The sequence below is a fragment of the Lathamus discolor genome, chromosome 4, assembly GCF_037157495.1.
Source record: "Lathamus discolor isolate bLatDis1 chromosome 4, bLatDis1.hap1, whole genome shotgun sequence".
Taxonomy (NCBI): domain Eukaryota; kingdom Metazoa; phylum Chordata; class Aves; order Psittaciformes; family Psittacidae; genus Lathamus; species Lathamus discolor.
In genome coordinates, this window is record NC_088887.1 from 103,036,920 (window position 1) to 103,108,725 (window position 71,806).

A 71,806-nucleotide genomic window follows, 5' to 3' on the forward strand; every position below is an offset into this window, starting at 1 on the left:
TATCAAATTATCCAGAACATCAAGCATAGCTTCACACAATAGTCTGTAGGTTCAGGCCTACATTCTTAATGCCCTGATGTCTTGATATCACATGGATCAGTGACAAGATGTGGTTAAAATAAAGCAATGACTACATATTTCAGGAATACTGAATACTGCTGATTGGGGTACCAATTAAAATCTCAGTGTATATAAAGGACATCTTTCTTAGTTTCAGAAATACTAATGTATGGAGCCAGCTCCAGGTAATATGTGATCAGATTTTCTCACTTTCTGGTACTCCTTACTCAGATCAAAAGGGCTCTAACAAGGAGGAAGTGGTTGTGTGAGACAGTCCACCAGGGTCAATCAGGATTTTCAGGACTTGGACTGACATATCATAGCTTTCAACTCTAAAACTGCCTTTTTGCTTAGCTTTGATGCAATCTTCTGAGCCTCTGCTAACAAGGAAGCCAGCCAATATTTTTTTTGTGTAATGGCAGCCAAAAATAACAAACAGCATAAAGGTGTATGTGCAATTGAAATGCTTTCCAGCTTTGGACGTCTAAGTAGCTGTGTCCACACTGAAGTCAGCTGCTTCATTATTCAGACTGTCATTTCTGCATAGCCCTTTGTGGACACCAAGGATCTGTTTTTGAGCATGTTCCCCAACAAGCAAAGACTCTTCTGATGTTATTTGCACACATCACCAGGTGTGAGTCATTGTGCTGATAGATCCACATTCCTCTTTTGTTTTTACAAGTTTAGCAACTACATTAAATTACACCAAAGCAAATAAAAAGAGGACGACACCTAGCAGATCTGACTGACCTCATTTGCTCATCTGAACAAGTGTGAAGTGAATGTAATCTGTGGAAACAACTAGATTTATAGTTGAGAAAAAAGCATTGAAGGCAAATGAAAGATCTGACTCAGGTGGAAAATCTGCCTTTAAGTTCTTTAGTAAATTCTTCAGGTTTTTCAAGTTCCTAGAAAACAACTGGGGGCAGAGGAATGCCCCAGGCACCAGGGGCAATGACAGAGCAATTAAAGTGTCCCACTATGCTCCCCATACCAGAACTTTAAACATCCTGTAGTGCTTGGTATAAAGGCTGTCTCCATGAGGTCTGGCTGCCAATGTGTGTTTGGTCACCAGGCTGGCCAATCCACAGTAGCCAGACAGGGTAGTATCCTCCTCATGCACCTTTGGTTACTGACTCAGAATATGCTTCAGCTGCAAATGCCACATGCATTCCTGCAGCATGGAGAAGATGTGGAGGTCAGAGGGAAATGGGGGAAATATGGGATCTGCATAAAACCATAGGAATGGCTAGCAGGAGACAGTGAGTGGAGTGTTCTGTTACTGTTATATACGCTTTCTGTAAAGCAAACACTAGGTAAGAGATGAATAACCTCATGCAATGCTCACAGCCTTTAACTGGAGCATAGCAGCAGTAGCACCTGCTCACAGCACACACCAATCTCATCTGTAAGTAGCTCCATCATTGCAGAACACAGTTACAGTTGTCTCCTAAAAGTATATTTTGTCGAGTGATGAATGGTATTGTGAAATATTACCAATTATCAGCACCCTTTATTGCAAAGCTCATTAACTTCCTGACAAATCTAGTGTTGACAGCACTTTAATTTTGTTTTATTGCCTCATTATATCTCACCAATTTCTGTCTCTGGTTTCCAGTTAATAATGAAAGACAGAGGAACTGCACTGTGCTAGAGAATCAGAAAAATAAGCATTCATCTTTTTAAAAGTCCCCAATTTAGGCTACAGGAACAGCAGTACTAGACAATGCATACATTGAGAAGATGATTAAAGTTTAATAAAGCTGTCAAGTGAAATAAACCAATCTTGCAAAACATTCTGTTTGCCAGGTGCTTGGATTTTAGCTGTTAAAAAATTCTCTCTTAACAGGCTGTTTAAATGTGCAGCAGACTAACGTTGTGACTGCCAAGTTACAATTCATTTTTTTGCATGATCTGTTGTGTCTTGGTAATAAAAAAGACTGCTAAAATGACACATCCAGAAGACTCTACAGCAAGTGCTATATAGAATAAATACACTATTACTTAATGACTCACCACAAAACATATTCTTCCCTTTTACTGCCCAAGCAAAGCTTTGGAGCTGGGTCTTTGACCACTGTCTTCACGGAAGAGGGTCAGATTCTCTACCCACCTGATCATCAGCAACTGTCCCAGCTATATATCACTACCAGTCAGATTTGACAGAGCTTTCCAGCATTTTTTACATACGCAATTATACAAAATCCAAGGCAGTGAGAAATCAGATGCATCCATATATGAAATCTGTAGCCACTTGAAACAACCTTTCACATAAATTCAGCACAGAGCTCTATTAAATTGTAAAAATTACTCTATTAGTGGATTACTATTTTTTTCTTTTTTTTAGTTTCTTGAAGGCCAGAATGTTCCCAAGGGATTTGCAGTTCCTTTAATGAGAACATTACCTGCCTTTTGCAAGGTTTTGAAGTGCAGAGCACATCAGCTCCCTGACTCAGAGGCAGCCCTGACTGAGGAGAGAGAGACTCCAAGTAATCGGGAAACCATGATACCCCAGCGCTGCCCTAAGTTCAAGAGGCAGCCTGGCTCTCAGGAAGACAAGCTTTTCTTTGGGCCACTTTGGAAACACTAAGTGGCCTTGAGCAGGGAGAAAAGTCCCACTGAACAAATTCGTCTGTGCAGCTCTCAGCAGAGCAAGCTCCTGCTTTGATATCAGAGGCAGACATAAATACCCACCCAGGCAGATGCTCGCTGCGTAGGGAATGAAAAGAAGGGCTTAAAGCTAAATCTACAATGGCTAGTGCATCACAGTGCTATCTGAGATATCCTGTCCTCTCCCCTCATTCTTCCCAGTGATTATTTCTGCTCACACTTGCAACTTATTCTAAATCATATTGCAAGGCTCTTGAGAGGAGGCTGAATGCCTCTGTGAGTCTGTACTAGCTCAGCTCCAGGTGCAGGTACTGCTGGAGCTAATACACACACACACATATATGTGTGAATATATATATATATATATACACACAAATATGAAAGAGCTCTCTTAATAGGACAGCATTAAGTTCCCCAGCAAAACTCTTGTTCAAAGCAAAGGTAGCAAAAATATGCAAAATTAAAAGGTCACATGCACATCAGAAAATCTTGTATTTTTCATTTTCCCATGCTTACTCTGTGACAAGATGGAGAATTTATAAAGTTCTAATTAGTACTGGGTGGTGAGAACTGGAAAGCTTTATGAAAACACCCATTTACAATTTTATCTGGAGGCTCCTAAAGATAATGAGATAAACCTCATATTTTTATTTCCCCTGTGCTTGGCTTTTCAATAATACTGCCCACATATACTGTACCATGTACAGCATTATCTGTAGAAAGCCACTGCAAAGCAAGATCATGAGAAAAAAAAGATATGCTATCTTTAAGGAAAAATAATTTTGTTTCTTTATGCTTTTGGCAATGGTTTTGAAAAAAGTATATTTTGAAATTATGTGGAAAAGAATGTGCACAGACTCCAAAGTAAGGGAAATGCATGACTTTTTTTCAAGGAAGAAAAATCACCCTTCGTAGCAAAGCCCATACTAACTGGTATCTGTAGTATTCAGCTGAACTTACTGCCAAAGAGTCTCACTAAGAGGGAACCCAGCTACCTGGAGGGGGGCTACTAGTGATCTCTATTCCGCCCCCCTCTCATGGTAATAAACCCCCAGGTTTGAATCTGCTGCCTGGCAGATTGCCTGTGACAATATCCTTTCTTCTCTTGTGGCTTAACTAAAACAATCCCACCAAAAACCCAAGAAGGGATATTGAGATAAAATAAATATTTTCAGGGTTTTGCGTGTATTTTATTCTGTACCCAAGAAAATGTTCAGGTTTTATTTTTCTGAAGGTTTGTTTAAGGAAAAACACGGAAAGTGACAGACTAGATTCACAAAATTGTTAGTGCTGGTGGTAACAATGCTCAGGTAATAAATGTCCCAACCTAAGATGGGGAAGACTTCATGTCAGATGTCTCCTTGACTAAGAGGATGTGAACCTTGCCCTCTTTCTGTGCTCTGAACACCATACAGGCTGCTCCAAGGCACCGCTGATTCAGATCAGTGGTTGGGGCAGACCTTTGTAAGAATGTAATGTCTTATAAAGACATTTTTATAAGTAGAAAAATTAAAGTGCAAATAGAACTCTGACACTGGATAATGTAGTCACATTAGTTTTCAAGTAAGGTAAAAATACCTTTCTTGAGAAGGAACTTCAGTCTCATGATCTGGACCACCAAGGGCCCCATACTCACTTTAATTTCTGCATGTTAAACATCTCTTCTTGAAAAATCTATATTTAGCACAAGTTGAAATTTTTGTGCTCAGAGTGCTGTTTACAACAGGAGTGGTCACCTTTTAACTCTTCATCTGCATTGTCTCATGGGCCTAGAGCAGTCCTCACGCAGGAGACATGCCCTGCCATGGGTCAGAAAGTGCTGAGGGTATTATTTGAATTCTCCATGATGGGAAAAAGCAAACCAGAATGTGCTGCTAAGGCTGCAGTCATCGACTTGCCCAGTATGACTTCAGCCTGCAAAAATGAAGTACTGGGATTGCTGCTGACTGCAAATTGGTCCCAAAGCTGACAGGAGATTCAAGTATGCAACTTGCAGGATCAGGGACATTTGATTACTCATGGAACACCTTTCATATGAAGAAAGGCTGAGAGAGTTGGGGTTGTTCAGCCTGGAGAAGACTCCATGGAGACCTTATTATGGCCTTTCAGTACTTAAAAGGGGCCTACAAGATGAGGAAAGACTTTTTAGCAGGACGGGGGGTAATGGGTTTAATCTAAAAGAGAGGAGTTTCAGGCTGGATGTGAGGAAAAGTCCTTTACAATGAGGGTGGTAAAATACTGGAACATGTTTCCCAGAAAGATGGTGGATGTGTCATCCCTGGAGACATCCAAGGCCAGGCTGGATGTGGTTCTGGACAATCTGTTCTAGTTGAAGATGTCCTTGCTCATTGCAGAAGGGCTGAACTAGACCACCTTTTAAGGTCCCTTCCAACCCAAACTATTCTATGATTTGTCACAGCTTCCCTTCCCACTGAGAAACAGATGTTCTGGATAGAAATGTATATGAATTGTTGCAGGCAGTAATTTTTTCCTTCAAATCTTTTGTTGCTGGCTGGACGGGAAGATGAAGCTAACCATCCCGGCAGCATATTCAGGCCCTGTGTTGGCTCAACAGACCCCTTAATCCACAACTCCATCCACAAGGCATTTTCTCAGACAGAGTTCTGTTGATTTGAAGGAAGACAGAGGATGTCATCCCTCCCTCTCCTGCTTTTATAACTGTTGGAACAAAGGGGTTTATTCTTGTTATCTCCCTCTGATGAGTAATACAAGATAACCAACAGGACTTACAAAGAAAAGATGCGAAATATAACTGAAGAAGAAAAAGAGACAGCTGCTGCTGGGCAGTGCCCCACAGCACATTCCTCTGTGCCTAATGCCTCAGGTACAGTGAGAGGAACAGTAGCGCAAAGATTACAGGGATGTTTCTCTCCAGTGCCCTTTGGTCTTTGTTTTAGCATTTGCCAGGCATTGTTTGTGGTTCAGAGATCTATATCTACATTTAAAAAAACGAACAACTTACTATTTTTTTTTTAATCTTAAAAAATGTTTTTGCTCAATCTATTTCCAAGGAATTGTTACTGCACCTGGAGCTCCATATAGATTTTAGCAGCACTGCTTTAAGATCCAAAATACCTGGTCTTCTAACCTGCAGTGTGTTTTACTAAGAGACTGCAACATCTTTGTAATTCCAATAGTGTAGAACAACAGTGACCACCACATGCTTCTTCACTTACACAGCTAGCTGTTACACTGCTGGTATTAGTTACCAGAAAGCTTCAAGCTGATGTGCAGTTATGCTAATTAGGACTAGAAACTCATACCAAATACAAATACACAGGAGGCCACTCTCTTCCGCTGGTAACAGCTTCTCTTAAGAAGTCTTTCATAAATGATTGTTTATAAAGAGCCCCCTTCACTATGCATCTATTGACATTCTTTATTGAACACCACAGAATATTTATATGCAGTTTCCAGATGATACTGGTCTCAGAAGTGCAGGGCAGGTGAGTAATGCATATTGTTTCTTTACTGGCTGTTTCCAAATTATAAACCAAGTGTTTGTCCAGCTTTTATTAGAAAAGGGTAATATGACAGGATTTTGCTTCTTTTCCAAGAACAGAGTACACTATTTCATGGAATGAACTTAATTTACTAACACTTAAATTGTTTGTAAAGGTGATGTACATCAGGAGTACTAAACTATTACTAATAGTTTTATGGCTTAACATATGCTTGAAGGACAGACAAGCAAATCCAAGGTGATTGCTCTGTGCAATTTAAGCCATAATGCAGCCTCCTAACAAGAGTTTATATCCACTCAGTGCAGTGCTGACTACTGAGAAAGGTAATAATGACACATCTAGAAAACTAAAGCAATAAAAATAGTATCATCTCATTATTCATTATTCTTATGCCTTTTTCTGAGGGAACCAAACTGGGAAAAACAAGATAGAGATAAGCAGAGTTTCAAAATAATTTTTGGCAATGATAATAACATACTTATATAGGACATCTCATTCAAAACAGCTTTTCACCCAGAGATTTTAATTAATTGCATACACCAGACAAAGGAATCACAGAAACTCAGCCATTTCTGAGGAAGAGTTCACAGTGATTCTACAGCAAAGATAAAGGATGAGCTGTGGAAGTCAGCTTCTCCAGCTGATACACAAGCTGTGCTGCTCACACTGACTCAAAACTTTGATCAGGGGAGGCAGCTGCCTCCTGACACAGAGATGTACCACAGGGGGAGGCTGGGAAATGCAAGGATTTTGCATGGGGGTATTGGCAGGGGTGAAGCGAGATGGATATTGCCAGTTTTCAAACAACTGCTGCTGTATGAGGTCCCACAGCACGCACCTGCCCCCTGCACTCAGATGCACAGCCCTGATTAGCCTTACACACCAGGCTGGGCTGGACCATCCCAGTCTCCATCCCTGTCCCCGTCCCCTGGCTGCCTGGCTGGGGCTCCCCGCAACTCCTCATGCCACCCAGTGCTCCCCCCTCCTGCCAGCACCACTGCTATCACTCTGGCAGCTCTCCATACAGCCATTACTCCACAGACCAGGGCATCATTTCTGCAGGTGTACATTGGCTACAACAGATGTACCGCCTTCCTGCAGGATACCAAATTAACTTGTCCTGTCACTCATGTGAGAAATGCAGACTTCGATGGAGACAGAGCAGTGCGGAGTGCCTTCCAAAACTTCCCCACCACTCCTGGACCTTCTCTGGGTCCAGCCCTCAGCTCCCACAGCAGCTGTGCCTGGGGGAGACAAGCAGAAGTGGTGCCCTCTGCCCGGCATCAGCTCTCATGCACAGGTCATCTGTGTTACAGCAGTGGACAGCCAGCAAACCTAGAGACATTTAAATCCTCCCAAATGCTTGACAATGAGGACATTCTCATCTCATAGTTTTAGGAATATTGATGTTTTAAAAGAACAGCAAAATATGTGCTTTAAAAGCCAGCAGTCCCAGATCAATCTAGCTGCTAACATCTAGAACACAATGATCAACACGGCCAAACCGTTGATTCCTTAGGGGATAGGTATTCTACATTGAAACTGAAGGAATTGGTGGTTTTATTTAATAGTGCACATGCTGGTGCACTTCTTTGCAACTACTTTGTAGATATGGTGCATTAGGGCATTAGCCTATGTTAGTTCCAGCCCTAAAGGAGTGAGAAAGGAGGATCAAAACATCTGCAAAAAAACCAAACTTGCATGTAGCATGCGAGACATGGATTCAGCTTCTGCAGCTTTCCTGGGTTGTATAGAAATTGAATCAATCTTATTCAAAATATGAATAAGACCTTGGACAGGGATTGGAACTAGATGATCTTGAAGGTCACTTCCAACCCAAACCACTCTATGGTTCTATGATTCTGTGATGACATATGTCTTTTTCTGCATCCAGCTTCTGTGCTCCTGCCCCTCACCAACTCCAGCTGCTACTGCTGCTCCTCAGAAAGGGGTTATTGCACAAGGTGGGTAATTTGTGCTTGCCAGCACGTGGTGGCAGTAAGCACCTCACCATGCTTTGCATTTCAAGAATACACATGGCAACAGCTTTTATAACACTAAGCACCTGTAACAGTGGGAAAGTGGTGAGATTATCTTACTGATTCTGAGGATGTTGTATTCAGTGATTTTCCTAACAAATATTTTATTCATATGGCCCTATGATAGTTATACAGTGTTTTCTGAGTAAAATGTTTGGTTTTTTTTTTTTTCAAGAATTGCCCACAGAGTAAAACTATTATGAGTTACAGCTTAACCAATAAGTTACAATAAGATGATTAGCTAGGGTCTTCTGCAGTTAATGACAGAATTAGTCCAAGGAACTTCTGAATCATCTTTGGTTTGATGTGGATATTTCCAGCATAATTGCCCAATCTGATCTAAGTATAACACCTGGCTGCCTGAGGTACCTTAGACTGACCAAGATTGACAATGAACACTTTTTAGCCCATTGGTCTTAATAATATAAACCTTCCCATTGCCTCATCAAGTTTGGAAAGTTTTCCTGCTTTACAGTCAGAAACAGTACATAAGCACCAGGCTGGAGCGGGCCCTTCTTTTCCCCAGAGCCTCTATATTAGTACAGAATTCCTGCTGCCTTGCCCAGGTAGTGCACCATCCTGTTTCTCTCTGAACTGTTAACATTTCTGTTTTACATATGTATATTGTACTGCTTTGGTCATACATTGTCTTGTATTTCCTCCTTATATGTGATGCCAGCTCCCCAGCTTGCTCATGTTAACTTCTTCTCTTTGTCCATCAGTCTCTCAAAGTTCAGTTCATGAGTCTTTATGTTAGTGTCACAGGTTTTTTTACATAGCTTAATGCACTGCTATCTGAGTGTACTTAATGTAGTCTAACATCTAGGTCTCGACATCAGGTGTCATGATACAGGGTATGGTAGTCATTGGTGGGTAACAAGTGAGCAGAATTATGTTCAGTAAGGTTACAAGAGGTACGAGTTGTTTTAGGAGGGAGCATACCTTGCGTGTATTTAGGGAGATGTAGTATCTGCTATACACTTTGTTTTACATGAGCTTTCATTCAGTATTGATTTTTAATCTCTTTCCAGATCTTTTTTTGCTATAATGTTTTCCAGAAGGGAACATTAAGGGTAGGGCAATAGTTGACACCACCAGAGAATGTTTTTACCATAAGTGCAAAAGCTGAGGCAGAACGGTCTCATACAAGAAAATGAGAGCACTATGTTTCAGAGATGATATGAGCCCTCTTTAAGTATTTCAAACTAAACCAGACAAAGAACTAGAAGCTGTCTCACCTCTGATGTGTATAATCCTATTATTACAGAATTCAGTTCAATAGGGATGAACTCAAATTTAGGTTGTATTTGGCACCTTAATTTCAGTTGAAAAGCATTTCTTATTCCAGATAAAAATGTCTACAGGAACTACATTTTTTTTTATAAAGGCTTCAAACAAAACAAGAAAACTGTGTAAGCCACTTAACCACCCATCCTTGAAGGCAGGAGAACAATGTTCTGCTATTGAATATCTGTATTTTTACTCAGGCAGCTTTTGAAAATACTTATAAAATGTATGCAGTAGACAAGAATAGTAGAAGTTCCACTTGAGTAAATATGTATTGAATATTTATTGACTCTAAACCATTTTACAAGTAAAAACAAGTCAAAGAGAATGAATATCTTCAAACACATGTTTTCTTTAAATTAGAACAAAGTAATCACTTAACAGTCCAAGATGGAACATGGCATATTGTGAAGACAGCTAACTTACCTTTCATTGTCAGAGCTGATCCTGTGTGGGGGCGTTATTTTCCTGGATAATGCAAGCCACCATCCTCCAAATGCACATGCTTCCTTATGCATGGAAGTATTCATTTCTCATGGCACCTTAGTTTTGCAGGGCCTCAGCAAAAAAATGGTGATCCCTGCCCTAATTCTTACTGTTAGCTTATGGTAACAAAAGAAATGAACTACTAATTACTATACAGCTGGGAAATAGCTTAGAGGATGTATTTTAGATCCTCAGGGTGCTGGTCGTACACCATGTTATCTGGCAGCAAGGCTATTTTAACAAGTTCCCCACCTGCATGCTGCAGTTCCCCATCCCATCAGGTCTGCATGATGGGGAACTACCATGAACTGCCTCAGTGGCATTAAAAACCTGGCAAATCAAATAAACAGACACAGTTCTTCATGGGTTGGTTTTCTGATTGCTTTTTAAACCAAGACTGTTAATGTAATTCTGTCCTCAGCCTCTCTGCACTCTAGTAATATGCAGACAGCATGAATTCCTGAGCTTTTGGAGGGTGAAATGAATATTGGCTCATTTAATCTGCAAGAGGGATAGTGAAAGGGCACTTTGGTCCTACAAGCAGGCTTCAAACCAGGATAATACCCTAATAGCATGTATTGAGACCGAGGCACAGAAAAATCTAGATTTAATTATGCTGCATATTATGTTTTGTTAAATATTTTAATAAATAAATATTTGAGGGTAATAAAATAATTGTACTGGAACATAATAACATCTCAGGCACAGAGGGAATAAAAGGTACGAAAGATTTCTCATAAAAATGTAATCCTTGGGATATAACCTTGTTATTTGCATTTCAATTTCATGCAGACACTTTATCCAATAGGTTAAAGAGTTCTCAGTGCTAGTTATTGGGATTTGTTTGTGTTAAATTAGCCCCAGAAGGTTTTTCCCTGTAATCCCTGTATATAAAGAAGATATTAAATATTTCAATTACAATAATTTTGAAGTCTAATATGAATTCTAGAAAATTAAAAAATACCTACTTCATTTCAGAAGACCTTCTTATTTACTAAACTTGATATGCATTTCTCCTTCTCCCAAGATTGAAAGAAGAAAAGCAGTAACTTTTTTTATGCAATGCTGGAACAACATGCCAACATTTGTACAAGATAATTTACCTGGGGAAGTACATAAAGACAATAACAAAAAAAGCTTTTATTAAAGTTCAACTTTTATATATGCTTCAGGTACTTAAGCATTGTGATTGTAAAGCTGGAATAACAAGAAGGTACCTCTGAGTAAAGGATGCAGCCTTCTAACCCAGGAAAGAGAAATTAATATGAGCACAGAGTGGTTAATGGGTCACAAATTCTCTAGACACTTCGACAAAATCTTACACATGTAGGTACATTTACAGCAGGTCACTCCACAGGATTAAGGATGTACTTAGGAATCTGTACCTAAGTGGCCTATTTTGTGTACCTATCATGGCCTCATTTTTCTCTATGTTTTGGCAAATTTAAAAAGAAATTCAGTCATATTGATAAGTAATGTCATACTGATCTGGAGACCTAAAGAAATCCTGGCACTGCTAGGATGATGTGGGCATATTGTCTTTACTAGTAAGCTGTTGCTGTGGCATCAGCATTAAAACAGGGTTGAGTTTAGCTCTGCTGTCACAGTTTAATCATTTATGAATTCAGCTCACTGTTCTTGGAGGTACCATTGAGAAAACCTTTTCTGTTGCTCTCTGTACTTTCTTATCTTTAGTTTATGGACTAAATTGTGGAAAGCAAAGCAGATTAACTATGTAGTGTGCAGTGGTATCAGCCTGAAATCAAATAATACGGCAGTGAAAATTGTCTTTCTCAGCATTTGTCTATACTGCAGACTATAGGATAGGACAGAGATGCTTAAACCTGTTTCAAGATTTCTGAATAGCACTGACAATTATATTATGGACATAACTACTTGAAATCATAAAGTCTAAACATGATTTTATTAGCAAAAATGCACCATTATATTTCTATTCAGTAATTCTGGTCTTACAGCCCTGTTCTGACTGCCTTGCTTGCTAATCCATAGACTAAAAGATTTCTGAATTTTCTTTATTACTGTACATCCAATGCCTGTGCTTTTAAGTTTATAGGAATGGGGTTTTGCATTTATCAGCTCAATGGAAGAAACTGACATCAGAACCTGAAAAGAAGCTCCAGAATTTTTGCAATGGGTAATACCAACCAAAGGTCAGTAAATCTCATAATCAAAAGCTGTATAATATGGAACAAAGCTTAATAGTTCATTAAATCTCATAATCAGAAGCTATAAAAGTTGAATGAAAAAGTCACCTGAACGTTCACAGCCCTCTTATCAATACTTAGATAGGCAGCTCAGTGCAAAGCATTGGCCTTGAAAACACAAGCAAACTATGCTTGTGCATTTTACTGTACTACAATTACTTGATTTTCTAATGAAATAAATGAGGTTTGGAGGGTTTTTTGCTGAAGAAAAAAAGTAAAAGATAATGTTAAAAATTATTCAAGGCCTGGCAAAGAGTCAATTTTTCCATTAACATTGCCTCACATTTTAAGGAAATAGAGCATGTATGTAAAAAGAGTATTTTTATTTTCTTCTATTATCTTTCTTACACAATTCTCAAATAAAAAGAACCATATATAATAACATGTTAGGCTGTTTTGAAATATGCAGACACACAAATATTACATTTCATACTCACTTATCTGTAGGGCTGAATTATGTATCTCTGATTTAGACACCTAAACGGAATGGTCAGATTTTCAGATGTATTGGGTATTCAGACATTCTTATGGAGCACATTTCAAAACAGGGCCATGCCATGAGAAGCCAGATTTTCCTGAAAATGTTTCAAATAACCCTAGTTTTTCTCAAAGCAATGGGAATGCTGCCATCTAGCCATACACTAACATTATATCTTTAGTCCAGTTCTGACAGACACAAACTTTTTCAGTTTCTATTTGGAACAGAGCAGAACAGAGATACAAAAATTCCAACTGCATTACCTTTAATTTAAGAAGGTATAAGAACCATTTATTATTCTAAAAAATTGTAGTATTATAAAATACTATTTTGGCAGTAAAATAAAAAGCTAAGAATGTGGTTAAAATTATTGCATCTGATGTTCCCAAACCTTTTGACTGACATTGCGGGATCTGATTTTAAAAATGCCTTCAGTTGAATGAGGTAACTGATAAAGTTGAAAGCACACATTTCTGAATTGAAGTCTAGCTCCTCTTTCCAGTTTGAGATTCATCTACCAAAGACCAGGATTTCTATAGAACACTTTGTATAACAAATATCCTTATATTTAATCCACAAATTGTTTGAAAACTGTTTACATACAGTGTCAGCTGAACAGCTGGTATTTGTAGAATCATGGCTGCCCCTTCTTCTTCCTCACAGCCACCTGGTCTTTCCCCTCATGATCTCTCCTTACGGCCGCCCCTCCTCTCCCATCAAAATCTTCCCTCATGGCTGTTGCTTCTTTCCCCTCATGACCGCCCCTTCTTTCCCCTCATGATCTTCCCTCATGGCCACCCTTGCTCTCACATCATGATCTTCCCTCATGATCTTCTCTCATGACTGCCCCCCACCCCTCATGGCCACCCCTCACATCCTACGGCTGCCCTTGCTCTCCCCTCATGATCTCTCCTCATGGCTTCCCCTTTCCCCTCAAGATCTCACTTCATGACTGCCCCTCCTTTCCCTCATGAAGTTCCCTCATGGCTGCCTTTCCTGTCCCCTCATCATCTCCCCTCACAATAGCCCCTCATCCCACATGGCTGTCCCTTCTTCCCATTCATAGCCACCTCTCCTCTCCCATCACAATCTTCCCTCATGGCCGCCCCTTCTTTCTCCTCACAATCTTCCCTCATGACTACCCCTCCTTTCGCCTCATGAAGTTCCCTCATGGATGTCTTTCCTGTCCCCTCACCATCTCCCCTCACAATAGCCCCTCATCCCTCATGGCTGTCCCTCCTTCCCACTCATGGCCATCCCTCCTCTCCCCTCACAATCTCCCCTCATGGCTGCCCCTCCTTTCCCCTCATGATCTTTCCTCGTGGCTGCCCTCCACTCCCCTCACAATCTCCCCTCACAATAGCCCTTTGTCCCTCATGGCTGTCCCTCCTTTCCACTCATGGCCACTCCTTCTCTCCCCTCAAGATCTCCCCTCATGGCTGCCCTTCCTCTACCCTCATGATGGCCCCTCACCTCTCATAGCCACCCCTTCTCTTCCCTCATGATCTCTGCTCATGGCTGCCCTCATTTCCATTCATGATCCCCCCTGCTCTCCCCTCATGATCTCCCCTCTTGGCTCCCCCTTCTTTTCCCTCACTATCTCTCCTCATGGCCGCTGCTTCTCTCCCATCATGATCTCCCCTCATGGCCTCCCTTTCTTTCCCCTCACAATCTACCCTCATGGCTGCCCCTCCTCTCCCTTCATGATCTCCCCTCATGGCCACCATTCCTCTCCCCTCACAATCTACCCTCATGATGGCCCCTCACCTCTCATGGCCACTCCTTCTCTCCCCTCATGATCTCCCTTCATGCCCACCCTTCCCCTCCCCTTACAAACTCCCATCATGGCTACCCCTCCTTCCCCTCACGGCTGCCCTTCCTCTCCCCTCACAATCTTCCCTCATGGTCACCCCTTCTTCCCACATGATCTCCCCTCATGGCCACCCTTGCTCTCCCCTCATGATCTTTCCTCATGATCTCCCCTCATGACTGCCCCTCACCCCTCAAGGCCACCCCTCACATCCCATGGCTGCCCTTGCCCTCCCCTCATGGTCTCTCCTCATGGCTGCCCCTCCTTTCCCCTAATGATCTCCCCTCATGACCACAGCTGACCCCTCAGGGCCAGCCTTACTTTTCTTCTCCCTCATCCTCTCCCTCTCCCCATCTCTCCAACTGACATCCCTGAGGCACCTCCCACAGTGTCACTGGATCTGTAATGGAAAATATGAGGACACACTAGTTCCTATGTTCTCCATCTGTATATGGCACTTTAGACCCAAATTCCTTTAGTCCAAGCCCAGGTGCACAGCTGAACACGGAACTTGCCCTAGAAATGCCCCACATCAGGCATTTCATGTAAGTCATCCTAAACATCTGCTGTAATTGTGTGGTGCCGAGTTAAAAAAGGCTGCGTTATACCGCAGGACACATATATGGCTCCTCTGGAAAGAATGCTGCAAATTCAGAATGTTCACTTTGCTTTCTTCTTTCTTTTTCTATCATCTCCCCCCACCTCTTCCCCCTTACGGTACATTACGGTGCCACGGTACTGAGTCGGCTCACTCAGCTAACAGGTAGGTAGGCGGTAGGCAAAGCCGCTTGAAATTCCAGAGTCAGACACCCGGCGGGTCCCCCTGCCGCCCGCCCCTGACTTCGGCTGAAGCTCCCCTCCGTCACTGACCAGTTTCCTCCGGGAAACAGGCCAGTAGCGCCCCCAGCGCGAGCCGCGAGGCAGAGGGGAGCTAGGGAGCGATTCGCCTGCTCACCGCACCATTTTGAGTCCGGTTGTAACACCAGGAAAGGTCTTACAGAGCTTTCTCGGGATCCGAATTCCCAACAGTTCTGGCCTCATTCACTGAGAAGAAAATACACATTTAGGAAGAGGATGCGTCAACTGGGTGTCAGCTAGGTGCAGTTTTGTTTTTATTCAGGGGAAGTGTGATTTGGGTCTCCACCAAGCAGAAACGGCCATTGCAGCGGCTGAAAGGAGGAGAAGGAGGGCAGTGATGCTGTGTGGTACCGTGCTTGGAAGGTCTCTGAAGACAGGAAATACTAAATCTGGGGTCCCACAAAATGCGCTAGGATTTCTGTGCTCGCTCTGTGGGTACCTCTATTCAACATAAAAGAGTATGGAAGCATAGGGAGATAGCATTTATAATGATTACGCATATGCAAGTGATTGCTCACAGTGAAGGGCATGGAAAAACCTTGCTCAAGGTGGCTGCAGCCTGGCAAGGGGCCACATGCAATACACAGATGGTATCCGGATACGTATCTGGATCTGAACCGATAAAGCCTCTTCCTTCCCAGGGCTGTACTGTTAACAGCCAGGTTATTCGATCATCCTTTGGGAGTGGGCATCCCAGACGATATGTTTTCAGGAGCCACCTGCCCTTTCCAGATGTTTCATGCTTATCTGCTGCCTAGGTTGTTAAGTGCATTCCCCCTGCCTGTAGTTCAAGCCTATCAACACGCTGAAGATGTGTTCTTGTAACTTAACAAAGTGGCAGTTCACAGAGTGACGGTAACTAGCATAATTTAAAAAAGCTGCACTGTTAGATTTGTCAGTTGCTATTGCTGTTTATTCACTTGGCTTGAAGACAGGTTACCTGCAAACGTTTATGGAGTTTGAAGGCAGAAAAAAGGTAATGATCATAGTACGACCATTACTCATCTACCACAGTTTTTACTATTGCTACAAGCTGTAGAATAATGCTACAAGCTGTAGAATAATTATATATTCAACAGAGATTTATTGTGCTTGCATCAGTATTTCAGGGACTGCTGACTAAAAGCACTCGCTCTACACAGCATGATTCCCATCTAATGTGTAGCCAGGTTACACTTGTACTGCATTTGGTGTAAGTCAATGAAATTTATTTGCATACTAGTAAGTGGTTTTGGAGAATTTTCTCTCATTTTCGATCCACAGCTTCCTCCCTTCCAACACTTTCTAACTTTGAGAGATTTGAGATCTCTCAATGATTTCACTGTTTGAATGTTTAAGTAACAGGATCACCTGCTACAAGCTCAGGAGTGCTGCATCCCAAATAGAAGGAAGTGCAGCAGGAGGGCCAGGAGACCTCCTTGGATGGATAAGGAGCTGCTGAGGAACTTGGGAGGAAAAAAGAGGCTTATAAAAAGTGGAAGCAAGGACAGGCGGCCTGGGAAGAGTACAGGGATGTTGTCCGGGAAGCTAGAGACCAGGTTAGGAGGGCTAAGGCCCAGTTAGAATTAAGCTTGGCTAGGGATGTTAAGGATAACAGGAAGGGATTCTACAGGTACGTAGCAAACAAAAAACAGACTAGGGACAACATAGGCCCCCTGAGGAAGCTCTTGGGAGAACTGGCTACACAGGATTTGGAGAAGGCTGAGGTTCTGAATGACTTCTTTGCCTCGGTCTTCACTGGCAAAGGCTCTGACTGCACCACCCAGGTCTTGGAAGGCAGACACAGGGACTGTGAGAATGAAGACCTTGGGCCCACTGTAGGAGAGGATCTGGTTCGAGACCATCTTCAAAATCCGAACGCGCACAAGTCTGTGGGACCTGATGGAACCCATCTGCGGGTCCTGAAGGAGCTGGCGAATGAAGTTGCTAAGCCACTGGCCATCATATTTGAAAAATCATGGCAGTCAGGTGAAGTTCCCGACGACTGGAAAAAAGGAAATATAACCCCCATTTTCAAGAACAGGAAAATGGAAGACCCGGGGAATTACAGACCAGTCAGTCTCACCTCTGTGCCTGGCAAAATCTTGGAGCAGATTCTCCTGGACAACATGCTAAGGCACATGAAAAACAACAAGGTGCTTGGTGACAGCCAGTATGGCTTCACTAAGGGGAAATCCTGCCTGACCAATTTGGTGACCTTCTATGATGGGGCTACAGAACTTATGGACAAGGGTAAAGCAGTTGATGTCATCTACCTGGACTTGTGCAAAGCGTTTGACACTGTCCCACACAACATCCTTGTCTATAAATTGGAAAGACATCAATTTGATAGAAGGACCACTAGATGGATAAAGAACTGGCTGGATGGCCGCATATAAAGAGCTGTGATCAACGGCTCAATGCACAGGTGGAGACCAGTAACAAGTGGTGTCCCTCAGGGATCGGTATTGGGACCGGTCTTGTTTAACATCTTCATCGCTGACATAGACAGTGAGATTGAGTGCTCCCTCAGCAAATTTGCTGATGACACCAAGCTGTGTGGTCCGGTTGATAAGCTGGAGGGAAGGGATGCCATCCAGAGGGACCTTGACACGCTTGTGAGGTGGACTGATGCCAACCTTATGAAGTTCAACCATGTGAAGTGCAAGGTCCTACATCTGAGTCGGAGCAATCCCAGGCACAGCTACAGACTGGACAAAGAAGAGATTCAGAGCGGCCCTGCAGAGAAGGACGTGGGGGTGCTGGTCAATAAGAAAATGAACATGGGTCGGCAGTGTGCGCTCGCAGCCCAGAAAGCCAACCGTATCCTGGGCTGCATCAAAAGGAGCGTGACCAGCAGGTCAAAGGAGGTGATCCTGCCCCTCTGCTCTGCGCTTGTGAGACCTCACCTGGAGTATTGTGTGCAGTTCTGGTGTCCTCAACATAAAAAGGACATGGAACTGCTGGAACAAGTCCAGAGGAGGGCCACGAGGATGATCAGGGGACTGGAGCACCTCCCGTATGAAGAGAGGCTGAGGAAGTTGGGGCTCTTCAGCCTGGAGAAGAGAAGGCTGCATGGGGACCTCATAGCAGCCTTCCAGTGTCTGAAGGGGGCCTATAGGGATGCTGGGGAGGGACTCTTCATCAGGGACTGTAGTGACAGGACAAGGGGTAACGGGTTAAAACTTAAACAGGGGAAGTTTAGATTGGATATAAGGAGGAAATTCTTTCCTGTTAGGGTGGTGAGGCACTGGAATCGGTTGCCCAGGGAGGTTGTGAGTGCTCCATCCCTGGCAGTGTTCAAGGCCAGGGTGGACAAAGCCTTGTGTGGGATGGTTTAGTGTGAGGTGTCCCTGCCCATAGCAGGGGGGTTGGAACTAGATGATCTTGAGGTCCTTTCCAACCCTAACTATTCTATGATTTTATTCTATGATTCTATATGCATGCTTTTATACCTAAATACATATATATATACAAATATTGTCCAGCTTATGTGAAACTTACTTATATGTTATTAAAGTATTAAAAATGAGGTATTTTGGGAAAAGTATTTTTGTGAAAATGCAGGCAAAAATTAAGCAAGCCCACAGTGGTTGATTGGATTGCAGTCACTGAACGTATAGCTCACCAGAAACAGAGTTACCATTTGCAAGTGAGGAGGAAAACTTGCAGAATAAACACACCGTTTAATTTTTGTAGATTCAGGTCAGGCAGAAGCAGGTTATTTCTACAGCTATTGGAGGGATAGAGCTTCAGCCCTCTACTGGTGTGAATTCTGACTTAAAGCGCAAGTACTAGGGTTATATAAATTCACAGCAGATACAAGCTGCCCTGTGACAGGTGCTGGCATGGCAGAGCAGTATCAGCATGGACGGAAACACTGTCATGGTGGACATGCTCATGTGTTCGGGATGCTCAGGGAGCCTGGGCTTGCATCTGCTCAGCTCATCCCTCCCTCTCTTGCGACACTGCTGTGCCTTTCACCCGCTTCCAGGCCTCGCAAGGCCCGCGTACACAAGGCGACACTGGCAACAAGCACGCGGCTCCAAACCAGACACCGCGCCTCCCCCGCCCGCTGGCGCTCGGTGACGTGACTGTCTCTGTCAGCGGCCCCGCCCTCTGCCGCCTGACCCGTGAGGTGGAGCGGGGCGTGGCGGGGCTGCGCCCGGTGAGCGGTGCTGTTGCGTCGGGCCTTCTGGGGCCGACCGGGGCTCCCTGCAGAGCCGTGGGGCTGAGGCGCGGGGGGTTGCTCGCCTGCGGCGGGGCGGGACGGCGCGGAGCGATCGGCGTGCGCAGCGGTGAGCCGGATCGCGGTCCTGGGCAGGGCCTGGAGGGTGGTGGCAGCCCTCGAGGAGCCCCGCTGCCCTGCGCCCGGGACAGCGGGGGTCAGGGCTGGCGGGAGGGGTGGAGGAGCCGGCGGGGCGGCGGGGAGCGCTGTGGTTAGGCCAGGTTGAAGTAGCCGCGATAATGAGTAATGTTTTGAGTGTCGTCTCGTGGAACTGAGAAGTGTTCTGTTAAAGTACTTTGGAAAACGGCTCCCTACTTTGTCTTTTTTTGATTCACGTCAAACAGTTTGGGCTTGAGTAGTTTGAATATGGAAAAATCTGTTTGCAGTGGTAGGAAACTGGCAGGCATGCAGCTAATGAAAAAATATTAAAGAGCTGTCTTACGTTACAGTAAGTTTTCTATGATGTCGTTGGAATCTTCGGCCACAGAACAGTGGATAGTGATGATGTCGTTATACTTCAGTGCTGTGAACAGTGTGATGTCAGGCAGCACAGCTGCACCATGAAGGGAATTATCTGCCCCATGGGTTTTCACTTTCCTTTTTAGAGAAATGCCACGTCGGGTGCTCAGAGCCTAAAAGCTTTGAGTTGAGAGCATGTGATTGAGATACAGGCCAAAGAGGCGGGGAAGTTAATTTATTTAGCTAAAAAAAAAAAAAAAAAAAAGGCTTGAGAAAGCAGTAGTACCGAGGGGAGGAAAATAAGATGTGCTGGCTGGGTGAATGCAGGTTCTGGGATATCTGCCTGAGAAGATGGTGTAGGCTGGAATGTCAGAAGATGGAAGTTTGCTGAAGCTTTAAGTAGTTTTGAGAGTAGGAATTGCCATGTTAGACCAGGTCACTGACTTTCTCTGTTATCCAGTCTTTTTATATTACCTGCCTGCTTAAACGCGAGCAGTAGGCCATCACCTAATGAAAAATTTAAGGGTTACTTTAAGCAGAATAATTTAAATAAAGGAAAAAAAAAACAACATAAATTTATTCAGGCTAGAGCCTGGCTTGTGTTAGTTTCAATCCTTTACAACATCTGTTTTAATTCAGGTAGTTCTCTAAATTCTTGGAAGTTACAAATATTTTCTTAATTCCTATTTCCCTATAGAAGTAAGACTTATACAGTTCTGCCTGCATGGTAGGTCTCCTTCATCCTCTTCATCTTTGAAATCAGTGTCTGATAGAGAAACAGTTGACATATAGAAAGAGCTCTTGGATTAAAGTGTTGGTGGAGGTTTTTGTTGTTGGTTTGTTGGGTTTTTTGTTGTTGTTTTGCTTTTATTCTTCCTATAGCCGCAGGGTTTCAAGAATAGTTGGAGTGACCTCTGGCAGTCAGGTTATTTAATCCTCTTAAGCTTTAGGCTCCACATTTACCTTCTGGTACTGAGATCCACTAGTGAGCTGTATTTTTTTTTTTTTAAATATACATTATTTTTTAATGAAATAGGGTTTGCTGCTTCAGATGCAGGATGGTCAGTCAGATAGTTGAGATGTTAGTTTACAGTATCAGATGGAGCTCAGGTTTCCCTGTTGCGTTGTAGTCTCTCTTGGTTGTGTCCCTGAAAGCTCCAGAGTGTATCTGTACTGATAAAAGGAAAAGGGGCATGGAATCAGCTCAAGCACTGAATTGACCTATGATTATCTGCAGTGCCCATTAGCTCCTTTCTTAGCTCTGTTTTGGACCAGCTTTCTCCACGGCGAGTTCCTCTAAATCTTATTTATCACTAAGTAGTACAGATCTGGGCCAATCTGGCTGTAGAACCAAAGGCTGGTTTGCAGTGCTCTAATAATTAGTAATACATGCTTTATAATTCATTTCAGCTTCAAAACAGAGAAAATAAGGCTGCATTATACACAAATGGATTACAGATAAATATTAAAATATGCACAATGCTTAAATACTATATTAAGATCGTACACTGAAAATAATGTCCAAAGATCTTCCTTGCATGTGATCAAATTGCTGCTAAAATGTTCTGTTTCACAGAATATGTCTTCTTCTGTTGTGAGGGAGCAATCCAGTTGGCTTACTTACTTTATACCATCTATTATTTTGTTTCCATTTTAATAAATTGATAAGAATAAATTCATCTCTTAATAGAATCATGGAATAGTTACGCTTGGAAAGGACCTTAAGGTCGTCTAGGTCCAACCAAACTGCCATGGGCAGGGACACCTCACACTAAACCATGTCACCCAAGGCTCTGTCCAACCTGGCCTTGAACACCACCAGGGATGGAGCATTCACAACCTCCCTGGGCAACCCATTCCAGTGCCTCACCACCCTTACAGTAAAGAATTTCTTCCTTATATCCAATCTAAACTTCCCCTGTTTAAGTTTTCACCCATTACCCCTTGTCCTGTCACTACAGTCCCTAATGAAAAGCCCATCCCCAGCATGCGTATAGCCCTGCTTCAGATACTGGAAGGCTGCTATGAGGTCTCCATACAGCCTTCTCTTCTCCAGGCTGAACAGCCCCAACTTTCTCAGCCTGTCTTCATACAGGAGGTGCTCCAGTTCCCTGATCATCCTCGTGACCCTCCTCTGGACTTGTTCCAACAGTACCATGTCTTTTTTTATGCTGTGGACACCAGAACTGTACACAATACTCCCAAGTGAGGTCTCACGAGAGCAGGGTAGAGGGGCAGGATCACCTCTTTCAACCTGCTGGTCACGCTCCTTTTGATGCAGCCCAGGATACGGTTGGCTTTCTGGGCTGCGAGCGCACACTGAAGCCAGCTCATGTTCATTTTCTCATCAACACCCCCAGATCCTTCTCCTCAGGGCTGCTCTGAATCTTTTCTTTGCCCAGTCTGTAGCTGTGCCTGGGATTGCTCTGACCCAGGTGTAGGACCTTGCACTTCACATGGTTGAACTTCCTAAGGCTGGCATCAGTCCACCTCACAAGCGTGTCAAGGTCCCTCTGAATGGCATTCCTTCCATCTAGTGTATCAACCACGCAGCTTGGTGTCATCGGCAAACTTGCTGAGGGCAAGTTTCAATCCCACTGTCCACGTCACCGACAAAGATGTTGAACAAGACTGGTCCCAACACTGACCCCTGAGGGACACCACTCGTTACTGGTCTTCAGTTGGACATTGAGCCATTGACCACAACTCTTAGTATGCAGCCATCCAGCCAGTTCTTTATCCATCGAGTGGTCCTTCTATCAAATTGATGTCTTTCCAATTCAGAGACAAGGATGTTGTGTGGGAGAGTGCCATACACTTCGCACAAGTCCAGGTAGATGACATCAACTGCTCTACCCCTGTCCATCAGTTCTGTAGCCCCATCATAGAAGGCCACCAAATTGGTCAGGCAGGATTTTCCACTTCGTGAAGCCATGCTGGCTGTCACCAAGCACCTTGTTTTTCATGTGCCTTAGCATGCCTTCCAGGAGAATGTGCTCCAAGATTTTGCCAGGCACAGAGGTGAGACTGACTGGTCTGTAGTTTCCTGGGTCATTCATTTTCCCCTTCTTGAAAATGGGGGGTTATATTTACCTTTTTCCAGTTGTCGGGAACTTCACCTGACTGCCATGATTTTTCAAATACGATGGCCAGTGGCTTAGCAACTTCATTCGCCAGCTCCTTCAGGACCCGTGGATGGGTTCCATCAGGTCCCATGGACTTGCGCACGTTCAGATTTTGAAGATGGTCTCGAACCAGATCCTGTCCTACAGTGGGCCCAAGGTCTTCATTCTCACAGTCCCTGCATCTGCCTTCCAAGACTTGGGTGGTGTTGTCAGAGCTTTTGCTAGTGAAGACCAAGGCAAAGAGGTCATTAGGTATCTCAGCCTTCTCCAAATCCTGTGTAGCCAGTTCTCCTGATAGCTTCCAGACAGGGTCCACGTTGTCCCTACTCTTTTATTTGCATTGTACCTATAGAATCCTTTCCTATTCTCTTTCACATCCCTAGCCAAGTTTAATTCTAACTGGGCCTTAGCCCTCCTAACCTGGTCCCTAGCTTCCCAGACAACATCCCTGTACTCTTCCCAGGCCGCCTGTCCTTGCTTCCACCTTTTATAAGCCTTTTTTTCCTCCCAAGTTCCTCAGCAGCTCCTTATCCATCCAAGGAGGTCTTCTGGCCCTCCTGCTGCATTTCCTTTTAGTTGGGATGCAGCACTCCTGAGCTTGTAGTAGGTGATCCTTCAATATTAACCAACAGCCTCGGGCCCCCCTGCCTTCTAGGACTATATCCCACCGAACCTTACTAAGCAGGTTCCTGAGGAGGCCAGAGACTGCTCTCTTGGAGTCCAGGGCAGTGAGTTTGCTGCACACTCTTCTCACTGTCCTGAGGATCTTGAGCTCAACCATCTCATGATCGCTGCATCCAAGGCTGCACTGGAGCACCACATTTCCAGCGAGCCCTTCCCTGTTAGTGAGCATGACATCAAGCATGGCACCTCTCCTTGTTGGCTCCTCTATTACTTGCAGAAGGAAGTTGTCTTCCACACAATCAAGGAACCCCCTGGATTGCTTGTGCTGGGCTGTACTGTCTCTCCAACTGATACCAGGATGGTTGAAGTCCCTCATGAACACTGACTTTCAGTTGTCTTGTGTTAAAATTTACTGCGAATTCCTTCCCCCATTTCCAGATGCTTTTCTACCCAAAGGCATGGTTTGGTGGTAACTGTGCTGTGCATATACTGCAAACTTGGGATATTTCAAACAATCGGAGATGAGTTGCAGCATGCCCACTCTTCTGAACGGCTGACTCAGTTTTTGTAGCTCTGCCATGCACAGCCGTGCACTACTGCCGTGTATATGCGGATAGTGCTGACAGCTCCTTTTTCTTACAGACCTTTTTTAGCTTTAATAAAGACTGAGCTTTAGCAAGAGCAGTCATGGTGACAATAGTAAATTAATTGGCTCAAGTTGAAATGTAGCTATGACTTGAGGCTTTTACTTGGTGTCTCTTCTTGTATAACAATTACTAGCAAAAGGATTATTTAGAATCTGGAATATCTTTGCCTCAGCCTTTCCCAACAAAACCAAATCAAAACCATGTGGCAAAGTAGATTAAAGTACTTCAATTGTGTTCTCACAAATTAGTTCTGTACCTTAAGAAGGGATTTTTCACAGGCACTAAAAATGTCAAAACACTAGATTTTGCTCATGAAGTACAGTGTGATGTTAGTTAAAACTTGTCTTTCTCAATCTTTTAAACATTTTCTGTTTCTACAATAATTTTTAAATTGGAATTCTTTACTGTTAATGTTAAATACTATTGTTTTTCACCTCTATACTCTTCTCAAAAGGAAAAATGCATTTTTCATTAGTAAATACAAGTATTGACAGAAGATGATGTGGTTTGGCAGTCCCTGGGGTTTTTTGCTAGCAAATAATTTGTGCATATTTCAAATGGTTAATGTGTAGATCATAAGATACATGACATGGTTAAGTTTAATCTTTCATGTAAGGATCTAGCTCTATCCACAGACTTGTTAGATTTCTTTTCAGTTACTTTCAAGATAATTGTTTTATTTTGTGCTGGTTAGAAGCATGCTTGTAACTCCTAAACTTGGTGTCCTTGATGGATATTAAATGTGCACTTATTCTTTATAGAATCATAGAATGATTTGGGTTGGAAGGGACCTTAAAATTCATCTAGCTCCAACCCCCTGCCATGGGCAGGGACAGTTTCCGTTAGACCAGGTTGCTCCAAGCCCCATGAAGCCTGACCTTGAACACTGCCAGGGATGGTGCAGCCACAGCTTCTCTGGACAGCTTGTTCCAGTGTCTCACCACCCTCATAATGAAGAATTTCTTTCTTACATTTAATCAAAATCTACCCTCTTTCAGTTTTAAACTGGTCCCTTTTGTTCTGTCCTACATGCCCTTGTAAAAAGTCTCTCTCCAGATTTCTTGTAGGCCCTTTTTAGGTGTTGGAAGACTGTTAAAAGGTCTCCCTGGAGCCTTATGTCCTTCAGGCTGAAGAAACCCAGCTCTCTCAGACTGTCTCTATAGGAGAGATGCTTCAGCCTTCTCATCATCTTTGTGGCCTGCTCTGGATTTACTCGAGCAGGTCCATGTACCTTTTGTGTTGGGGTCCCCAGAGCTGTATGCAGCACTGCAGGTGGGATCTCACAAGAGCAGACTAAAGAGAGAGAATCACTTCCCTTGACCTGCTGGTTATGCTTCTTTTGATGTAGCATATGGTTGGCAGTATTGTTCCTCAGCTTAAATCAGAGATGCTAAGCCTGTTGGCAGGAAATGACTGCAATCAACCAAAAAAAATCTCCTTCAGCCCAGAATTCCTGTTTCCTGCTACGTGAGAATAGAGCAGTGGGCAATGAGCCTTGTGGCTTGAGTCACTGCTGATATGCTCCACATGGGCAGCCTTCTCAGGCCATCGCTGTTATATTATGAGCTATGTGTCTATCATTGGACTGAAGTCATGTTATCTTGTCTTTTGCATGAAATTGGATTCTGTGTATCATAAAAACAAAAATGTGCTCCAGATTACATGGTACGTCTGTCATGTGACTGCAGATGCATCAGTCACCTAAGGGCTACCTGCACTTAGATCATAAAGGATGTGGGACTAGAACATGGCGTTCTGTCTTTGCCTCTTTAAAAATCTTTTCATGACCTGCATTTCTCTGCTTTTGTTGGAGTATATGTATATAATTATATATATGTTGGAGTATATGTATATGTATAATTTTCTAGATTATACATATTTATTTTTTTACTTTATTGATAGGCTAAAAGAAGAAGAGACAGTAAATAAATGTAGGTGCTACTTCAGAATTTATTAGAAGTTTGCATTTTAATAATTCTTTTCTTCTTTCCTTATTTACTTTTTTCTTTTTATCCAGTATATTTAATCATAGAATCATAGAATAGTTAGGGTTGGAAAGGACCTTAAGATCATCTAGTTCCAACCATCCTGCCATGCGCAGGGACACCTCAGACTAAACCGTGTCACCCGAGGCTCTGTCCAACCTGGCCTTGAACGCCACCAGGGATGGAGCATTCACAGCTTCCCTGGGCAACCCATTCCAGTGCCTCACCACCCTTACAGTAAAGAATTTCTTCCTTATATCCAATCTAAACTTCCCCTGTTTAAGTTTTCACCCATTACCCCTTGTCCTATCACTACAGTCCCTAATGAATAGTCCATCCCCAGCATGCCTATAGCCCCGCTTCAGATACTGGAAGGCTGCTATGAGGTCTCCACGCAGCCTTCTCTTCTCCAGACTGAACAGCCCCAACTTTCTCAGCCTGTCTTCATACGGGAGGTGCTCCAGTCCCCTGATCATCCTTGTGACCCTCTTCTGGACTTGTTCAAAGAGTTCCATGTCCTTTTTATGTTGAGGAGACCAGAACTGCACACAATACTCCAAGTGAGGTTTCATGAGAGCAGAGTAGAGTGGCAGGATCACCTCCTTAATTAAGGAGACTAATGCAGTTGCTAAGTCTTTGGCTTAGTTAGCCAAACTTAACTTTCTCTAGGGAAAAGTACTTGATTCACCAGAAAACATCAGTAACTTCTGCACACCTCTTCTTGTTCTTGTGCAGCCTTCTAGAATGTGGATCAGCATTGTCTGATGTCTCATCAATGCTGTATACAATGGCATTAATACTTCTGTATGTGTAACAGAAGTATTTTTATTTTTGCACTTTGATTTTTACTTACCCCTATTTTTTTTTGTGTCTTGCTATCATTGTGATTTTATCTAGATTTTCCTCCTTTATTCCATCCAGTTTACAGCAGAGAATCATTGTTTTTATTGAAAATGCATGCTCTTTCATTTTTATATAATACCCATTTTTGTTGTCCACAACCATTATTTCCTAGTATAATAACCTGATTTTTCTGAATTGACAATGCCTCTCAACACTGTCAGGAAAAAAATTTCACTGGAATTTTTTGCATTGTGTGTTGTAAACAGTGTCTTTGTCCAAGCATGATTTGTATTTACTGCATTTGGCCAGGACAGAAGATATACATTCAGTTAAAATATATACACATAAACCTGTTGGATTCTTTTCTGCTCTTCAGTTATTGAAATACACGTGAGGCAGTTTGAGGAATACATTCATAGAACCTGCAACCTGCACATATTGGTGCTTCCAAGTTTTTGTCACCTGGAATGCAAGGAAAGGAGAACACCAGCTGTCTTTCTCACCTTATAAACACTGTAAAGGAAATATGTAATTCCCTGGTTTTATTTTGTAAAGCTTTAACTGTTCAGAGTATTTCTTCCCAGTTCTCTGTGTTGGAAGTTTATCAAGGTTTGTTTAAATCTGTTGAGTGCTTTCCCTTAAAATGTTTAAGTAAGTATGTACTGAGTTTTTTAAGTTCAGCCTTTATTTGAATTGACAAAATGTTAACTGAAATTTTTTAATACCTTAAAGATTTTTTCAAAATATCCTCTGAAGTAAATTCTTAAACTTTTTTTTAGTCCTGTATTTGCTACTGATCTTAATTTTTTAAGGTGGAAAATTTAATTTTGGGCATGATCATATTCTTCTGATGTTTAACTTTTAAGAAATACATGTCTGATGTAACTAGATATGATAGTTACAAGTTTCTTGCTGTCTTGAAATCTTGTGTTCTAAATCTGAAGGTTATTAGGTGATAACCATAACATATCAGACACCGTACCACGTGGCTAGTTAGCTTTCTGCTAATACATGCAGTATGGTCATCACTAGAAACTAATTAGGAAGCATTTTATTCTAAGGTAAATATTGTTTGGCTTTATAAGTATTTTTAATAATTTTTATTCCAGTTTGCAGTAATGGAACAGCTGCAGGATCCCGTTGTGCAAGAAGATGCAAATATTAAAGCTATTAATGAAGAGTACAGGAAAGCGTTTCTTTTTATTAATAAAGGACTGAATACAGATGAACTGGGTCAGAAGGAAGAGGCAAGAACTTATTATAAGCAAGGGCTTGACCACTTGCTCCGAGGAATTAGCATTCCGTCACAGGGTCCCACATGCATAGGGTCCCAGTGGGAGTCTGCTAGGCAAATGCAACAGAAGATGAGGGAGACCCTGCAAAACGTTCACACTCGACTTGGCATTCTGGAACAAAACACCCCACCTGTACAAGCGAGTCCTGCTGTGATGGATGCCCCTGATGGGGTGCCCAGGTTATACCCATCCATTCCTTCCAAAGAAAAGCCAGAAAGACCCCCCGCCCCTAATTCTCTACTTGTACCAAGTCAGCCACCTGCAGCAGATGGAAGTGTTGCAACTGTGAGCCCGGGGCAAATTCCAGCTATGAGTCCATCTGCAAAACCTCTTTGTCTGCCAAATGAAGCACCTCCTGCCTATACTCCTCAAGCTACCAATGGCCATTTTACTGTGTCTTATGGCACAGACTCTGGGGAGTTTTCTTCTGTAAGTGAGGACTACTACAGCAAGTGTACTCAGCCACCTCCCCTTGAAAACCTGGGAGTGGATGCAGATGAGCTGATCTTGATTCCCCAGGGGGTACAGATATTCTTCGTGACTCCTGATGGGCAGGTTAGCGCTCCTTCATATCCTGGATATCTACGCATTGTGAAGTTCTTGGATAGCGAGGTGGCTCAGAATCATCCACCTGCATTTCTTCAGGTAACAGGAAAATAATTTTGTCCTTTAATTAAATTTCAAGAGCTGTTACAAAATTTTAAAAGGCAGTCGTCTGTAAGTTCTTGCTCTGTGTGATAGTATCAAGGATGCTGGAAAAAAGTTTTATGCAAATTCACACTTTTATTACTTTTTCTGCAAAAATTGTCTTTCCGAGATTGTCAAGTGCTGACTGTTCTGATGAATTCCGTTTTCTGAAGGAGTTCACTTGTCTTTTCATTTAATAAAATTAACTTCCCTTTCCTCATTTAGAGAAGACATGTTGATCCGCCTATTGTAACATAATCAGTGTAAAACAGGGTTGTGCACTATCCACTTAAGCCTCAGCTAGTGAGAAGCTATTGCAGTTAGGACAACTGATAATTAGGAATTTGCGGGCCATATTAATCCAGACTCTGAACTGCAAGTAAAGAAGGTGCATAATTTGCATTTTTACAGTCCATGCTTGCTTCATGTAGGCATGTTCTGTAACATACATTGTGTTTCTGGTGTGGTTTCTGACTTTGGGTCTCCTTGTTGCTTCTAAGACTGGCTGCTGAAAGTCTCATCAGTGAAGGGGAAACTTAAGAGGAACAAACAAAAACTTCTTCCTGGTTCGGGGTCTGCTGATTCACCTGCACCTGTTTTAGCAGTCTTCAACAATCGCTCAGCTAAAGCCATGTTTTCTTTATCCTGTCATATAAACCTGTCCTGAATCTGCAGGAGATTACAGGCCCTGTGAATCCTGACTTGTTTGGCAGTGCTTTTCACCTGTTTCTGTACCTGGGCCTTACAATTAGACCTCATTTAAGAGTCTACTAGCCCAAATTATAGTCCTGTGAAAATTGGTATTTTCTCTACATTACACTGTCAGAGCCAATCGAGAATATTTCCATAGTGCTGGGTTTTTTTGTTCTTGATTGCATACAGCTGTTTTATTTTTCTTACTAAACTTAACAGAAGATCAAGTTTATGGTGCTTATCAGTATGTCCTACCTGGCTTTCTTTTTTAAAGCATCCTTTAATTCCTTTATGTACTTCTTGTTTCTAGGTCTGTGACTGGTTGTATCCTCTAATGCATAACCAGTCTCCTGTTTTGTGCTGCAATACTGGAGTGTACATGTTCCCTGACACGATGTCCCAGGTACCGGGGTCCTACGTGGGACTAGTGCTGTCTTCAGAACTTCCAGCAGTTGACAGAGAGCTGTTTGAGGATCTCTTAAAACAGATGTCTGACCTTCGAATCCAGGTACATTTCTGGGCTGTCTATTTTAAGCTAATAAAGAGAGGTGTAAATGGTCAGTATATTCTCTCATTTACAGTTAGTTGTGTAAAACTGCAAAGTTCTGTGTCTTGCTTGGTAAGCTCACCAGAGAGAAATAGCTAAAGTAGCCAAGATTAAGCAACCTAGTAAATAAACTGTAGGCCTTGTGAGATAGGAGGAAAGAACGTTTTTAATACTAAATTGTAAGCCCAGAGAGGAAATGGAGACCATTTTTTATATTTTGTCTATTTTTCCCAAAAGGTAACATAGAACCCAAATGGAATTTTTTGTTCAGGAGAAAACATGGTATTTCCTCTGTGTGTGCACACAGTCTGTGTAGTTTTGATGATACTGTTCTTGGAATATTGTGCCCAAATGTTTACAGTTAAAAAATGGTAAGGTGCTTCAGAGACAATCTGTGAAAATAGCGTGTGCCTCAAAAACCTGCCTTCAAATGGGATCTCAGAACAGATAAATGTAGTGTCTTATTGCACTAATATACTGACCAATAAAAAAAAATAGAGAAAACCCCATAGTTTTAATATGGAATAAGAGAAAGTGACTAGAAACAAGTGAAATATCTTACTGTAAGAGCACTGGCACACCATTTCAGGAAGAACAGTAATCAATGACTACTTAAAAGCTCGTAAGAAGATTGTATCTTCTCATGAAAGATAGATCTTGTTGAATCACCAAGATTTGAATGCAGTGATGATGCAGGACCAGTTTGCAGCATGCCATGTGGGCAGAGTTCTGCCATGGTATAAATCCTGTTGAGTTCAGCAGGGAATTTCACTAGCAAAAGGGGTCCCTAGTTTTTACTTAAAATGGAAAAGTAGTACAGAATAATGTGATGCTTCAGTGCAGGAATTAATGGGTAAAATCTATTGGTTTTCCTGCTTAGAAGTAACTCAAATTTGGTATCTCATTAGTTCCTTGTCCTAAAATTCCATGTTTTTATTAATGTTCCCTGATACAATGTCACAGGTGCCAGGATCCCATGAGAGAGTAGGGTTATCTTCAGAGCTCCCAGCAGCTGAGAGAGTGCATTTTGAAGATAAATTTAAACAGATGTCTGGCCACAAAGTCCAGGTAAATTCTAGGACAGTGATTCCAAATTTTATTAGTAAAATTGTCACTGAACAAAACACACAGCTTTTTTTTACATGTTGGAGCTGTTGAGCTTTCAGACTTGATTGACAGCTGCAGTGCATGCTGTGCCGTGTAGGGCTTGGGGGGTTTTTTGATTGTTTTTTTGTTTGTTTGTTTGTTTTTCTGTTAAGAGCTGATTGTTACTGCAGGCTACCACATTTTGCAGATCAGCAGATTTCTGGAGTCTTAAAACCTGTGATATAGCACAAATATTTCAACCCCTGGTCTAATGGCCATTTAATATGTCTGGTTTACATAGTACTCATGACAGCCTAATTAACAACTATATTTAACGTAGTTATAGTCCTGAATCACCTGTCTTACCAGAGAATCCATTTCTGCTCCTTAGGATAGTTCTTAGAAGTCTTGTTAACTGTTTTTCTACACCAAGCTGTGGTGTAGCTAAATTATATCTGGAACATAGTTTTGGGTTGTTTTTTTTTTTTTGTTGTTGTGTTTTACTTCTCCTGCCCAGCCTCCAAAGCATTTTGGTCAAAGGCTGAAGACATTTCTTGAACATGAAATTTTACACTGCTGTCAAGCACTAACTGATGATATAGTACATGTAGCAATAGATTGTTAACCTTCTGGATAGCAACCTTCCAAATCTTAATCTACTCTTTTCTGTTAATGTTGGTTTTATTTTATTTTGCTGCAACAGTCATCTTTGTGTGATACCCTGCTTTTAGTTCCAGTAAATATTTCTGGGAAACCTAAGAATTCCATGTGATATCAAATACTATTCTATATTGTATACTCTATTCTGCTTATACTTTCCATCTAAGAATACAGACTCTTCTAGACTAAACAAAAAGTTTTTTTCTATCAGTCATTAACCAGCAGTGTTTCAATTGTTGAAACGTTTACAGAATCACAGAATTCCAAGGGTTGGAAGGGACCTCAAAAGATCATCTAGTCCAACCCCCCTGCAAGAGCAGGGTAACCTACAGTACATCACACAGGAACTTGTCCAGGCGGGCCTTGAATATCTCCAATGTAGGAGACTCCACAACCCCCCTGGGCAACCTGTTGCAGTGCTCTGTCACTCTTACAGTAAAGAAGTTCTTCCTGATGTTAATGTGGAACTTCCTATGCTCCAGTTTACACCCATTGCCCTTTGTCCTATCACTGGATATCACTGAAAAAAGCCTAGCTCCATCATCCTGACACCCACCCTTGACATATTTGTAAAGACTGATGAGGTCACCCCTCAGTCTCCTCTTCTCCAAGCTGAAGAGACACAGCTCCCTCAGCCTCTCCTCATAAGGGAGGTGTTCCACTCCCTTAATCATCTTTGTGGCTCTGCGCTGGACTCTTTCAAGCAATTCCCTGTCCTTCTTGAACTGAGGGGCCCAGAACTGGATGCAATATTCCAGATGCGGCCTCACCAAGGCTGAGTACAGGGGGAGAAGAACCTCTCTTGACCTACTAACCACACCCTTTCTAATGCACCCTAAGATGCCATTTGCCTTCTTGGCCGCAGGAGCACATTGCTGGCTCATGGTCATCCTCCTATCCACCAGGACCCCCAGGTCCCTTTCCCCTTCGCTACTTTCCAGCAGGTCACCCCCCAACCTGTACTGGTACATGGGGTTGTTCTTCCCCAGATGCAAGACTCTACACTTGCCCTTGTTGAATTTCATCAAGTTTCTCCCCGCCCAACTCTCCAGCCTGTCCAGGTCTCGCTGAATGGCAGCACAGTCCTCTGGTGTGTCAGCCACTCCTCCCAGTTTTGTGTCATCAGCAAACTTGCTGAGGGTGCACTCAGTTCCCTCATCCAGGTCGTTGATGAAAATATTAAACAGCACCGGTCCCAGCACCGACCCCTGAGGGACTCCACTAGTCACAGACCTCCAGCTAGATTCTGCGCCATTGACCACAACTCTCTGCCTTCTTCCTTTCAACCAGTTCTCGATCCACCTCACTACTTGATCGTCAAGCCCACACTTCCTTAGCTTATCTATGAGGATGCTGTGGGAGACAGTATCAAATGCCTTACTGATACCAAGAAAAACCACATCTGCCGCTCTGCCATCATCTCTCCACCTAGTCACTTCCTCATAGAAGGCTATAAGGTTGGTCAAACATGACTTCCCCCTCATAAAACCATGTTGGCTGTTCTTAATGACCCCCTCATCCTTGATATGCCTAGAGATGGAGTCAAGAATAAGTTGTTCCATCACCTTTCCAGGGATGGAGGTAAGGCTGACCGGTCTATAATTACCCGGGTCCTCCTTTTTGCCCTTCTTATAGACTGGGGTGACCTTTGCCATCCGCCAATCCTCAGGCACCTCTCCCGTCTCCCACGACTTACCAAAGATGATGGAGAGTGGCCTAGCAATGACCTCCGCCAGCTCCCTCAGCACCCGTGGGTGCATTCCATCCGGACCCATCGATTTACAGATGTCCAGATTGCATAGCTGATCCCTAACCCAATCCTCATCTACCAAAGCAAACTCCTCCTTTGTCCTGACTCCTTCTGGGGCTATAGGAATCCGGGGCCCTCGGGGAGAGTCTGCAGGAGTAAAGACAGAGGCAAAGAAGGCATTCAGCACCTCTGCCGCCTTTATATCCTCTTGTCTCCAGGGCACCCACCTCGTTCAGCAGTGGGCCTATATTGCCTCTTGTGTTAGTTTTATTTGCTATGTATTTGAAGAAGCCCTTTCTATTGTCCTTAACCCGACTAGCAAGATTAAGCTCCAAGGAGGCCTTAGCTGTCCTAATTGCCTCCCTACATCCTCTAACAACTGTCCTATATTCTTTCCAAGTGGCCAGCCCCTCCTTCCATAATCCATGGATTCTCCTTTTCCACTTGAGTTTGCCCAGCAGCTCCTTATTTAACCACGCTGGTCTCCTAGATCCCTTACTTGATTTCCTACTCATTGGGACGCTCTGATCCTGAGCTTGGAAGAAGTGGTCCTTGAATGCTGACCAACTATCTTGAGCCCCTTTACAGCCTAGTACCCTTTCCCATGAGACTTCCCTTAGCAGTTGACTGAAGAGGCCAAAGTTGGCCCTTCAGAAATCCAGAACTGTGGCTTTGCTAGGTATTCTATTCCTCCCGCACAGGATCCTAAACTCCACCATCTCATGGTCACTGCAGCCAAGGCTGCCATTGACCATCACCACTTCGACCAAACCCTCCTTGTTGGCGAGTACTAAATCTAGCAGCGCTGCTCTCCTAGTTGGTACGTCCACCATTTGCATTAAGTAGTTATCATCAATGCACTGGAGGAACCTCCTAGACTGTGAATGATTGTTTACTTTTACATTAGAATAATACTAAAATAGAATCTCAACAAAAACCTAAGTTACTAAATTGTTTTTTGCTTTCTGTAATTAAAGTTTAATTATATGTTCTTTGTGAACTGTCTAAAGTGATATAACACTTCTTAGAAACACTAACCAGGCTATGGTGGTGGTTTGTATGTTTGAATGATTAACACCTACTCCAGAAACTCTAGTGTTTGACATGAAACTACACAGAACCTAGCCATCCAACTTTACATTTGGAACAGTACCATGCACAGTTTAATGTGTTTCCTTGGCTGTGCCAGTCTGCAAAAACATCAACAGCACATATGATGAATAATCTCCTTTATTTTTACATTTGTGAGGAAAGGATGAGGAGCAAAACAACCAGAACAGCTGCATTCTTTTAGTGCAGCTGTATTCTGTGACCAAAGACTTAAGTTCCCATATTGAATAAAAACAGAGTTGACTTCCCTCTGAGAACATAAAATGATAAAGGACAAGTCTCATCTTTTGGCAGTGTTGGCAAGTGCATCTTTTTCTTACTGGATGAAGAAAGCATACAGAAAATGCTGAGCTTTCTGATAAGCTTTTTTGAATGCACAGCTTATCTGTGCAAAAGTAATTGAATCACAAATTTCCCTTGAGTTTCTGGGCACTGACCCGAGGAATGCACAACATTAACATGATTTGATAATGGATTTGTATGATCTAAAACAGAAATCCTGATGATAATGTTGCAAATTAGATTCTCAGTTGTTTACTCTCCCTTTTTAGCCTTCAGATACCTCTGGTGATGGAGTTAACTTGTCTCAGACTGTACGGATTGAACCACAACCTGAAGGAGCAGAAAATCAGAAAGAGTTGCCAGAATGGAGTGAGAAAGTTGCCCATGGAATCCTGTCAGGTACTGTTGTAATAAGGGGATTGTGTTGAATATGAACTGCTGTGACTAACATTTTAACAGTATTTTCACTTAAATCCGTGTGGGCTGGTAAAAGGTGAGTGGTCAGAAGTAGTAGTTCATCAGTTCCGTTTGTGATCATCTGAAGTATACTTTGGGCTTTATGAAACCAGTGCAGAATTTAAATCCATTGCCAACAGTCTTGCTTATTGCAAATGAGGTAGGCTTCTCATTGGCTAAATATTAGGATTTAAATGTTACTCAAACCACTGAGACAGAACAATTTTACTCCTGTACAAGCAGTTATATTAAACCAGGCATGTATCTGCAAATAAACTTTTTTTTTTCTTTGAGAAACTCTGGAAATACTAGTGACTATTCACTGATTGTAATAAAGATGAATCCGCCAGGAGGACTAGAGAGTTGGGTGGTGTGCTTTCAGAAGGTAACAGCAGCAAGATATGCAATTCTATCACTTCTGACCCAGCTGTGGCTTGGATATCTATCAAAAACTGAGTATCTGTATTAAGCCGAGGTTTGGATGATGGGTGGCTGTATAAAACTTCAATAAAGTGAACTTAAAAAAAGTGGGCTGTGTAGGAGCAGAAAATAGCTGCAGGAATTCATGTTGGCCTGTTCAGGGAAGATTATAATTGCAGGCTGTGTTTCAGGAATGTTTCCAGTCAGTGTTGCAGAGGCAGAGGAGGGAAACCTGTAGGAAAGCTGTCTGTGAAGTTGTATATTGTAAGAAAATCAATTTTTGCCTTGAAGGTGCATCTTGGGTAAGCTGGGGCCTAATAAAAGGCGCAGAATATACTGGTAAAGCTATACATAAAGGAGCTTCTAAACTGCGAGAACACATCCAACCAGAAGAAAAACCTCTGGAAGTCAACCCAACTGTAGCAAAGGGACTTCATGTAGCAAAACAGGCTACTGGAGGAGCTGTGAAAGTCAGCCAATTCTTAGGTAAGAATTTGCATCTCATAGTATATTATCGTTTTGTCTGAATAAATATTCTGTAAAATGAGATCTGGTTTCTCTAGCCAATAAACTAGAGAAGGGACTGATCAGTGAAATCCAGAGATCAGTAGTTTTTGCCTTGTTATCTCCTGCGAGTGACATGTTTTAGGACTAATATTTATTATTTGGCCTTGAGGCATCCTTTTCTTTCATAGAAGCATATACAGTCTTAAGGTTTAAAAGAAAATTGTGCTGGATGTTATAAAACTACTTTGAAGAGCTGGAGAGATTGTAAGAAAGACTTTTCCAGAAGTCAGGGCAGAGAAGAAACAGCACGTTCCCTATCTGCCAGTTGGGGATAACCAAACAATGGAAATGGTTTCTTGAAATTTGAATGTGAGACTAGTGTGTCCTTTGAAGTGCTGTTTAGCCATACTTGTTTCTTAGGAATTGGAGCTGAATCTGAAATCTGAAAATAAGAGAATCTGAAAAATAAAGTTGCTTCTGATCAGTTGGGTACTTAAGCGTGGATTGAAGCCTGTCATTGAAATAAGCATATTAAATAGAAGCAACACTCAGGACTTTAGTGTGCTTACTTCTTATTAGATGTAAGGACCTTTAAAGGAAGATGTTCTATGTTTGTACTAAATAATCTGCATACTATTATTTTATGGTAGTCGAGGGAGTCTGTTCTATAGCAAGCTGTGTTGGAAAGGAGCTGGCTCCACATGTGAAGAAGCATGGCAGCAAATTAGTTCCAGAGTCCCTCAAGAAAGATAAAGATGGCAAATCCACATTGGATGGTGCTCTGGTGGTAGCAGCAAGTGGAGTTCAAGGTAAGAGAAATCCCATGTGCTTTCTTAATTGCGTACTTTTCAATGGTGTGGACTCAAATAAGCTGGTCATTTTTACAGGGTTTTCAACAGTGTGGCAAGGTTTAGAAAGTGCAGCGAAGTGCATTGCTAAAAGTGTTTCAACTGAGACTGTAAAAACTGTCAAATACAAGTAAGTTATGTTTTTATTGATTTTATGTTCTACAGTGTATTGTCATTGTGTTTGATTACCAACAAAAGAAAAAAAAGCTTATCAAATTGCAGGGAAGGTGACTGAAGTACCAGCTTTGCTCTAATTATGCAGCACATGATAAGCTGCTAAGTGCACAGCAGTGAGCATCTCCTGTAAGTAAAAATATGAAATGAGTAAATGATTGTGGTTTTTTAAGCTCTCTTCTAGAAGCATTACAACTTCAGGCTATGCTATAAATAATGTTCAGTTTTGTGTCTTTGTGCTACAGTATAATGTCATTATGAAAAAACTTAGTGATTCAAACCTCTCAGCTCTGCTCCCCAATTTATGTAAACTTAGCTAAATTTAAGAGAAATGGAAGAACTTCCATCTATTGGCAGGTCTGACTAAAAGAAGTAGGTACAAAAAAAATTTGTGTAAGGAAATCTAAGGCATTAATAGCAATAATGAGATAATCTTGACTTGCAAAATACAGATGTTCTTAGAAAAAGATAATGGGGAGAGAGGGTAGTAACATTTTAGATTAAGATGATGTTGGTAAGATGATAGACCAAAAAGGAGTGCATGTACTGAAAAATTCAGTTAAGAATACAGGAATATATTGAAATGACTGCAAAATGTACTCATCAAAAAAAGTGCAATAGGTATAGCAGAAAGTGAAGAGCAAACCAACATGTAGATCGAGTGGCATCGGTGGTAAGTGTAGCAAGAGATGTTCAAAAACATGGCTGGAAGTGCATAGAGTACTAGCAGAAGGTAACAATGTAAACATGAGCATATAGCATTAAATGGCTTGGCATTCAGGGTTGTGTTGTGATGTGTTAAAATAGAAGGCTAAATAATGAAGTTCTAGTCAGTGGTGCCTTATTGCTAACATTTGTGTTCAGTAGGAATGCTGGAAGGTATTGTACTGGTACTTGTTTCACATAAATTCACATTAATGTTTTTGTTTTAGATATAAAGATAGGAAATACGAAGATCAACAGCCACCAGCCACTAAGAGTGAAAAACAATAAGTAATTAAATGTTGCAGTTAATTACAATTGAAAATACTTCAGATGTGATCTTTAATATATATATATATAAATACATATATATATATGTAAATACTCTGTCTTTTGGAAGCTGGTTTTTGTTTCGGTGACAAAGATCTCTGCCACTCAAAATACTCCAGTGAATGAGTTAAATTCCACAAAGCTAATGAAGCATCATCACAATGTCTCTAAATCAACAACAAAATCAGCTAAAACTTAACTGCGCAACCTTTGCGGATGGAATTATAAAGAGATCCTCATCATACGTGCATGTTGATCAGAACTGGGGGAAAACATAGCTTTGGAAGTAATATTTCTAACAAAGAACCATGCTACTACCTTGGTGGGGTTTTTACAACAATTTGAACTGCAGTGTCTACATCTACCCAAATTTTTTCTTAAAACAGAAAAAAACCCCACCAAAAACTTACAAATTATGCAATTGAGATAGGCAAACTGAAAAATCAGTTAACATTAAGAAATTGTTAGTCTGAGTGTATTGGATAAGCTGCAGCCCTACTTTAAATGATTTTACTGACATTATCTGAAACTGACTTGTGATGTTCCTTAGGCAAATATAATTAACCAAATTGACAAATTATGGAATTTTTGCTGTGGGATTAAATCTGTGATCTGCGAATCCAATGTTGGTGATTCCAGGCTCTATCAGAGAATTAAAAGCAGAACAAAAAAGCACTAATTTTTTTTATTCAGTTTCATCGTTGGTTCCAGCCATTATGCCATGACTTGTACAGATAATGCAATAAGTTGTTCGATTCTTTGATATTTTGTGCTTCTTTCTAGCCTTATTTTGAGGATCTCAAAAAATTTCTGGTCATAAGAACCTTAGGGAAAAAGTGATTTTGCAAATAGCTGGGATTCTAATGCTGCCAGAAATACTGCCCTTTGGCCTGGTTTGTCTGAATACAGTGCTCTCTGGGGAAATGTGTGGCTGCCCAGAACAGCTGGAGTTACTGCTCTCACTATACTTTTGTCCTCTTCCAGTATACTCTCTCTACTGATGCAGATGTGTCTCTTTCTTCAGAGCTGAGTAATTAATACAAGACTGCTGAATTGCCCCTTAAAGCATAAAGAGGCTGGACCCACAGCCCAGTGTAGAGACCAGAGATTTTCTCTCTTAGTAGTTTTCATCATATCCTCAACGCTGCTTTGAGCTTTCTGGGGTTTTGTTTGACTTCTGTCTGTATCATCCCCTTCCCCTTTGCCACTGTATTGATTTGCGGTTACTTCAGATAACTTTTCAATGCACAGTGGAATTTTTTTGCAGGGACCTTGCTTCCTCCAACATAGGAGCATAGGTGTGTCAGCACTTCACTGTACCAAGAAGACCTGTTAGACTGTGTGGGTTAACTTACTTGAGCATGGTTGTGCACTCCTTCAGTGAGTCTGCTTTTGGGACTTTGAACTATCATGCCTGTGTGTTGCTGTTACACCAGACATAGCATCATGTTATGCTATGTACAACAGGTGAAGGTGACACGGGACTAGTAGTAACCAAGCACTATGATGGCAGTGGTGGTACCAGCTGGGGAAAAAATATGCCTGAAGTGATTCCAGTCCCTTTTTTCTGGAACAAGTGAGAAGGCAGGACAGTATTTGCCCTCCCTCCTCCTCAGTGTTGCCACCCATGGTACAGACTGAGAAGGTTTAGCAGCTGTGAGCCTAGCTGTGAGGACTTACAGGGGATAGGACTTACAGGGATATTAGGAATTTTACCTAAAAACTTGGGTGGAAAAGTACTTCGGGGGGGGGGGGTATTGCATACAGCTTCCCCCCTTATGGTTCTATAGATAAGCATTCTGCTTTTCAAAACTAGAGAGGAAGGAAGGAGAAAGACTAGAAGGTTTTATGAAGAAAAAGTGAAGAAGCATATTAGTAATCCATCTGATAGAGGAGCAGCCCTTACTCAAATTGCTTGGTTATTTCTAATTTTATTCTTTATACATTCAGGCTGTGTGATAATTATTTGTTCTTGGCAATGCTTTAATGTTTGTTTTCAAACAAATTCCAGTGAAGATTAAAATAGTAAGTATACCAATCTACAAAACTGCTGTCTTTCTTTAGGTATGGAGATGATGCCGGCCGTGCTACAGACAATGCTATGAATTCTGCAGTCAATGTTGGTGTGACAGCATTTAACATTGACAATATTGGTATCAAAGCTGTTGTAAAGAAAACTGCAAAGGAAACCGGACATGCTGTGTTGGATGAATATAAAGTATTGGATAAGAAGAAGAAGGATAAAAAATGAAAGCATTGAAATATTTTTCAAAGCCTTACATTAGAGATGAAACTTCCTATTTAGACGTTACTACATTGCTAATCTGCAATTTAACACAAATCACGCTGTACTTTTCAGTCAACTATTAGTTAATTTGATATGAAAAGTTAATAGTAGGGACGGTGTTCACATAAGGAAAAATTAAAATTGTCTTAATTCCTTGTTGGGTATTGAACAAGGGTTTTAAACAACTGAATCAGGGCTTTAGACAATGGGACAGATGAGTTTGCAGTTAATAAACTTGCCTCTTTAAGCACTTTTTCAAAATATAAAATGAACTAGATTAATATAGAAATATTGTTGTGAATATTTTTGGAATCCTTTATATTTTTAAGGAAGGTGGTGATACAGAAACAAATAGGATTAGTAATTGTGGAACAAGTAGGATTTCTAGTTTTGTTTTTTAACTGTTCTGAAGAGTTAGTTTTACTAAACCAGCCTTGTCTTATTTAATATGCACTGCTAAAATAAGCTTTGTGTTTCATGGTTTTGTAGAGAATTTCCTTTTTTGGCTACCAAACAGCTAATCTTATGCAAAGTTCATGCTAGAAGATGTGAAAGATGAGCCTCAGGTAACTAGGTAGTTATTCCCTTTAAAACTTTATTTTTTTCTTTTTTCATCCAGCATATAAGCAAACCAAAGATACGAAGCATCTCTTCTAAAAGAGGGTATTTACTACTGTAGAAAAATGTATTCTTTAGTTGGTGCCATAAGGAATATACAGAGATTTTTTTGAGATTTTTATGTAAAGGATGAGTATGTTTTTGCATAAATTATTCTTCTGTGAAAACAGAAAACTCTGTTATTATTCTGTAGAGGACACTAGGAACTTCTATGCATTCTGTCTTTTTCAGCCAATCCAGAAAGATGCAGAGTATATACCATGGCCTCCTGAGGGCAGATACAGAATCACAGAACCATAGACTGTTGGGGTTAGAAAGGACCTTAAGATAATTTAGTTCCAACCCCCCTGCCATGGGCAGGGACACTTCCCACTAGACCAGGTTGCTCAAGGCACTGTCCAGCCTGGCCTTGAACACTGCGAAGGATGGAGCATTCAAAGACAATATGTATTTGCTTCAAGAAGTCATTCTAACAGCATCTTTATTCCATTAAATTCATAGTTTCACAAGGTTTGTCTTTAAAGGGTATGAAGACAAGCCCTCTTAATGGAGAGGTGTGTGGATGAGAATAGACATGACTGTGTAGGTTATCCTGTTCCTAGTGCAGTGTGAAATAACTCCATATGTAGAACCACTGAAATGCTTTCACACTGTTTATTTAACAGTTCACTGTTGAGTTTCAAAGCTGCTACATATTCTAATACTGGCTGGACCTGTAGCAAGCAGAACTCTATCCCTTTAAAACTTATCTCCATTTCATGTAAATGGAGAAAATAATTAATTTGTTGCTAGCAAATGATATTTGCATCGCATTGGAAAAAATAAATAACAACTAATGCTATTGGAATGGTAATAGATGCACATTTTGTAGTGGCTACTGTAGGTGTGTACTTAGGGTGAGAAATGTGAAACAAAGGATCTAACCACTTGAAGTGTAATGATCTATGGAAATAAAGATGATATCAAAGTTGGTTAATCTGTGCTTGGCTTTTTTATGACGTGAAGCTACTGTACGGATCAGTGAGTGGAAAGACTAGGACTTCTGAAGTAATAAAAGAACAGTATTATGGTATGTGTACAATACAAACAGGCTCATCAGTTAGAACTTAAACCACAAGTTGTATTAAAGCAACAGTTAAGATTGAAGTGTTCAAGTCTTCAAGAGACCAAGTTGTAGCAAACCGAGGAAAAAGGTTTAAATGCCATCCCTATCAGGCAATCATTATTGTCCTGTTCAACCTGCTATTCTCTTCACATGTACTCAGTCTTTCATATTTGTTTCAAAGTAGATTAAAGTTGGGTTTGTTTTTTTTGTTTTTTGTTTTTTTTCCACTAATGCCTACCCCATTTACAGTTTTTAATGTGATACATCCATCTTATTTCCTTTTACATTGTTCCGAAGTGTAATTAATTTTCCCTGCTCAAAGTAGTATACCTCACAACTTACCCTGCTTCAGCTGTCACTACTTGGGCCCTGGGCAGCAAATCCACAGGCTTCTTCCCACTTCCTCTATCATAAACAACACCCTTCACACACTTCCTACCTTACCTCAGCTCTTTTTATACACTATAGGCACTAAGCTCCTTAAGCCTTACATCTTAGGTTGTTTTCTGTTGCCAGCTTGGTTTTGTTCCTCCTTTGAACACTGAACGTCGTTTGATGTATGGCAGTCCTAGAAGTAGTCTTACTAGCCTATTTACTGAGTGAACCACTACCTGATTTCCTAATGCATTCCTATTGCTAGAATAGTGCTCTCTGATCTCGTCTTGAGAATATTACGTCTGATGACCTCTAAGTCATTCTAAGCTATTCCTATCTCTGGCATCTCTATCGTTCCATAGGTATAAACTACTGTTTTTACCTTGAGTTTAAACCCCTGCGGTTGAATGGATTCCTCTAGATTCCAAGGTTGGCAGGTTGGTTGATTGGTTTAATTCTGATTTAAAACCATCTTGGAATAGCCTATTTCTTAATATTTCCTGACAAACGAAATCTGTAATCCTTTAAAAAGAATCGGTAAAACTACCTTCCAGTAAAACATGCTGACCAGCTCACCATAGAATAATGTAGGTTGCAAGGGAGCTACAGAGGTCTGTAATCCATGGTCCCTCTCAAAAGAGGTCCAGCTGGAGCACAGTACAGAACTGTTTTGATTATCTCCAAAGATGGGGACTTCACAGCCTCTCTGGGCAACCTTTGCCAGTTTTGACTCTGGTAAATGTAAATATTTCTCCCTTACACTGGACCAAAAATTCTTGTATGCGCTCAGGTGTGGTGCTGCTTATCCTTCTGTAGTGCACACTGGATAAAAGTCTGGCTTCTTCATCTCCTCTGTGCCCTCCTCTTACGTAGTTGTCGACAGCACTAAGGTCTCTGTATGCTTTCTCCAGGCTGAACACAGGACATGGGTGGCAGCCCTTAAGATTTGCATGGGAGCTCAAAGCTAAGCACTGCAGCATGTGGTCCCGCAAGTGCTGAAGGGAAGAACCACCTCCTTCAACCTCTTGTCTGTGCTCTTGTTAATGCAGCCCAGGAGGCCATTGGTCTTGTCTACTGCAAGATGTGTTGCTGGCTCGTGGTCACCTTGTTCACCAGGGACCCGTGTCTTTTCCCATTTCAGTTACTGCCCCCAGCCTGTACTGATTCAAGGGCTTTCCCCATCCTAAATGTTGGGCTGCATTTGCATTTTGTTGAATTTCGTTAGGTTCCTTTCAAGCAGCCTGTTTCTCCAGGCTCTGAATGCCTTCTTGCATGGTGACTGCTCCCTCAGTTCATCATCATTGGCAAACTTGCTGAGAATGTGCTTAGTCTTCCAGGTTGTTAATACAGAGTTAAGGGTATTGTCTCAGGTATTGATCCCAGAGTCAAGCAGTCATACTGCTGATCACTGCACTTTAAGCCTGATGGCCCAGACAGTTTTCCAGCCACCTTATTTCCCAGTTACCCAGTCTACAACTTGCCGATGTAGCTATAAAGGTACTATGGGAGACTCCTTGCATGCGGTCAAAATCTACAATATCCACCAGTTGCCCCTTGTCCACAGAGCCAGCCATCATACCTTTACTACTGATACTACAGGAATACTAGCTCTTTGTAAAAGTTAATATATGTCATAATCTAAATGTCTGTCTTCAGCAGCTGGTGTACTTTTCTTTTAAGCAACTCTAGCTGTTTACTGCCTTTGCATAATCTGAAGATCATAGAATCATAGAATAGTTAGATATGTATTTAAGTATAAAATTCTGTTTTCAAACTACATTGTGTCATGACCAAGTTTCTTAACTTTTCTTGGTAAAACTTTTAATCTCAAAAAGAACATTAATGCCTTAAACCAATGAAAGTACATTTATAGGTATCCATGTACCTAATTTTAACTGCTTTATTTGCAATAAAGAAATGGAAGAAAAATCTCATGTGTTGCAATTTTCACTGTTACTGCCATGTTTGTTAAAAATGTTGATGGTTCAAGGTTTTGCCTGCTCACAAGACCTCAGTCCACAAGACACTTTTGCTCTTTTGTCACTCCAGTTCCTGAGCACACAGTTAGAGCCACTGTCCTACACCAACCCAACCAGCATAGTTTGGGCTCATCCTTATACATGCACTGCGACCTAGCTCCTGAGAGCTCACCTAGTTAGGACACCTAGTAATCCTGGAGTTGAGTGTGGGGATCTGGAAGTATCCTGGAGAGGAGGTCAAAGAAGTCTCCTGGAGCAGAGAGAATACACGGTGGCCAGCGTACAGCCCCATGCTTTCTCCTCTTCTGACTTCCTGGTGATTTCAGGGCTCACTCAGTTCTCTGCGTATGCCCTCCAGCTGAGAATTAGTATGCTGGTTTAAGTTGATCTTGAAGCAGTTCTTCACAAAAACTGGTAACAAGAAATATGGCTACTGATTAGTACCTTTGCTGCCAAGATTCAGTACACCCAGGTAGTTATGAATGCTAACCTAGTTCCAAGTCATTACTTAAATTATTGGTTTGGTATGGAAATTGTTTCCAATAGGTATCTCAAAAGGCAGCATTCAGTAAATCCTGAAGGCAAAACGAGCAGCTAAATTTAAATGCAGTTATAGTAGAGTACTTCTCTAAAATTGTTTCTTGATTAAAGTATTTCAGGCAATTTTGAACTCAACCCACACTTCAGGTCATAATTCACTGATGATACCATCAGCTATAACTGGAGACTGTCAAAAATCACCTCCTGCTCTAATATATATCAAAGTGAAATTAAAATGTGTGAAATACAAACTCACTCCTCTAAACAAGATAACAAGGTTTTATCGAGGGACAAAGTCAATGAAGCAAAAGCAACAGCGCTGGGTGCATGACCGTAGCCAGAGGTGCAAGTGATCAGTATTTGTTACAGGTTTATATACTGTCACTATTGCATTTGTCACATACATATTCATAATTCCCGTGTATAGGCGGGGAATATTATAACTAGCTCCAAGAACTTATTATTAAGTCTCCTCCTCTTGGAGTCTGCGCACTGCTCTGCGGTGATTGTGGGCAGGGGTCTTGAGGATGAAGTAAGCAGTCTTCCTCTTGTGAGTAGGGGTCTTCAAGATGAAGGAAGCAGTCTTCCTCACTGTGTACTTTTCACCTTTGGCACGGTTGGACGCCCCAGTAATCACACAACTAGCTAAAACCAGCCATATCTGTAATTATTCTGATAACTAGCAAAGATTTAGAACAGTGTGACCTTCCTGCAAAATTTATTGCAGGATGGGCAGACAAGGAGTATCCTAAGCTAGCAGATGTTTGGGAGGCTCTGTCTCTAAACTAACTGGTAAGTGGAAGGATGGTGTGAAATAACTCATTCGTTTAGTGGGGTCACTAAATCCTGTTATCTCACCACAGACTTACAACAAAAACATTGTTCTTTAAAGCCAAAGATACTTCAGAAGACTAGTGTGAAACAATTAACTCATGTTTAGTGGGGCCACTAAATTCCACAGGCTTACAACATAAACATTGTTCTCTTTCTACAACCTAAGTTAAGCTAAAAAGTACTTTATATTTTCCAGGCGCTAGCTCTTCCTATATCAACACCACCCCCACCCCCCTTTCCTTTACCTTTACAGATTCTTTTACTACGTGACTCCGTTTTGCTCAAGAGTTCTGGCCCTTTTGAACTTCTTGTCTAATCTTGTGTCTTTAGCGAGCTTTGTTTCTGTTATTGTAAACTCATACAGTTATACCCACATAACCACACCTATGATTTGCGAAAGCCAGTACCTTTATGTGTTTATCACAAAATGACTTCTCACTCTCCATCCTTATGTTCTGCCCCCATACAACATAAGGCACTAGATCCTCCTGGATTAGTGACCCTGCTGCTGCCGTGGTATCAGCACAGCTCGGGCAGACTGAAGCACACAGCGCACATCCTGGCTGGGAGGTGAGGGCCATGCCGCCTGCCTGGCCGCCAAGCACCCCTCTCCGCTGTCCCTGGGCTACTGGAGAGCCGCAGCGGCGGCCGAGGCTGGGGGGGCCCGTCCCGGCTCTGGGCACAGCGCGGCGGCGGCAGGGCGGGTCACGCCGCTCCCTCACGTCTCTGCCGGGCGCTCCGCGGCCGTCACCCCGCGCAACGGCGGCGGCATGGCGGAAAGCGGGGGCCGCCGTGCGGCGGAGCCGCACCGCTTGGCGCCGGAGCTGGGCCGAGAGAGGCGGAAGAAGTGAGTGCCCGGCGGGGACGGGGCTGAGGCCCGGCCCGCCCCGGCCCGCTGCTCCGGGAGGCGCCCCCCTGCAGCAAAATGGCGGGGGCTGCCGGGGGCGGGGGCTGCGGCAGTGTGTCGGGCGTTGGGTCCCGGGCCGCGGCTGTGCTGGGGGCACGGACGGGGCGGTGGGGAGGTGTGCCGTAACAGGGCACGGTGGGCAGGTGGAACTGCCGGCCAAAGGGCGGGCACTAGCACAGGGAGCCTGGAGAAGCCGGGTGAATCATTTAGCCAAGAATGGAGCTGGGACTGGGCGTCGTGGTTTAGCTGCAGTAGGCAGCCGAAAACCGCGGAGCTGCTTGCTCGGTTCCCTTCCAGCGGGATGGGGGAGAGAATCAAAAGGGTAAAAGTGAGAAAAAAGAAAACCACCCATAAAAACCTAGAAACAAACACAAGAAAAACAAATGATGACAAAAACCCGGTTGCTTACCAGCAGCCGACCAATGCCAATCCCAGGCAGGACTGCCCTGGCAAGCTCCACCACCCCCGGTTTCTTTACTGAAGATGACGTGACACGGTCTGGGACATCCCTTCTGTCAGCTGGGGTCAGCTGTCCCCGCTGTGTTCCTTCCCCACTCCTTGTGCACCCCCAGCCTGCGCAGTGGCAGGGTGGGGTGAGAAAAGGCCGGGGCAGCAGTAACTAAAACATCCCTGAATTATCAACACTGTTTCCAGCACAAATCCAGAACAGCACCATACCAGGTACTGTGAAGTAGATTAACTGTAGCCAAGCCAAATCCAATCCACAGGGACTGGAAGCCACGATGGGGTAAGAACAGAAAAAGTCCTTATGTGGGAGCATGCCCTTTTGGGAGAAGGATCAAATGGGCAATGAGGTGCTTTTTATATGTGCTTTCTTCCACAGTTTTGAATAAAACTGGAAAACTGGATTTTGCTCTACTATCAGTAAATATCTCTGAAACCTACACAGAAAGCATGGGCATCTCTCTGGTGCCCTTTGCAGAGAATATGAGGACTTGTTACTGGTATCAGTTAGTTCCCTTGCTTAAGCAGCAGATATTTCAGTGCCCTGATGATTGTTAATGCTTGCACAATGGTGGGATTCTAGGTTGGGGTTTTTCCCACTTTGCTTTGGAAGTTACACATTTTCCCCTGCGTTAAAGAACATGATTGCCTTTTGAATGTTAATATATTAAAAGTTAGAAAATGTCAGAAGCTCCTGTGCTGCCTTAAATCAGACCCTTAATATTTACATTTCCATACCATTTTTAAACATTCTATTCCATACACATTCTCCCCCCAGACAATGTTTTTTTCAGTGTCTGGACTGCAGATCTCTTAAAACTAGTCCTGAAATTGCAGACTTTATTAAATGTTTGTTCCCTACTGGAAATGGGGCAAACAATATTAACAGAGTCAAAATGGGTAGGCAGCTTCTGCATTCAAAATGTCACAGAAAGGAGGTTGGACATCCCTGCGCCAACGTTTAAGCAAATGTCCTTTTACTAAGTCTCCTGAACTCAGTATGTGTTGATATTTCAGTTATCCGCTGCATGCACCAAGTCTTTTACTTTGACGTATGAGTCTGATATTATGGGAGTTAGGTAAAAAGCAGAATGGTATTGGCTTTGTTTCACTGCTCAGATTTTACTTTTTTCTTTTTTGTAATTTTTTTCCATCAATGAAAACCTGGATTCTTCATGTACCTTAACTTCTTGCTACTCCCTGAGAATATTCTGCAGGGTTGGGCCCAAAGTCCATGACACCTTATGAATTGATGACTTATTTGCTGATAAAAGAAAAATATATATTTAATTAAAACTTTTCTTGTGATGGCATGACAGTAAAAGACTTAATGCTCCAGGTGGATGCTACAGCTGTTTCCCGTCTATATCCTGTGAGCGTAAATAGACAACACCATTATTGCTGATTTTTCTGAAGTTATTTGTTCACCCTAACTGTTAATGTCTAGGCTTGTTAGACAGGTACATCTAAACCAGTGGCATGTGTAGTCAATGACACAGAAAAGCTCTTTGAAGGTGTGATTCACCTGACCTACTTTGGCTGGCTGTGCTGGTATGAGATGGCTCACGCCCTAGGAGATGCCTGTTTCTCTCCATTGGGTATAAGGCCAGCTAAGGATGGCTGGCTTGCAGATATCTACATTCCTTCACAGCCACCTCACCCTTGTCTTTTTACTGGCTTATTTGATTATTGTACCATTTAGGCGGTTTGCTGACAGCCCACCTACCACTCATTTAACACTGCTGAAGAAGAGTTTTTTACTTCAAAAAGTAAATTGAATCATCTGTTGTCTGTAAGGGGTCTATACCTATGGTACCTGCTGATGATCAGTGATAGTGGATGCAGTACTGTGAAATCTTTCAAAGGCTTTAATGAAAGTCAGCTTAAATTTGCCTCTGGATTACTGTAATTCAAGATTTGGTACAGGTTTTGGTTGGGAAATGTCATGGCAAATGTTTCTGAGAGGGACAGAAGGCATGTAATACTGTGGTATACTTCTTAATGGACAGAGGTCTTAAAGCCATATATTTATGCATGTCAGCTACTTGCTAATGCTGATAGAGTTGTGTGTTAATTCAGCTTGTGAGATTTCAGCTTCTGTGGCTTTCCTGGCAAGGAAAACTGCAGCATTTTCCCAGCACACTTCTGTCTACAAGTCTCATAAGTCTGGAGTTTTCAGTACTGGATGTGATCTTCCCCGTGGTGCCTTTTGCACTGCACAGTATTGTTTCTGCTTTGCTTGGAGGTTCTGAAGGCATCTATGTATTTTGTCTTCTACAGGAATCAGTGAAGCTCTGCCACATTATGGAGCTGATGATTTGCCCTGAGGTTCTCCTGTAATTTTTCACTATAGAAAATCCCTTCAGGCAGCCTTTTGCCTGATACATGTACCTGATATCCAGATCTCACTAGCAAAATGTGGAGGAAAATGACTTTTATCCTAAATGGCTTTCACTTTCAACTAAAATAACACCTGTACACTGTCTTAAAAAGAAACTTAGCAATTTTTTTTTCTTTTGTAATTTCAATCACAGGCTTCTTATCTGAACTGTGCTTTTTCCTCCTTTTCTTCGCAAGAGCTTTCTTATTATGCTTAGTATGCAAGGATGTAGTTAAGTTCCCCTGGTGACTTAAATGTGAGCTTCTAGGATTTATGGTCTTTCTTCTGTGATGACTATAAATTGCCCATTGACATGGGAAAGATTCATGGGCCTTGAATATGTCTGATTATGTTTAACATCTGTGAGGTTGCAGAGAAAGTCACACCACAGTCCCTCTAAGTACAGACCAAAGTCTCTGGGTAGGCAGATATATACAGTTGCAGTAGATTCACAGAAACAGATACGTGGCATGACCATCACTTTCTGTCACAACTAGAAATAACTCCACAAGTGCAAAATACTCTGATACGTTCAAAAGCTGAAGTATTTACCAAGTTGGTCAACATCATTTATTTCTGCATCCCTTCTCTGTCAGGGCAGTGACTGTAATTTACTGCATATACACTGACTAAAATAGCGAGGTTTCACCCTGGCTACTTCTTGGGTGCTGTTGGAGTATTAAATGTTTAATAATAATTATATTTTAAAAAATAACAGATTCAGTTGACAAATGAAATAAGACTTTCTGTTGGTGTAGCAAGTTGTCATGGTTTAAGCCCAGCCGTAAATCAGAGCCATGGAGTCTCTGTCTCCCTCCCCCCCCTTCTCGCCCCCCACTCCTGGAGGGATGGGGAGGAGAATCGAAAGAATGTAACTCCCATGGGTTGAGATAAGAACAGCCCAGTAACTAAGGTATAACACAAACCACTGCTGCTGCCACCAATGAAAATAATGATAAGGGAAATAACAAGGGAAGAGAATACAACTGCTCACCACCCACCAACCGATACCCAGCCTGACTGAGCATTGATCTAGCCCCTCCGGGTAGCTGCCCCCAGTTCTACATCCTGGGCATGACGTGCTGTGGTATGGAATACCTCTTTGGCTAGTTTGGGTCATGTGTCCTGTCTGCTTCCTCCCGGCTTCCCCTGCTCGCTGACAGATCATGAGACTCAGAAAGTCCTTGGTCAGAGTAAACATTACTGAGCAACAACTAAAAACATCAGAGTTATCAGTGCTGTTCACAGGCCAAAAGTCAAAACCACAGCGCTGCACCAGCTACTAAGAAGGAGAAAAATGACTGCTACTGCTGAACCCAGGACACAAGTACAGTCTGATACCTGACAATCTATCATTTCTGTATGCATTTTCATCAGGACAAAATTTAAGTGGAAGTTGGCTGGCAGTTTTGCTAATGGTGCAGAAGGAGTAATAAAACCTAATGTAGGAAATGTTGTGTATAGTCTTGGAACAGTGACAAAAATTAAAAACTGAAAACATTGGATTTAAAGAACTCATTGTTCTTGTGTTATCTCTCTACATCCAAGCACCTAGTTAAGATTTCTTTGAAAAAGAAAACACTTTCTTGATACAGCTCAGCTCTAGTTACAACTTTGACTGTGTTTAATTTTCAGTGTTATTTCCTTCAAAAATCTGATTCTAGCACTCACTGTCATCATAATTCCTTCTTTTCCAAGCATAGTGAGGTTGAGAAAAAAGTGCTTTACAGAAACCTCATCTGTTTGTATTGGGATGATACCAGCAGTGTAGTAAGATTTTGTCTTTTTTATTCCTAGCCATCTGCCTTTCTCATTAGCATGGGAGCAAACAGGCAGCAGCAGTCAGATTTCCTTTGGTTTTCCTGCATCTAAGCTTTTTGACTCATGTTCCAACTCTACCTTTCGCTGGAGCTTTCACCATACCCTTTTTGTCTCCAGCAAGTTACTAGCTCTTTCATTATTTTTCTGTGCCCCTCCTATCTAATTTAACATTAGTAGGGATAAAAATAGTGATGGAGCAAAGAGGGAGACCGAGTTCTCCCCTGCCATTTGAGATCTCAGTCTAACTGTGCTGCAGTGTGTTTCTTGCACTGAAAACTTACTTGAATTACCTTACATTACTTTTCTTTACATTTCCTTGCTATTTAAACTCTTCAGCCCTCCATATTCCAGGCATACCTCCTCTGTTTCTTAATATCTGTTGGCTTGCTTCTGCTTCTGCAGCTTTCAGTTGAAATCTGATGTTTCAAGCTATGGGAATGTCACTAACAGAACGTGAGGATGAGGAGTGCAACAGGTGATGCCATTTCTCAGTAATCAGCTCCATTGTCAGAGCTTTAATTTCTCATAGGCTAATGAACTGCATCTTTAAAAGCCTTTTTCATTATGAACCTGATCAGAAAGAGATGATCAATGCTGACATGGAAGTTGTCCTTTAAAACAGGAAAAAAACCCCACAACAACCCCACCAAAAAATAGGGCAGCACAAAGACTTTCTCTCTTGCATGCTTTATGAACTAGGCTATGATTCAAAAGATATCTATCATCATATTGGTATTGTAAAGCATTTACCAAATTACCTTATTTGCAGAGTTGTGTTTGAAATACCTCAATTTGGGCACTAAAACTGAAGGCACCCAAGAACCGTTGATTGTTTTTTGAAATCTTGGTCTTCTAAACTCAACTTTAAAGGACAAACCCACAAACTGCTGTTGTGTTGTGATGCATTGTATTTTGCTTGCACCTATGCTGGTGTGGGATGTGTTCTTCAGATCTCACAGGCAGGAATATTTTTCCATAAATATCTCCAAAGAGGTTGTTGTCATAAATATGGTCAGTAATTTAGTCAGCAGAATATTCCTCTTGGTATGATCGTAGAACCACGGAATCATAGAATGATGGATAGGAAGGGACCTTAAAGATCATCTAGTACCAAATCACCTGCCATGGGCCAGGACGCTCTCCACTAGACCAAGTTGCTCAAAGCTTCATCTAACTTGGCCTTTAACATTTACAGGAAGGGAGCAGCTACAGCTTCTCTGGGCAACCTGTTCCAGTGTCTCACTACTCTCACAGTAAAGAATTTCTTCCTAATGTCTAACCTAAATCTATCCTCTTTCACTTTAAAGCCATTCCCCCTTATTCTGTCACTACATGCCCTTGTAAAAAGTCCTCCTGCAGATTTCTCTTAGGCCTCCTTTTGACATCGAAAGACTGTTACAAGGTCTCCCCTGAAGCCTTCTCTTCCCCAGGCTGAACAAGTCACCCAGTGTTTCACTGTAGCCCTGTAAACTATTTTACCATTTACAAGGATGAGAGTGGTTCAGCACATTGTCAGATATGTGCAGATGAGTTGTGCTCTCATCAAAGTCCTCTGCTAGCTTCCACTTCTGGTCATACCTTCCAAGGCAGACAAAGCCCAGTTTCCATGATCCTTGTCAGCTGTTTGGCAGCCCAACCAGTACACAGAAGTAATCAGTGGGCACAAATATATTTCCCCACAAGATTAAGGTACTGAAAAAAATGGCTTTAGCTCTTGTATATTTTTGTAACACTCATCTTTAATCACTGGCTTTCTTTTCTGATAGTCATAATGCGTGGTGTGTTTTGGTTGGCTTTGCTGTGGGTACAATTTAGAAAATTACTATTAAACATTGAGCAGTGAGTCAAAATGAAGAATTCATTCAGAATTTCAAAAGGCACATCTTTCAGGCACCTTCATGTTTCAAAAAAACCCAGCATAATCCTTCGGCATCTTTCAGGTAAAAAATGAAGGCCAGTGTCCTCTCTACATTTAATTCTCATGATCTGCTAGACAATTATTAACTTTTAGGAAATGTTGGTCTTCTTTTTCTTAATAGAAATAATTTAATTCACAAAGTAGAAATGCTTCTAATTTTTTTTTTTTAAGGCACTGTAGTATCCATAGGCAAAATTACATTAAAAAAAAAAAAAAACATGGGTAAGATGGTGCAATGACATGAATGACCAGTAGATACTTCAGCTTAGAATCATAGAATAGTTAGGGTTGGAAAGGACCTCAAGATCATCTAGTTCCAACCCCCCCACCATGGGCAGGGACACCTCACACTAAACCATCCCACCCAAGGCTTCATCCAACCTGGCCTTGAACACTGCCAGGGATGGAGCACCCACAATCTCCCTGGGCAACCGATTCCAGTGCCTCACCACCCTTACAGTAAAGAACTTCCTCCTTACACCTAATCTAAACTTCCCCTGTTTAAGTTTTATCCTGTTACCCCTTGTCCTGTCACTACAGTCCCTGACGAAGAGTCCCTCCCCAGCATTCCTATAGGCCCCCTTCAGACACTGGAAGGCTGCTATGAGACCTCCACGCAGCCTTCTCTTCTCCAGGCTGAACAGCCCCAACTTCCTCAGCCTGTCTTCATACGGGAGGTGCTCCAGTCCCTGATCATCCTCGTGGCCCTCCTCTGGACTTGTTCCAACTGTTCTATGACCTTTTTATGTTGAGGACACCAGAACAGCACACAATACTCCAGGTGAGGTCTCACAAGAGCAGAGTAGAGGGGCAGGATCACCTCCTTCGACCTGCTGGTTATGCTCCTTTTGATGCAGCCCAGGATACGGTTGGCTTTCTGGGCTGCGAGCGCACACTGTAGCCAGCTCATGTTCATTTTCTCATCGACCAGCACCCCCAAGTCCTTCTCTGCAGGGCCGCTCTGAATCTCTTCTCTGCCCAGTCTGTAGCTGTGCCTGCAATTGCTCTGACCCAGGTGTAGGACCTTGCACTTGTCGAGGTTGAACTTCATAAGGTTGGCATCAGCCCACCTCACAAGCGTGTCAAGGTCCCGCTGGATGGCATCCCTTCCCTCCAGCATATCAACCAAACCACACAGCTTGGTGTCATTGGCAAACTTGCTGAGGGCGCACTCAATCCCACTGTCCATGTCAGCGACGAAGATGTTAAACAAGACCAGTCCCAACACTGATCCCTGAGGGACACCACTCGTTACCGGTCTCCAACTGGACATTGAGCCATTAACCACAACTCTTTGTGTGTGGCCATCCAGCCAGTTCTTTATCCACCGAGTGGTCCATCTATCAAATTGATGTCTCTCCAATTTAGAGACAAGGATGTTGTGTGGGACAGTGTCAAACGCTTTGCACAAGTCCAGGTAGATGACATCAACTGCTTTACCCTTGTCCTTAAGTTCTGTAACCCCATCATAGAAGGCCACCAAATTGGTCAGGCAGGATTTCCCCCTAGTGAAGCCATGCTGGCTGTCACCAAGCACCTTGTTGTTTTTCATGTGTCTTAGCATGCCTTCCAGGAGAATGTGCTCCAAGATTTTGCCAGGCACAGAGGTGAGACTGACTGGTCTGTAATTCCCCGGGTCTTCCATTTTCCCGTTCTTGAAAATGGGGGTTATGTTTCCCTTTTTCCAGTCGTTGGGAACTTCACCTGACTGCCATGATTTTTCAAATACGATGGCCAGTGGCTTAGCAACTTCATTCGCCAGCTCCTTCAGGACCCGCGGATGGATTCCATCAGGTCCCACGGACTTGTGCGCGTTCGGATTTTGAAGATGGTCTCGAACCAAATCCTCTCCTACAGTGGGCCCAAGGTCTTCATTCTCACAGTCCCTGCATCTGCCTTCTAAGACCTGGGTGGTACAGTCAGAGCCTTTGCCAGTGAAGACCGAGGCAAAGAAGTCATTCAGAACCTCAGCCTTCTCCAAATCCAGGGTAGCCATTTCTCCCGAGAGCTTCCTCAGGGGGCCTGTGTTGTCCCTAGTCTGTTTTTTGTTTGCTACGTACCTGTAGAATCCCTTCCTGTTATCCTTAACATCCCTAGCCAAGTTTAATTCTAACTGGGCCTTAGCCTTCCTAACCTGGTCCCTAGCTTCCCGGACAACATCCCTGTATTCTTCCCAGGCCACCTGTCCTTGCTTCCACCTTTTATAAGCCTCTTTTTTCATTTGAATTTTCCTCAGCAGCTCCTTATCCATCCAAGGAGGTCTCCTGGCCCTCCTGCTGCACTTCCTTCTAGTTGGGATGCAGCACTCCTGAGCTTGTAGCAGGTGATCCTTGAATATCAACCAACAGTCTTGGGTTCCCCTGCCCTCCAGTGCTATATCCCATGGAACCTTACTAAGCAGGTTCCTGAAGAGGCCAAAGTCTGCTCTTTTGAAGTCCAGGGCTGTGAGCTTGCTACACGCTCTTCTAACTCTCCTGGGGATCTCAAATTAGACCATCTCATGATCGCTGCATCCAAGGCTGCCCTGGAGTACCACATTCTCAACAAGCCCTTCCCTGTTGGTGAGCACAAGGTCAAGCATGGCACCTCTCCTTGTCGGCTCCTCTATTACTTGCAGAAGGAAGTTGTCTTCCACACAATCGAGGAACCTCCTGGATTGTTTGTGCCATGCAGTACCATTGCTCCAACAGATATCATAGTGGTTGGAGTCCCCCATGAGAACAAGAGTCTGCCATGAGAACAAGATATATATATATATAAGCTTGAAATATATTTGATTTATTCTTTTTAATTTTAATAAGATTAATGCAGTAGCCAATTTATTGACTTCTTTCAATACCACAGGCAAATGCTTGAAATCTCAATATCTGAATTGAGAAACACTGTCACAGAGTTGGAAAAAAGACTTAGCAGTGTTGAAGATGAAGGTAAGTGAATTACACCAGAGTCTTGCTGACTGAGTAGAAAACTAATTCTTTTGGAAGGCCTTAGAGAGGTACATATTTTTATTTAGAAATTTAAATTTTCCCTTTTCAAACATGACTGTCATAGGTGAGAAGTTGCAAATGTGAAATTAAGGAATGCTGCATGCTACCATGCTAGCTTTTCTTGGTTAATTATTTATGAAATTATGGGCAACATGAATTCATTAAGTTGGTTAGTATTCTGGCCACAGTAAGCCCAATGAAAAATTTTGTTGATTTATATTTTCAAGATCTTTTGTATGCAAAGATCTTCATTATGAGGATTACTAACTGGAGACTTTCTCCATCTCCAGAAAAAGAAATGGGAACAGTTTAAAAAAATGCTAACTTTTGCTTGAAATGGCATAAAATAATCTGGGAAATAAAACAAGCTGTATCTGTTTTTAAGGTAATGAATGGAAAACCAGATATGAGACACAAGTAGAATGGAACAAACATTTGGAAAGGCAAATTAATATTCTTCAAGACAAGATGGAGCTTATTTGTGGAAATCCAGCAGGTAGAAATGGGCTTTTGTAGCTGTTTTTCAATAAAAGTAGTGATTATATGCTGAAATTATATAAATGGAACAAATTTTCTGCTTATTTGTAGATAAATTGTCCACTGTTCACACCTTTGATCAAATGTCTGTGGTGAGTACTTGTCATGGTGTCATGTGTTTCAGTTTGTGCCCATTGCCTCTTGTCCAGTCACTGGGCACCACTGAGAAGAGTGGCTCCCTCTCTCTTCATTTCCTCCCATCACATGTTTATACATATTGATAAGCACCCCTGGGCTTCTCTTTCCCAGGCTGAACAGTCCCAGCTCTCTCAGCCTCTCCTTATGCGTCAGATACACTAGTCCCTTAATCATCTTTGTAGACCAGCTGCTTATGCTTACACAAGTGTTTCCATGTGACATTTTTGTGCTTCAGATTCTGAAGATTAATGGGAGTTTACTGAGCCTAGAAGAGGCTGCATGCCCTATTAATGGGAATGATTATCTGTTGTAAGCAGGGAGTGAATAATTAACTGCTCTTTCTGATCTGATTCATGGGTTTCAGATAGTAAACATTCTTACCATTTTTACTACTGTCCTAAAAGTCATGGTGTTTTCTAGGTCGGAAGAATTTTATTTCCTTTTTTTAAAAAAAAAAAATAATTGTTATCAAAAGCCTAATTAAAAGGAGAACAAAATCTTTCCCATTCCACTTTCCTATTTCACAGAGTTCATTTCACAGCTGGGACTATGTTTGAAGAGAAGTCTTGAAGAAAGAACATTGATCTAGAAAATTTACAATATAGTCTGCTTCAGACAATGTTATTCCTGTCCGCCTGTAAGAGGCAGACACAGACTGACAAGCACGCTTAGAGTACCAGAAGTGGTTATTTCCATCCAATTGCCAGTATTCTGTTAACCAATTCAATTACACCTTGCCAAGCATTCCAAGAGTCATTACCAGTGAGATAATTTCCTATACCAGCAACTGGATCGCACCAATCCAGCGCATTTCTAATTCCTGCTGAATACTGCCTTGCCTTCTTGCCTATGAGCTATGGTTCTAAGAGGTTTGATTACTGTTCCCATAAAGGAAAGAGTGTCAGCAAAGCTGAAAGATTCATGCTGCCAGAAGGAGTCTAGTAGACAATTTGGAGAGTCCTAGACTTAATGACACCTAGGGAAGTCTGGAGCCTATGTGCCAAACCGTAGGTTTTTCTTCTGAAGTTTGAAGTCTTTCCTTCAGCCTTTCAGCTTAGAATGAATACAGTCTTGTGCTTGTCAGCCTCAGGGGGAAAAAAGTGCTTAGGGGTTTAGTGAAATGTTTCATTTTACCTTGTTACGATTTTTGGGAGCTGGATAGAGGAGAAGAAAATAGATGTATTTTGTGGGTTTTGCTGTTTTTCTTTCACTGAAGCTATCAGAAAAGTCTGTATATTTACAGATATTCCTGGAAAATGTAGAGCTGCTTTTTTCTTTTAAGAGATAAAACACTGGTAAAAAAAAATTACACAGATAATTTTGTGGTGTTTAAGCATATAGGTTTATCCAAATCCTTTTTAGGTTTTTGAGAGTTGTTCAAAAGAGTAGGGGCGAATATTTAACTTCTCCACAGATGAGAATAAAGAGCAGATGTGGTGAGTGGGTGTAGAAAAACAAAGAGCTTTGCAGCCAGTCATCAATCTACACTTGCTCAAAGTAAAAACGCTGAGAGTTGGTGTATATAAAATCGTATGTGTGTGCTAAATCAAAAGTACACTATGGTATTCAGCTTTCAGCTTTCAGTTGCATACAAATAGGAATATATTCCTATATAAATAGCAATATATATTTGCAATGCATATTGCATATGAAAATTTCTTCACTGAAAGGGCTGACAAGCACTGAAACAACCTGCCCAGAGAAGTGGTGCAGTTACCACCCGTGGAGGTATTTAAAAGATTTGTAGTTGTGGTGCTTAGGGACATGGTTTAGTGGTGGACTTGGCAAGTGCTAGGTTAATGGTTGGACTTAATGATCATAAAGGTCTTTTGCTACCAAAACTATTCTGTGATTCTATGATTCCGTGATTCTATGAAGCTCTGTGGAAACAGCAAAATGATTCTTCCAGCAAGATGGTACAATTTCTATAATATGGCAACAGGAGATGGTAGAAAATTAAATAGTATTTTAAAGCCTTCTTAAGGTATGTTCCCAAGGAAGTTAGAATTATGCAGTTAGAGTTATTAGACAGACCTCTAATAATTTGTAACTTCCTAAGCAATTTCAACTGCATTTAACAGAGGAGATAACTCAAAGAAACTGAAGGGATTAATCTCACTCAGCTAGTCATTTATGGTCCTACCCTAGTCAATAGAAAGAAAAAACCCATGTCTGTAGAGTAATTCATCCCATTGAGAGATAGGTAGCATAAAATATTCTTTCCATATCAAGCAGTACAGGGAAAATAAAAAAAGATTAGTCATCAGGGACCCTGGCAGTCAGCAAGCTATAAAAACCTGAATGAAAGAGAAGAATACAAATGCAAATTCTGGAGTGATGAACAAGGAAGCACAGAGGATTTTCTGTGTTGATAGATTGCAATAATTGTTGCAGATGGCTTGCACTATTTTGCTTTAGAATTAGAATCGTACTGATGAATGATTCCTTGCTATGAAAACACCCCTATACCATTTAAATATACAATTTTCATTCGGAAGGCCTTATACTGACTTGAGGTAAACCTTTTTTTTTTTGTTTATTTCAAAAAACTCATGTAGGTGTCACTTGACAGTAAATGTATAACCAATACCTTGAACACACAAATTTTTTACAGCCAGGGTTTTGAAAATCATTTTTGTGTACTGAGGACAGATTAAAAATAACCTAAACAGTGACAAGCACAAGGGAGTTCCAACAGTGAAAACTGTTTAGTCAGTAATTTCCTTTATGTCCCAATGAATAATACAAATGTCATACAGTACTTCAGAAATAATTACAGAAGGAATGCCTTCTCTCTGAAGTATAACATGATGTGGATTTTACTTGCCTCTTAAACAGGTTGCATTCATTCGCATTTCTTCATAAAATGAGTTTTGGTGAAATACATGCTCTCTGATAAGTGTAATTTCCCATATAAGCAGAAAGAAAATTATTCCTTTCTCTCTCACCATTTCTGCAAGAAAGAATCCCTAGATAGCAGCTTTAGTATGCAAATACTGAAAGGCATACTGCAAAATTAGTTCAGAAGAGCACACTCCTGATAGCATTGCCTTAGCAACGCTCTAGTTAAGATTAGCCAAGGAACCAAGGTTGCTGTCATAAATCACCATTTTCAGGAATGTCCAGCATCATAGCTGAGAAAATTGTGACATTAAGGGCCAGACACTTGTTTTGCATAGCTGCCTTTCTGAGGGCACAGTGGCTACAGAGCTGGGACCCTCACACAGCCACCTCAGGGATTTTTCTGTCAGTTTTAAACTCAAAGCAGAATGTGTGGCAGTGTCACACTGGAGAAGGTGTTGGCAACATGACAGGAGGGGATCTTGGGTGTATGAGAACACATAGCAAAGACTTTGTATTTCAGTAGGTGTTAATAACTGCCTATAGGGAACATCAGCACTTTATTATGGCATAGGAAATGGTGACAGCTGTCCTAGCAAGTGACTGTCAAATGAACCTTTTTCCTCTTGCTGGATTAAGTCACCAGTAGCTTTATGGGAAGAAGAAATCAGGTATTCTATCTTCTAATGAAACTGAATTTTGGAGTATTTTGGAATATTTTGGAGAAAGTTCTATAGTCTGGTCTGACTGCCCTAATCTGTATCCTACCTCCTCACAGACTTCCCCTACCTCCTTCTTTCAGGTGACCTCAGACAAATATTTTGGGTGTTTCCAAGAGACCTTTTTTGATTTGCATTTGTTATGTTGGCATTAGTTGTTCCTCCTGGTGGTGTCATGCAAACCAGCACACTATTTTACTCAAATCACTTTGTGGTATTGCCAGAGGCAGAATACACTTTGTATTTCAAAGAAAACAATCAGGTAAAAATCTTGCAGTCAGGCAACATTATTATTAACTGACTGTTTCCAAGAATCCCAAGCAATTGTCTGGGACCCTGCAATATCTTCCAGAAAAAAAAAATGTATAAGGAAGCAATTTCCAGCCCTTTTCAGGCCTACCAGGAGAAATACTAAATTAAATGTTTCAGAGTCAACAACTTGTTCTGTTAATCTGAGCCACAGCAATGGAGGTATCTGTTTCAACTTCCTCTTCCCCAAGACAGCAAGTAACCTCTATGAGAGACCGGGAGACCAGGTTACGTAAGGATTTAGGGCAGCAGTGTCCCACAGCTATTACTGAAGGAGCCTGAAGTTTTCAACAAGTCGCCAGCCTGATTTCTTTTCCGTGGCCGTTGGCAATGTTTGGTGTGAAGAAGACACTGCACCCACGTAGTTCAGCTCTCGGTCTGGTTTCAAACACAAAGATGATGCTAACCACAAGGGGGCACTTGGCATTTAGACAATTACAGGAGCCTTTCTTTGCCTGCACTGAAGCCCTTCTAGGATCTAGTATATATATATATCTCGAGTGCATATTGCTAAGTATTTTTTATGTATAATTTTTGCAATAATATATTTATAGCGAGTTCATCAATATAAACTTAAAATTAATTTTCAAATTAAAGCTGTAGTATTGCTTTTTGCTCTTGAGTTTAAAATGATAGATTAAAAGATTCATCTAAATCAGCTGATGAACATCAACTCCTAGTGCTGGAGGGAAGGGAGGTTATTTTCTATACAAAACTTCATTTGATTTAGAATGTCAAGCAGAATGGATTGTGAAGGCTTTTTGTGTTCTTGGGTTGGTTTTGTGTTGTTTTTTTTTTTTTCTACAGGACTGACAGATATATTGCTTCTGTTCTAACTCATGGAGAAATTTAAAGAGGATTAGAGCTGAAGCAAGTTGCCATAAGGATCAATAGTCTACATGAGCTGGGCTCTGATGAAAGCAAGTTTGAGTCTCCTGATGGTTTGTCACCTTGTTTGTTGTGAAATGATTCACAGAAATTGTCACCTCCGATGCCACTTGTAGCCAGACAAGGAAAGACAAAGAAAAATCCAGAATGAGAGCAACTTATGTGGGCGGCCTTAAAATTCAGCTGCAGTATCATTCTGTATAATTTCATTTTCTGGCAAGTGTTAAGCCAAATATGTAACTTCAGTCAAACGAAAAGGAAATTGTGTGAAAAAAAAAGAAAAGAAAAAAGGAGAACTGAAGAATTGGTGTTCCCTTTGTGAAACTCTGGGCTTTCTCAGTGCTGGATGCAAGACTTAATGTGTCATTGCTCTGAGAGTGAATCTTGCTAAGCCCTGCAAAATTCCATTACATAAAGAAAATATTCATTTAAAATCTCAGTGTGTCTTTTAGCTTACCAGCTTGCTCAGAGTGGTTTGACATGGACGACTTACTGAAAACTAAGGATCTTAAATTTGGGTTAAGTGCTTTAGTCAGCTTCTGTCTCCTTTTCAGGAATAAATTGTCCAGCTGTTCAAGGCTTAGTAGAAGAACCTGTAATAAATCAAACTTAAAAAACCCCAAACCAACAAACATTTCAATATTCAGTTAAACCACCTCCAAAAAGCCTTTTTTTCTGAATTTATCTTACCAGTTCATCCTGGAGTTTTGTTAGTAATTTCTTCTTCTGGTTGAGTGCTAAATAGCTGGGAGGCTCCCCCCTCTGCCCCAGCTCTCTTGAGCTCTTACTGGCCTTTGCTTTTTGAATTGAGGCTTTTCCGCACTCCAAGAACTCTGCTACAAGTCTGTGTTACTGTATGCCTTAAGCTCTGTTTTCTGTGAGCTTTTGCTTTTCTGTTGTTTAAATGTATTAAGCACTAAGCTGATCATACATAAGCATCAGCATCAATAATTGAATCTGTTTCAGTGAGGTTTCTTTCAGCTTGCTTCCCACAGAATACAGGAAAGGAAAATCCATCCCTTAATGATTTAGCTGGATTCGTATGCTGGTTCTCTTGTTTCTTGATTTGTATTGTGCAGCAGCTAAAGACTTCATATATATAAGGTCTCAGCTAATTCTTCGGTTACTGCCTTGAGAACAGGTGTCAGAGGTCACTTACAACCAGTCCTGGCTAAAGTGGGTCTTTAGAACCTCTCTGAACTTTTTCCATTTAAAATTTCCTTGTGCCTGTTTTTGAAATTGCATTTTATAATGTTTGGGGACTGGAAAGGTCTTTTAATTGAGTAGGAACGTCTGTGTCACCTAGCTTTCTATAAGAACTTTGGTATTACTGTACTGAGCTCTGCATCCTGGACCCAGGAATGGAAGTGAGAAGGCTGAGTTGGCTGCTTGAGTTTCTCAGGTATTAACTGGGAGAAAGGCAGCTAGACTGGGTTTCACAACAGGGTGCATAATAGAGATGGAAAATCAATAGGAAGTTGGTAAGAAACATCCAAGAGTTGTGTCTGCATCCTGCCTCTTTTCCAGAAGCAGGCATGACCCTGTAGCCATCCTCACTTGTTCCTTCTCCATCCATGTAAATTTTGTCTTTCTCAGCATCAGTTAAGCATGATGCCAAAGGCACTCTCAGGATATGAGATATGAGACTTCAAGCTCTTAGGTTAGCAGAGGGCTGAAGTGTAATTCATCTAATTTCTTTGTGGATTATTTTTTAGGCTGTTATAAATAAGAGGTTTCCTTCCTTGTGCATTGTGGTGTGCCTCTCAGGTTGTGCCCCATTAGGGGGATGACCATCAGGATGCTTTGCTTTGAGACACCATAAAGGCTTTCAGCAGCAAACTAAGCAGCTTCATTAAGTGTGTGCTTATAGGTAACCACAAGACAAACAGCTCAGATGCCTACCTAAGTTATATGACAAAACCACATCTGAAGAATTTAAGACGTTGCATGGATTGCTTTATTAGCATTAGGATGCTACATTCTGCCTGAAGTGCAATTTAGACTCTAGTCCCTTTGAGATTTTGAGCTTCACTTCCCAATCTGTAAATTTGGAGTAGTTTATAACTTGCTTATTTCACAGGAGAATTGTAAGCATAGGTACATTACAAATTATGAGGCACCCAGATACTATAGGGGTGGTAACTGTATACTTTAGTCACATTATGAGCCTATTTCTGTCTACTTATAGAAGCAGTGTAGTGCGCTGTATGTTTCCTTGAGGTTGGATATCTTCCCTGCTCCAGATCTGAATGAATGCCTTGGCATCTGCAGTGGACCAGCTGCATTGGCAGCAAAAAAATAGACAGCACTTCTGAAAAGATTAAATGAAAAATTATCTTAAAGTAATTTACTTTGTAGGTGAAAGAACTCAAAGAAATTAGGTGAGTACCACCACTGAGGAGGTACCAAATTGCTCTACTGTAACGGCTGCAACACCAAGTCTTGCTGTCTCGTGTAACACTGATGGACAATCTAGTGAAGAAATAAATAGTGGGCTGTGGATTTACATAGAAAAAATCTGGAGAGCAGCATGAACTTCTGTATTTATTGTATTTAAGCTTATTGTGGTGGTACAAAATACATTGTAGGTGGTACAGAATATGTTGTACAAAATATGCTGTCATGTGGTTATAAGCTTATGTGCAGTGAGGTCAAGAAGGCAAAGAGAATTGGTTTCCTATCTTGACAGTGCTGAGGCCTTCTTTATCTGTCTTGTTTAATTCTGTACGGACACTGATGTTGTAATGAAATAGCACATGACCCTAGTGGAATTTAGCCAAATCTTCTCTTTAATTGGCAGCTTACTTTTTCTCCTTGAATTGGCCAATGTTGGCTGTATTGAATGTAGAAGCCTTCTGTACTAGGACAAAGATTTTTTCTGCATCCAAGGTACTTCTGCTTTAATTAGGGGAAAAAAAGAAAAACCAAACCAAAAAAAACCTCAATTCTTTTCATGTCTCCAGAGTGTCTGTTATAGCAAATTAAAGTTAATAACAGTTCAGTCATGTGTGAAACATTCTTGAAAGATAGAGCTCTTCTGTATTTCTTTATTTTTATTTTTTTTTTTTAACAGTGAGAGTGGTCATTCTTTCTTGGCAACACGAGAGATTTTTTTTTGCCATGGCTTTTGTCACGCTCCTGAAAAATTTTGACATTAACAGAAATCATTCCTACAGAAATCTCAGTAACAGCCTGTTGTGGTTTAAACCCAACCACAAACCTTGTTTGCTCACTTCCCCCCCTTCTTGCCCTCCCCCTGCTCCTGGAGGGACGGAGAGGAGAATCAAAAAGAATGCAACTCCCACGGGTTGAGATAAGAACAGCCCGGTAACTAAGGTATAACACAAACCACTACTGCTACCACCAATGATAATAATGATAAAGGAAATAACAAGAGGAAAGAATACAACACCTCAACACCAGCCGACCAATAACTCGCCCCACTCCCCCCAGCCAAGCACCGACCGATACCTCGTCCAACCCTGCAGTCCCAACCCTTCCGGGTAACTCTCCGTTACATCCTGGGCATGACGTGCTGTGGAATACCTGTTTGGTCAGTTTGGGTCAGGTGTCCTGTTTCTGCTTCCTCCTGGCCTCCCCTCGTCCCCGGCAGAGCATGAGACTCACAGAGTCCTTGGCCAGAATAAACATTACTTAACAACAATTAAAAACAATCGGTGTTATCAGCTCTCTGCCCAGGCTGGAAGTCAAAACACAGAGCTTGCACCAGTTACTAAGAAGGAGCAAAACGGCTCCTGGTAAACCCAGGACACAGCCAGTAATGTGTTGTACAGAAAGTTCTGAAAAAGAATAAAAGATGTAATGATCTGCAGATTCTAGAAAGGAGAAGACCCCAGATATCAAGCAGGCAGATGTAAGGGGCAGGTATATATGTTTATGTTTGGTGGCTGTTAGAAACCATTGGTAAGAATATCACTTTACACATCCAGAAAATGTCTTGATGATGTCCAAAGTCAAGGATATAAGTTATGGACTGGAGATGAAAATGCTCTATGATAATGTCTAGATGGTTTTTTTCATATCTCTAAGGAAGACAACTCTACAACTTTCCTGGGCAGTCTATTCCAGTGCTCAGTCACTCTCACAGTAAAAAAGTATATCCTGATGTTCAGAGGAAACCTCTTGTGTTTCAGCTTGTGTCCTCATGTCCTGTCACTGGGCACCACGCTTTGCACGCTCCCTCGCAGTAATTATGTACATTAATAAAATCCCCCCGAGCCTTCTTTTCTTTAGCCTGAGCAGACATAGCTCTCTCAGCCTTTCCTCACAGGAGAGGTGATCCAGTGTATTAATTATCCTTGTGGCCCTTCATTGAGCTCTCTCCAGGATTTCCATCTCTCTCTTGTACTAGGGAGCCCAGAACTGGACACAGCACTCCAGGCATAGCCTCACCAGGGCTGAGCAGATGGGAAGGATCACCTCCTTTGAGTTCCTGGCAGTGCTTTACCTAATGCAGCCCAGGATACCACCTGCCTTCTTTGCAAAAAGGGAACATTTCTGGCTTATGTTCAGCATGTCCACCAGAACCCACAGGTCCCTTTCTATCATGCTGCTTTCCAGCGGGGTAGCCTCCAGCATATATCAGTTCATGAGGTTGCTCCTCCCCAGGTGTAGGACTTTTTGGACTTCTTGCTCAGTGTCATAAGGTTCCTCTTGGCCCATTTCTCCAGTCTGTTGAGGTCCCTCTGGATGGCAGCAGAAGCCTCTGGCACATCAGCCTTTCCTTCTGGTTTGGTGTCATCTGTAACCTTCCTGAGGGAACACTGCACCACATTGTTCCAATCATTAATGAAGATGCTAAACAGGACCAGACCCAGTATTTGTCCCTTAAGGCTTAAATTAAGTTTGGGATTTTTAACTCTTAGTAAGCATTCATAAACTTTCTGAGAAATAGATCATATATTGATACTAGACTTCTGGATCTGAGGTTTGCATGATAAATAGGTAAATAGTTAAACATTTCTACAAAAAAAAAAGTGTGGGGGGGAAGGGGAAAGGGTGAGGACTATTTGGAGAGTCATATTATCTTTCCATGTTTACCAGGAAAATCTGGAGAATAAAGGCGTTGCAAAGCATTAAGGTTGGGAGAAGAAATAACTTAAGGAAATGGTCAGGTAATCAGTACAGAAAGTGAAAGGATTCAGCTATTCTGTCTAGGGAGATGCTTGAGTTAGAAATTAAAAAAAAAATAAAATAAAAATTCTGAAACACTTATTTTACACAATGGGCCTAAGCAGACAAATGGAAGATTCTGACTAGCTTGTAATGTAATAACATGGATAATGAAATCATAAAAGGATAACAAGCTTATCACTTCCACTACACAGCAAGCAAAGAACTGTCCTGTCCAGTAACCAAAAATGGACTGTTACTCTCCCTCATCCCAATTGTAGACAAAGCAGATGGCTACACACCTAAGACAGTGTCCCCACAAAATACTGCATTATAGTCAAGTTTTTATGAGTTAACTTTGACATCCTGTATGCCTCTTTAGCCAGTCAAGGAGCTCTCTTGACAAACTGTTTGAAAATGGATGTGCAGCTGACATCTGAAATCTTCCTCCTTCTAAAAATGAGCCATGAGAGTGAACCTTGGTCAAAAGTAAGGAGCAGTTCTGCCTGGTCACCACAAGATAACTTTGCTAATCTCTCAAGGAACAGCAGTGTGGAAAAACATATCTGTATCATTTAACACAGTAGAAATGTGTAGCACGTAACTGATAATTGTAGCATATGGTTAGTTGCTTTTGCCTCTGCAGTGTGCCAGCCAGCACCATGTCAACAAAAAGTGTACGAGAAGCAAATAGAATAATAAATATCATAATGCTTGAAGAATAAGGACTATGTTGATAATATCTTTATACAGAATGGAAATATTTGTAAAAGGTTGTTTTATTCGCTATAACCACAGGGCTCCTTAAAGGAGGTTCTCAAACAACTAGTAGAAGAGAAGAAAAGTCTCCGGAATCAGCTAAAAGACAATGAAGTTAGACTGGAAAAAGAAGCAAAGGTTTGTAATCACTGTATGCCTCTAATCTAGGAAAGACATTATGTTGTCTGACAAACAGACAGTGTGTGTGGAACACAGAATAGTTCCACAAAATATGTCACTGCAAAAAAAGCTCTGCTGTACATTTGTTTCTTCCTGTATGATTCAATTTTTAAAATATTTTGCTTCTTATATGCCTTTTTATAACTGTAGGCTTACCACAAAGCTAACAATGAGCGTCGCATGTACCTCTCAGAGATCTTAAAGGTAAGAAAAATGTGTGACTCAGTAACTTAAAAATCATTTTGATTTCTTAATATAGCAACCGTATCTGTTAATACCATAAGGTCAAAGTCTTTTATCACTTCATATCTGCCAAATCCATTACAAAAGCTTCTGGTTGCTTAGTCTCGAGATTAAAAGATTCAGGGGAGACTTTATCGCTCTCTATAACTACCTGAAAGGAGGGCGGAGGGAGGAGGCGGCTGGTCTCTTCTCTCAAGTAACAGGTGATAGCACAAGAGGTAGCAGCCTCAAGCTGCACCAGGGGATGTTTAGATTGGACATTAGAACTTTCTTCACAGAGAGGGTGATCAGGCATTGGAACAGGCTGCCCAGGGAAGTGGTGAAAACACCATCCCTGGAAGTGTTCAAAAACCATGTAAATGAGGCCATCAATGACATGGTTTAGCGGTGAACTTGATAGTCCTGGGGTAAAGGTTGGAGTTGATGATCATGAAGGTCATTTCCAGCCTAGCTGATTCTATGATTAAAAAAAAGAAACAAAAATTTAAGAGTTAGAAATGGAAAGTTTGCTACAGTTTGTAATCTTAAATACTTCTTTTGCTTTTGTATCAACTGGAGTTTCATTGTTCCCAAAGATAATCAATGTGCCCTTAATTGTGAAAGCTGAAGCAATTTTCTGGTACTTCCTTGCCCATCTGTTAGTCACAAGACTGCTATGCTAGTTGAATGTTTCAGTTGAAAAGAACAGAACCAAATTATTAGCAGGAGTGACACCTACCTTAAATAGCAGTTCCTCCTTTTTGTATTTCTAATTTTTTTCTTTTAAAGACAAACTAGCCAGCCAGCTCAGACTGACAATACTGCACATATTTCAGTTAGATTTGTAAGATAAGGGACAAGATACCTTGTTTTGGTGAAATCAGAGGTTAAATTTCATTGCTGCAAATTACGTAATATGTAGAATTCGATACCAGAAACCGGAGAAATCTGTAAAGGAACCTGTAAAGATTTCTAGTACTTCTTACTCTGAAAGTACTCTTAATTCCTGAATAATACAAAAGAAGTAGCTTAGTGTGATACTCAAGAATGACTGTCACTGCATCCCTGTCATAGTTAACTGGGGTGAAAGGCTGTAATTAGCGGTGTTTCCATGTGTTTGCACAGTGGGCAATTGATTCTTTCATGTTGTTCATTGCTGCTTGGGGAAATAGGAGAGAATTGCTTAAACTAACTTTCCAGCATGAAACCAAGAAAAAGCCCAGGAAATACCCAGCATAACTGTTAATATCTTTGCATTAGCAGTGAAGCTGGGAATGGCTGTAGAAAGAAGGTAGGAAATAAAAGATTTTTAAGTAGTTCTTGTTCTCAATGTTTTAATCCTTCAAAAGTACAATTAAGGGACTATAAGTTGTTTTGGGTTTTTTTTCTCATTCGGAGAAGTATGACATGTAATGCTTCTTCATTGAAACACTCTGCTCTTGTGAGACCTCACCTGGAGTATTGTGTGTGGTTCTGGTGTCCTCAACATAAAAAGGACATGGAACTGTTGGAACAAGTCCAGAGGAGGGCCACGAGGATGATCAGGGGACTGGAGCACCTCCCGTATGAAGACAGGCTGAGGAAGTTGGGGCTGTTCAGCCTGGAGAAGAGAAGGATGCGTAGGGACCTCATAGCAGCCTTCCAGTATCTGAAGGGGGCCTATAGGGATGCTGGGGAGGGACTGTTCATCATGGACTGTAGTGACAGGACAAGGGGTAACGGGTTAAAACTTAAACAGGGGAAGTTTAGATTGGATATAAGGAGGAAATTCTTTCCTGTTAGGGTGGTGAGACACTGGAATGGGTTGCCCAGGGAGGTTGTGAGTGCTCCATCCCTGGCGGTGTTCAAGGCCAGGTTGGATGAAGCCTTGTGTGGGATGGTTTAGTGTGAGGTGTCCCTGCCCATAGCAGGGGGGTTGGAACTAGATGATCTTGAGGTCCTTTCCAACCCTAACTATTCTATGATTCATGGCAGTAAGACTGTAGTTGGTCAAAATTAGTTTGAAAATATTTTACTTCCTTAACTGTGGTTAGGATATAACTTGTTTTGTAAAAAAAATGGCTATTGCAGACCTCAGCTACACTTAAAATTGTTGAAAGGCAAAAAGCAGATGCTCTGACTGGCAAGGGAGACAGCCAGATACTGAGGTAAATTTCCTTTATATTCACTCTGTTTTCTGCCTTTTTTTTTTTTTTTTATTTGGCTAAGTATTATGTTTTTACTATCACAACTTTCTGTTCTTGGTAAATATCACTGAGCATAATCCTACTGACTTGGTAGCAATATATTTTTTCTACTGCTTTTTAATCAGTTTTATTTAATACTGAGTATGTTGCAATATTGAAAGTACATATATTTTAGTGGCCTTTTTGAAATCTTACAATACCTCTGATGTTCTTTCAAGCTATGTTAAAACTGGATTTATTTTTTATTCCTGTATTACTGCAGAGTTGGGAGCAACAAGTATACCCTGTAGTCCATTAAGAGTAATTCAATTAAACAAATGTCTTGCTTGGTCTTTTTTATCCAATGGAGATTTTAAGCTTTTTGTGGATGGTAATGTTAGTGATTTTAGAGTACAACATATATAGGGTTCATTGCTTAACAGATTTCTGTTTAGCAATCTGGGTTAGAAATTAGAATTTTAAAAAAGCCCACCTGTTCTGAGCTATATAAAAATAAAATGAATGTCTGATTGTAGTGCTTATGAGTAAACTTGAAATTGGAAGTTTATTTTGTAACAGTACTGCAACTGGTGAGAATATAAAGTACGAAGAATAGAGGGAATCACATCAAAAGTGTCTTAGACCTAGTATCCTGCCTCCAATGGCCATAAGTAGATGGCTACAAAAGTGTGTAAGCAGGCGGATATAATATTTGCTTTTGGAACTCTCCCAAATGTTTCTTATTTGGAGATTTCCTGAGCTCGTATGGTCTCTGTGTATTTAGTATCTCACACTAAATACATTTCCATGAATCCACTTACCTATATTATTACAGTGAGCATGCACAATATATACTGAGAACATCTGAAAATGTAATGAGTAAAGGGAACATCTGAAAATATAATGAGTAAATTATAAGCATGA

At 41.6% G+C, this 71,806-nt stretch overlaps 2 protein-coding genes across 7 annotated transcripts in view; both read left to right on the top strand.

Annotated features, from left to right (window-relative positions):
• Window positions 1-19,457: 19,457 nt before the first annotated feature.
• Window positions 19,458-42,656, top strand: SPART (spartin). 6 transcript variants are annotated; one of them, XR_010612435.1, is made up of 10 exons: window positions 19,459-19,615; window positions 28,338-29,168; window positions 30,214-30,411; window positions 31,414-31,518; window positions 35,608-35,737; window positions 36,506-36,700; window positions 37,372-37,530; window positions 37,609-37,699; window positions 37,777-37,872; window positions 38,676-38,716. XR_010612435.1 is itself a non-coding variant. In XM_065678386.1 (10 exons), exons 2-9 carry the CDS (start codon window positions 28,347-28,349, stop codon window positions 38,734-38,736), a joined length of 1,761 nt encoding a protein of 586 aa, XP_065534458.1. In that variant the 5' UTR covers window positions 19,459-19,615; window positions 28,338-28,346; the 3' UTR covers window positions 40,840-40,927. The 6 variants fall into 6 exon arrangements, 5 of the variants coding, with proteins under 5 accessions (XP_065534455.1, XP_065534458.1, XP_065534459.1 ...); XM_065678386.1 differs by lacking the exon at window positions 37,777-37,872 and adding an exon at window positions 40,840-40,927 and having other exon boundaries at window positions 38,676-38,736; XM_065678387.1 differs by lacking the exon at window positions 38,676-38,716 and having other exon boundaries at window positions 37,777-38,660.
• A 4,627-nt stretch (window positions 42,657-47,283) lies between these two features.
• CCDC169 (coiled-coil domain containing 169) overlaps window positions 47,284-71,806 on the top strand; it is a 27,515-nt gene continuing 2,992 nt past the window's right edge. Inside the window, exons 1-7 of the mRNA XM_065678388.1 lie at window positions 47,284-47,360; window positions 56,849-56,931; window positions 57,377-57,487; window positions 57,580-57,620; window positions 68,355-68,453; window positions 68,646-68,699; window positions 70,788-70,864. Coding sequence (XP_065534460.1) covers window positions 47,284-47,360; window positions 56,849-56,931; window positions 57,377-57,487; window positions 57,580-57,620; window positions 68,355-68,453; window positions 68,646-68,699; window positions 70,788-70,864 — 542 coding nt within the window. The remainder of the gene's footprint in view (window positions 47,361-56,848; window positions 56,932-57,376; window positions 57,488-57,579; window positions 57,621-68,354; window positions 68,454-68,645; window positions 68,700-70,787; window positions 70,865-71,806) is intronic.

What these genes read in the sequence shown, in the direction of transcription:
- SPART (XM_065678383.1), top strand. Translation starts at nt 28,347, where the DNA reads ATGGAACAGCTGCAGGATCCCGTTGTGCAAGAAGATGCAAATATTAAA. An exon ending in TGTCTGACCTTCGAATCCAG is followed by an intron (nt 30,412 to 31,413) that starts GTACATTTCTGG and finishes ACAATGTCACAG; the next exon opens with GTGCCAGGATCCCATGAGAG. An exon ending in TGTCTGGCCACAAAGTCCAG is followed by an intron (nt 31,519 to 35,607) that starts GTAAATTCTAGG and finishes CTCCCTTTTTAG; the next exon opens with CCTTCAGATACCTCTGGTGA.